Source organism: Meriones unguiculatus, chromosome 4, assembly GCF_030254825.1.
Source record: "Meriones unguiculatus strain TT.TT164.6M chromosome 4, Bangor_MerUng_6.1, whole genome shotgun sequence".
In the NCBI taxonomy this organism is placed as follows: domain Eukaryota; kingdom Metazoa; phylum Chordata; class Mammalia; order Rodentia; family Muridae; genus Meriones; species Meriones unguiculatus.
The window spans coordinates 13,771,625-13,841,654 of NC_083352.1; the positions used below are offsets into that span (position 1 = coordinate 13,771,625).

General features: G+C 41.6%; 7 protein-coding genes across 7 annotated transcripts; 3 read left to right on the forward strand and 4 right to left on the reverse strand.

Moving 5' to 3' along the window:
* Positions 1 to 5,191: 5,191 nt before the first annotated feature.
* Positions 5,192 to 5,988, reverse strand: LOC110541339 (neutrophil antibiotic peptide NP-1-like). The gene is made up of 2 exons (XM_021628106.1): positions 5,817 to 5,988; positions 5,192 to 5,310 (listed from the first exon to the last, which is right to left on the reverse strand). The coding sequence occupies exons 1-2, from the start codon at positions 5,986 to 5,988 to the stop codon at positions 5,192 to 5,194; spliced, it is 291 nt and encodes a 96-aa protein (XP_021483781.1).
* Positions 5,989 to 12,337: 6,349 nt separating this feature from the next.
* On the reverse strand, positions 12,338 to 13,353 carry LOC132653464 (alpha-defensin 24-like). The gene is made up of 2 exons (XM_060381259.1): positions 13,126 to 13,353; positions 12,338 to 12,564 (listed from the first exon to the last, which is right to left on the reverse strand). Exons 1-2 carry the CDS (start codon positions 13,295 to 13,297, stop codon positions 12,449 to 12,451), a joined length of 288 nt encoding a protein of 95 aa, XP_060237242.1. The 5' UTR covers positions 13,298 to 13,353; the 3' UTR covers positions 12,338 to 12,448.
* Positions 13,354 to 19,974: 6,621 nt separating this feature from the next.
* Positions 19,975 to 20,982, forward strand: LOC132653465 (alpha-defensin 24-like). The gene is made up of 2 exons (XM_060381260.1): positions 19,975 to 20,203; positions 20,756 to 20,982. Exons 1-2 carry the CDS (start codon positions 20,032 to 20,034, stop codon positions 20,869 to 20,871), a joined length of 288 nt encoding a protein of 95 aa, XP_060237243.1. The 5' UTR covers positions 19,975 to 20,031; the 3' UTR covers positions 20,872 to 20,982.
* Positions 20,983 to 33,391: 12,409 nt separating this feature from the next.
* Positions 33,392 to 34,413, reverse strand: LOC132653466 (defensin alpha-like protein 1). Its single transcript, XM_060381261.1, has 2 exons — positions 34,187 to 34,413; positions 33,392 to 33,619 (listed from the first exon to the last, which is right to left on the reverse strand). Exons 1-2 carry the CDS (start codon positions 34,356 to 34,358, stop codon positions 33,510 to 33,512), a joined length of 282 nt encoding a protein of 93 aa, XP_060237244.1. The 5' UTR covers positions 34,359 to 34,413; the 3' UTR covers positions 33,392 to 33,509.
* A 6,608-nt stretch (positions 34,414 to 41,021) lies between these two features.
* LOC132653467 (alpha-defensin 24-like) lies at positions 41,022 to 42,018 on the forward strand. The gene is made up of 2 exons (XM_060381262.1): positions 41,022 to 41,239; positions 41,792 to 42,018. Exons 1-2 carry the CDS (start codon positions 41,068 to 41,070, stop codon positions 41,905 to 41,907), a joined length of 288 nt encoding a protein of 95 aa, XP_060237245.1. The 5' UTR covers positions 41,022 to 41,067; the 3' UTR covers positions 41,908 to 42,018.
* An 11,043-nt stretch (positions 42,019 to 53,061) lies between these two features.
* On the reverse strand, positions 53,062 to 54,083 carry LOC132653468 (defensin alpha-like protein 1). Its single transcript, XM_060381263.1, has 2 exons — positions 53,857 to 54,083; positions 53,062 to 53,289 (listed from the first exon to the last, which is right to left on the reverse strand). Exons 1-2 carry the CDS (start codon positions 54,026 to 54,028, stop codon positions 53,180 to 53,182), a joined length of 282 nt encoding a protein of 93 aa, XP_060237246.1. The 5' UTR covers positions 54,029 to 54,083; the 3' UTR covers positions 53,062 to 53,179.
* A 6,896-nt stretch (positions 54,084 to 60,979) lies between these two features.
* LOC132653469 (alpha-defensin 24-like) lies at positions 60,980 to 61,987 on the forward strand. The gene is made up of 2 exons (XM_060381264.1): positions 60,980 to 61,208; positions 61,761 to 61,987. The coding sequence occupies exons 1-2, from the start codon at positions 61,037 to 61,039 to the stop codon at positions 61,874 to 61,876; spliced, it is 288 nt and encodes a 95-aa protein (XP_060237247.1). The 5' UTR covers positions 60,980 to 61,036; the 3' UTR covers positions 61,877 to 61,987.
* Positions 61,988 to 70,030: the final 8,043 nt, after the last annotated feature.

Here is a 70,030-nt window from a genome sequence, read left to right on the forward strand (position 1 = left end):
GCCAACACAAGCACTCAGAATTCTTTTCACAGGACTCCATTTCTAGACTGCTCCAACAACAAGGAGCAGTTATTGTCGTCTCTTTCATTTGCTGTATTCTTAACTCCAAAGCTAAGACTGATTGACAGCCAAGGAGTCCAGCCACTGCTTCGCACTTCTGTTGAGACTAAGCACTCTCCTCAGTCACACTGATCCAGTGTCCACACTGCAATGGCACTTCATGGACAGACAGTGGCACTGCTGACCTGAAAGTCCTGCTTTCCACAGAGTAAGCTTACTTTCTACAGTGTCTGCAGACAGAAGGGAACATTCTCTGCAGAGTAGGATTAAACATCAATTTGTGGCTCTCTGCACCCAAAATACGGTGGTAGTATCAAGTAGGCATGAACAAAGGAATATGAATTACTGGGTTCATGAAGCTGTGAGTTTACAAAAACAGGCACAGGCCTCTTTCATCATGTCAGAATTTAGAGAACATGAAAGACAGCTGTTGATCAAATGTGGGTCACCCCCAACACACACACGCACACACACAGCCAGCTGTTAACCCTATAGTGTGAATAACATCCCCAGTTTCTACAGAGGTTGTGTGGAAGGTTTGGGGTAACACATGCACAGAGCTTCCCAGTATTCTCACCATAAATATTTCTCCACCCTCAACATTGCATATAGCTCTGATAGCTACAAATATGTGGTAAGCCATGTCTCTACATAGCTGCCATGCGGCAAAGTATATTTTCGTGAGGGGATGTACCTGTCATGTGTTAGAAACAACACTGCAACACACTCCTTTTGAATCCAACTCTTCAGAGTTTGTAACATTGAAAAATTGAGACTGAATGCCTCATATCAAATGCTAAGTTTCTAGTCATTTTTTTACTATGATATTTTGAATGTTGGAAGGAATTTGAGTTGTCTACTGTGCAGAATCTTAAATCAGGAAGCAAGCTACAACTTGGGCATGAGAATGGGAGAATGGGGTCAAGTCACAAGAGAAGGCAGGATAGACGTGTGCAGCTCTATGAACTAATGACAACAAAAGGCAAGAACTGGGCTCTCCTCCATGTCTTCCTCCCTCAGATGAAGATGAGGCCAGAGAAGTCACACTCAACACCTGCTTTTTTGCCTGCAGTAGAAAGGGTAGCCACAGGTTAAAGACACACATTTGGTAGTTTTCTTGGAGGCATCATCACAGGTAAGAACAGACCAACTGTAAGCTCTTCGGAGAACTGGTTGGTTTGGATGGTTTCCCAGAGCCTTGATCAACCAGTAGATGTTCATTTTTCCATGTCAGTACTTTTTTATTATTACTTCGTTATTTGGAAGAGTTTGGCTATGTATTGTCTTTAATTGGTGAATTAATGGTAGCAGGCATTAGGTGTTTTGCAGATCCACTGGTGGAAACACACAGAGGGAAAAACAATGAGGGTGCACATTGTACTGATTTAGGAACCCAACCTTTGAATGTGACTCGTGACTCTTTTGGCATCTTAAGATGATACCTTCACTTCTATGGTGGCTGCAGGAACCCAGGGTAAGCCGCCCCACCTTCCTTCCAGAATCCCAATCTTGGAATTTCAGTATCTGCGCAAGGTGGAAGAGCTGCTCCATATATGAAAGATTTACTTAAAACTGTTGTCTTCCTGGCAACTCTGCTGTGGTTCTGAAGCCCAAGATGGGGCAGCTCTGGACAACTGCACTGCCTTCTAATATGTTTTATCGGCTGATGAATGAGCCAGTTCAAGTCAGATTAAAGCATACAGGTGGGTTTATTGGGTGCCTCTCTTGGGTGGGTTCACTGGTCCCAAGAGATGAGGCCAGGGAAGTCGCCATGAGGAGGGAGACAGAGAGAAGGGGGAAGAGAAAGAGAGAAAGAGCCTGTGCACACAGGGAGAGAGAAAATGCAGAGAGAGGGAGGGAATCAAATTTCTGGATAATATAGGGAAGCCCAGTCACTGGGCTGGAAAGTTCAGGGTAGAGGGTGGGGTATGCCGGCCATGTCCTGTAACAGGTAGAGCCTGAAGGATACTGAAAGAACCTGGTCTACTCTAGTATGTTAAATATGCACCTCAGCCTCTTGTCCTGGGTCTGAGTTACCCTCATTCAAAAGAGACCCTACCCAGAGTCAGAGTATAGTAGACACTGGGGCAGAAGTTTGCTTCCACGGGCATCCTTGGCATTGTTTCTGCTACTGGGCAGTTCATTTCTAGGTGGAACAGATTGGACAAATGGGGAATCATCGTCCTTGAACTACTGTCTGTTCCTATGCAAACTGTCACTGACATGCTTGGACTTCCTGGGACAGTCCACCAATTACCTCCCCCGTAAGAGCAGCCGTGGACGGATCCGCTATACTCTTTTCCCAAACACATGATGTGGAGTCCTAGCCAAGAAGTCCTCTAGGCACGGAGCCATGAGGAGACTGGGGCCCAATGCTGGGGATCTCAGCAGGGCTTTCTGCTCACTTTCTGATAGATATTTGAAGGAAACACTAAGAAAGCATCTGTAGCTCCGTGGGCTTCCTAGAAGAGGAACAGATCAGACAGAAGAACCCCATCTTAGTTCACCAAGATGTCAGACTGGCCCCTCAGAGTCCTGGGTCATGCCTGAGAATGACTCTTAGGAAAGAAGAGGATGAGCTCAGAGATGGTGTCCCCCCCCCCCCCCCGATACTCATGGCTTCCAGAACATTGTTCTGTGTTCAGTCTCGGCTTGATGAAGGGCATGATCACAAAGACATTGTTATCATTTCCCATCATCTGTGTCAGTATTCACTCATTAATATTTGAAAAAGGAAAAACCCCACAAAAGTATACCTTCTCTATTTTGGAACAGTTTGAAAAATCATATTAATTCCATTTCAGACATTTTGTAGAATTTGGCAAGCAAAGCCATCATGCTCTGGGACTTTCCTGGTGGAGATCTATAAGCAGTCTAAAAGTTGCATGGGGTTGTAAGAAGCCCAGCATTGCAAAAAAAAAAAAAAAAAAAAAAAAAAAAAAAAAATAGATGTGGTATAGATGCAGGAGGAGTTTTCAAAGCTCATAAGACCCTGGTGTGTAGAGTGGACAGGGCATCATAAGGTTAAGAGAATTGGCTTATGGTGCGTTTTGGTTTTAGTAAGCATACGAGGCTCTGTAGCCATTCCATAAGGTATCCCTTTAAATTACACGGATATAGATTAATGGAAGTGTGTGACGTATTTTGAGGATCGATAAATGTTCCTGGTGCATTCCAAAAGCAATAGATTACAACAGAGGGCAATACACATGGTTGTTGATAAATATTTAAGCAGCTGGGGATCAAGGAAGTTCGTAATGTTCCTTCTCATTGCTCACGAAATCACCACAATCAGACATCAAATAGATACAGCATGTGGTATAAGCAGAGATCCGAGATCAGAGGAACATCAAAGGGTCAGGGAGGATAAGGGAGCTTTGTCTGGTTCCGGTATACATTTCCATGCCTTCCCCTTACACATATGTAAACACTAAACTCTAGGCCTAATTCAACGGACTCGTCTTTCTGTGATCCACCTCATAGTGACCAAATACAAACAACGTAAACATCACTCCCCCTCCCTAATTACCAGGCGCCTGCAGCCCTGCAGCCCAGGAGAAGGTCTCCAGGATGACAGTCTGATCTGCCCTTATCTCTTCACCCCATACCTACACCCACAGCTAAGCCAGTTCAGTAGCCCTCGTATCTAGGAGCGTGCGCTGAAATGCAGCCTGTTGAGACCCAGCTCTGTTTGTCTATTCTTCCCAGCTGCCCTGGTGTACTTCCATACTGAAATGTCTTTCTGTGTGAGACGCTGACCAAATGTCCACACTATTCCATTAAAAGGGGACCAGCTCCCACAGAGAAGCTGACAGATGGCACTGGCCGGCAGGTGGCGCAGAGGTCCCAAAGGTTCCTCTTTTCCCTGAGAGTCTTCGGAGGAGGGCTCTTGCGCAGCGATGGTTGCGCATCCACCTGTAGCCTTCTGAACTCTAAACGCTACCACGTTAGCTTCAAAAGCAAGCATTCCAAAGAAAACGAAGGAGACTCTGCAATCTATGAGTTCACAGATCTTCCCAGCACCAAGTGAGGGTGTGAGTTCACGAAAGCAACTGTAACTCCTGTTGGCGCTTTGAAATTTGGAAGGCGTAGGGATGACTTTTTATTTTACCGGAGTTAAACCAGTACCTTAGAGTGGCTTAAATAGGGAGGGGGAGAATAAGTTTTGGAGCAGCCTCGGGTATACCCATGTCTAAATATGCCTGTTGAATTTGGCGGGTGGTGGTTAAGAATTGGGGGCTCGAGGCCTCCAACGCCCTCTGCAGTGCACCACGCGCGGCCCGGGATCCACGCACCTGTGCAGGTGGCGTGAGCGGGTGTGGTGGCTGAGGATCCGGTTCTCTGCCACCTGGTCCCTCCTGCCGCTGTACCTCTGTGTGGGTCGAGACACTTCTTGTGTTTCAGGTGATCAGTCACGTTACAGCTCGGCACAAACTGAGACGCACAGACAAAGACACGTGGATTTTGTTTGTGTGTGTTCTTAAAAAGCCAGTTTCCCCAGATGTGCACAGACACTTCCGGGAATGAGTATATCTGGGCGGGACTTCCTGCTTTGCTTCACGTTTCTGCCTTTGCTATAATGCTATTTAAAATTTTGTCTGTGGCGCTGACACACACTTAGGGCTTTATGATCTTGGCCTGTTCAATCAAACCCTAACATTTAGATTAAGGATGTCGGTTTCTTTGAGAAGTTAGGTCACTGTGACAATGGAAAATTGAAGATAATCATCATGTTTTTGGTGTGTGTGTGTGTGTGTGTGTGTGTGTGTGTGTGTGAGTGTTTACCTCCCACATTGCCAATGGCTTTGAGAGTTGTTCTAATCTAAATGAGGCAGAGCGATAAACTGCAGGATTAGAATGATTACAACAGCATTGACCTTTCTTATTATTATTTATCAGAAGCCTGTGTGCTAGCCTTGATATTCCTACAAGCCGGAACCAAGAATTTCATTATAGTATACTGGAACCTGGTTCTCAGAGCCTTGCTTGGAGATAACAATCAGGCACATCCATAGAGAACTTGCTATGAAGATTTATTTAGGTATAACTGAGGAAGAAGCTTGAGGACACAGCATGGCACAAATACAGTATCCTTCAAGATTTCAAGTCACAGGGCAAACTGTTCTTGTTCTCAGTGCTCAATGGCAGCAGAATGAGAAGACGTAGCTCTGTAACTGCAGGCCCCATAGAGGCGTTCGAGGAAACCACAGCCTCTTCTTCTACAGTAGCAGGTCAAGCCTGGCTTCACATCTGGGGTTAGAGAGATCGCATGAGACACTCAGAGCCTGGGTCAGTGGAATGGAAGAGATCCTGGGCAGGATATACACTGAGTGAAGTGGGTTCCCCACATTCATCATTCCCGGCAGCAGCGTGAGCAGCCACAATCAGTGTGAATAAACATACATAGTAAGCACAAAGCTCCTGCTATCACACATTTTAAACACACATCTCCAGTGTCTAAAATATAATAGACACAATAAAATGTTCTCCCTTTGACAAAGTCTAGCTATTTAGATCTAGGGGAAAAAAAAAAAAAACTAGTTCCTAAGTCTCTTTATATATTAAACCCTGTTATGATCATGAACATATCTTGGAACACACACAAAAAAATCTTTGCAGAAAGAAATTTATTTATTTGACTCTTGCTGTTCAATGAGAAAAATAGAGACGTAATAAAGTCATCCAGGTGACTCCGTTTCAGAGCCGTCTCCACCTTTCTCTCTACTCCCTATCCCCAGCATAATGTTGTTTCCCACCTTCATCTTGAAGAGAAGTGCTTTTATCCCCTGCAAAGGATATGGACATATCCTGGTCCTCCTCTCCCAGCCAGTCTTGGACTGGAGCCTCATCAGCTATTCTGTGGACAGGTTCTGCCCGGGTCTGGAGGGCCAGCAGGAAAAGAGTGGTGAGTAGACAGAGTGTCCTCATGGCCGTGGGTTTCCAGATGATGAAAAAAGAAATCAGGAACTAAGTGTTCGGGGTGTATGTGACGAGAAAGATCTGACACAGGCTCCTAAGTTAGAAAGAGTCTACACTGATAAGAAGGGGGATTTGTCCTCAGAGTCTTCTTGATAGTCTTGTTCTCACAGCTTCCCTCATGACATGCCTCAGTCTGTGTGGGTAGTGACTGTCTTTAGTTTAAGGTGGTGAGGATGAGGAGGGCTCTGCTATTGTTTCCTGTCACCACTTGGATTTTGTACTTACCACTTGAATGAGTCTTTACTTTTTAATGTTAGAAGAAGAAGAAGAAGAAGAAGAAGAAGAAGAAGCACTTTCATGCGTTAAGCCCAAGGAAGCAATGCCTCTCAATCTCTGAAGATGAATGCCATCTGAAGTTGTTCACTCTGGGGTCAGAACTGGATCCTGATGATGTAGAGAGCCTAGCTTACTAGGGTTGGTTGCATTGCATCACATGTGATGACCACATTACCAAACTGTGGATGAAATGAGCTGTGACTCTAGGTACAGCACTGATCTAAGAAAGAAGAGGGTTTATCCTTCCTACTTCTATGCAAGTATGTTTGGCAATTAAGCCAGTAAGTATTAAAGCGTACAACCCAATGACTTGATGCATAATTGAATCTTTATCTCAAATAAAATGGATTAAAGACCTGGGCATAAGACTTAAAAACATAAAACTACTAGAAGAAAATTCAGATCTGGGTCTGGTCAGTGATTTCTCACATGGCACCAAAGGTGCTGGGAACAAAGCAAAGGTGGGCAAGTAGGTTGTATGGAACTTTACAGCTCCTACACAAGACAGGAACTAAACATCAGAAATGGCAAGCTAGAACATGGTGGGAAAGGTTGGAAAAGCATACATCTGATAAGAAACTAATATCCAAAGGATATAAGCAGTATGTGCAACTCAATAGCCAAAATCAAACCATACCAAGAGCTATTTCTTAAAATAGAAAGACATTTTAAAGATTATATTATTGTCCCTACTGGACTGACAGGTAAGACATCTGTTTAAAAAAAAAAAAGTTTTGTGAGTTTCTCCTTTACTAGTAACTATTGTCCTTATCAGCTCCCCGAGGCCCACACAGAAGAGCCTGAGAAGCATGTCTGATGATGCAGGCTCTTCCAGAGCAGCCTTGCCTTTAGGAAGTCAGATGCAGCTAGGCCTCAGGGACACACCCATACTTTGAAAGTTAAGGGACTTTCATTACCTACAGATCCTTGGGCTCTGCGGGGAGAGAGAAGCAGGAGAGACAGCGCTGCTCTGTCTAGATCTTGGAATACAACAGCAGCTGAAACATCTTGGAACAGACTTCCCCTATTTAATGGTCACTTCTGATGTCCTAACATTTTTGTGGTTAATTTCTATTGGATACCCAAACACCTGTGGTGCAAAGATGGTTAGGCAATTTGGAAAAGCTGAGGTCAAAGCAGGGCTTCCCAGAAGGACTTCTTATCTACCTTGTCCAGGGCTAGACAGCATTTATTTGTCCATTACTGCCAACACAGTGGAGCCGGTGCCGCATGACCTAGTAGCTGAGGCTTATGCCAGAAGGTATGAAAGTGCACACACGAAATGTGTGGCTTACAAATCATGGCTTATGCTTTGTGAAAATGACTAGAATAAATATTCAGTGAACAGGTACAGAAGGATTTGAAAGCTACTTCTCAGCAAGCATCCCCAGGACCGAGGTCACAACCATTAGGACTAGTTAAGGCACCAGTGGAGTAGGACATTGCACTAATGTGAAACTGTGCTTTAGTTCTGCTGTGTGCCTGTGCAGGTTCGATTGGACTCTCTCATGTGATCACAGTGTATATACATCAAGACAATCTCTGGAGGGGCGAGATGCAACCTTTCTTGGCCACTGAATAAGGTTAAACAGTTATCTAGAGCCACACGGGCAAAACACTCATGACATTGTTCTTTGAGGCACAACGCCTTCTGGATGTCCCTCCCACAGGCTGGACAGATGGCAGAGCAATTGGCACTGGCTGGTCTTACCAAGCATATGTGCTCTCAGAGGCATTGTGCCTGAACCAATACTGGCCATGTAGAAGGACCATGTTAGACCCACCATGACCAGAATGGACATTGCATTCTGGAGATGGACTAGCTTCCTGTCATACAGCCCCTAAGAGGGAAAATGGTGCTTTGTGATGGCCTCAAATCCTTTGACACTGGCTTTTAGAATGCAGGCTTGTTCCCACTCCTCTTGAACATATACTTGGTAGTTTCTTGACCAGTAGAAGAATCTCACACATACCACCATGCTGTATTGTCTCTGTGACTAGAAATATTAATATTTTCTCTTTCTCCTTGCTGGGTGATGCTGTGGTCTGCATACTTCAGTCTTACTATAATGTGTAAAAATTTTGTTTCCAAAAACTGTGACATTCATAAGTGTGGTATTCTGCCAGGGAATTGTGGAGAAAGGGAAGAACCACCATGATGGGGTAGTTCTCTTACAAAATCGGCTCAGGGAACAGCCTTGTCCCTTTTTCCAGGGGGGACCATTCCCTGAAAGTATCATTTATAGACCAGGAAATAACCGAGTAAAAGTTTTGACTTTCACCTTAGACTTCATCTCCTCCAGAACGGCAGGAAGTTGGTACCATCTGCTGTATATAATACAATCATCATGTGACCTGATACTTGTCAAAGTGGTCCAAGGCAGATGCTCACATTAGAACCCATCTGCCATCCCTTGAGCAACCCCAAGCCTTGTAGGGGAGACCACAGGGGAAGAATTGAGGTCTCTTAGAGTGGAAGACCAGAAATATGTATAGCCAAGTTTTCATAGGAAAAACATTTTCATTTTGATTTATAATGTTTACAAATATTTGTCATCAAAACCCACTCATCTTCAGACAGGGACAACTGTTTGATGGATCGCCCTCCTGGCCCAGGATGGATGGCTGTATTCTGCATTTCTGGTCTCAGCTCACAACCCGCTGAGCTCTTTCTCCACATGCTGGAGAGCTCTCCTGCAGTAAACTCTCCAGATTCTTCTACCCATGGCACTGACCAACGTCTAAGTGGTAAATATGAGTTACAGCATGTGTGTGTTGTTTGAGATCAATTTCTCGTTGTAATGCTTCCTTCCACAGCAGAAGCAGAGCAGAGTGTGCTCATGCACCTATAAATAGTAAGAGAATGAGTAGCTTGTGTGGATTGTTTTGCACACGAGCTAGCTCTTGCTTTGTCAATGTATTGCTGATGTGGGGCTTCATCTTTTCACTTAATTTCTGAAGAATAACCCAGAACACATCATAGGTAAGTGGCATAAAGTCTCCTGTACTCTTCCAGATGTTTTGATAAACAACTGCTTAACCATTTTTCTTCTAAATTTCTGCAGTGGGGATGCAGGATTAGAGCGCAACCCAAGTGTGATTCAGGTCTCTCTCCTTGGGGAGAGATATAATGTGGGGGGGAGGGGAAAGGTATGGCCTCAGTGACTGCTAGAACATGAAAAAAACTAGCAAATGTTTTCCCCCTAGGATTTGAACTACAAAAGCTCCATAGATCTGCCCTTCATTCCCTCTGCCACCAGAGAAGGAAAGAGAAAGAAAGGCTAAGGGTAACACTCTTATTTCTTGAACCAAGCAGTTTCTCTAGTCACTATTCCTTCTTACAGTTCTCAAGAATCTGAGTGAAAATTCTGGACCTGAGGTGGTTCCTGGACCTTGAATCCAAGACTCCAATTAAGACACACGGGGAAGAATCAGTCCTAATGCAGGGCATCTGACACAAAAGAGCTGGCTACAAATGTTCTGGGTCCAGCCTGGGCATCAGAGTTCCCAGGTGACCCTGAAGCACAGCTTTATTTAGGGTAATTATCAACAAACCAGGGTTGCCCATGCCACAGGGCCAACAGGCAGTGGCACAGGTCACAAACCAGGAGTTTTAGGCTGACACTCAAACGAGGGTGAATCTAGGCAAGGGCAAGTGTGTGGGCATGTGGTCATTGGCTGGAGGGCTAGTGAGTGGGGAGGGGGTCACCGTCACCTAGGGGTTCAAAGTATTAAGAGGTTGGGAAGGTGACATCTGGACCACATGAGACCAGAGAATCCTTTCCTCCAACCTGCACGTTTCTGAAATGACCTGTGGCAAGGGAAAGATGCAAAAGCACAGGAAAAATATATATATATGTTTTCTTAATCCCTTATCTTTTGTTTTTGGTTGTCGAAAGGGTTCGGAAAAGCAAGCTTTGAAATGCAAATGAATTCTCTGTGCTGGAGAGATACCTTTGTGTAATGTAGCTCTGTACACTGCACATTCTTACCAAGAGATGGCATCAACCGCCATGTCCCTCAGCGGATGAGGGATAAAGAGAATGTGGTGTGCATAAACAGTGTGTGTGTGTGTGTGTGTGTGTGTGTGTGTGTGTGTTCAGTGGGATGCTATTCAAACATAAAAAGATGGACTTTGCAATAACTGAGATGATCCTGGAAGACACTTACTGAGTAATATCCAGACTCACAAGGAGAGTTCTCCTTGTTCTCACATATCCAACATATCCAAGATAAAAAGCAATGTAACGGAAGGTGAGCAAGTACTCCAGTACTTGCTCCTGGAGACTGGCAAGGTCAAGGGCATGCTGACCAAGGTTGGTCAGTAAGTAGTGTTACATTTACATAGGAGCAATGAGTCCTGGTGAACTATTGCACAATAAGATGGCTGTAAATAATAATGGATTATGAATTTCAAAACAGCTAGGACAGTGGAATTGCAGTGTTTCATCATAAACTATAAATATTCAAGGCAACAGATAGGCTGATTCCCCAATTTAATCATTTCACAATGTGCACACACACGTATTAGCCTTTACCATTGTGCACCTGAAAATTTTCACCATTATGATAGGTCAGTTTAAAAACAATGAACTCTTGGCGTCTTACAAGAAAATTTCACCATAAACTTCAAAAGCGGGAAGGAAGAATACAAGAGATGATTGCATCCAGGCTCAAGAATTTGCAATAGGGAGATGTGTTGGAACATACTCTCTGGAGACAGACATAAGAGAGGCCTTTAGCCCTGTGAGCTTAGTGGAGAGGCTCTGGAGGACATTAGTGGGGAGGTTGATCAGTGTGACTGTGTCACGGGCTTGCTGATTGACATTTACTGGAGTTACCCTAACTGCCCCTGAAACAAAGAACCCATGTCCTTGGCAATCACACTTCAATAGGGTAATCCCACATTTGATTGAACCATTAAATTTATTTTGCTCAGGTCACAGATGGCTTATTTAAGACAGAGATGCCTTAAAGCAATATTTGAGGATAAGGGAGTTTACAGGCTGGAGTTAGGCTTTCTCTACTGATTGAGTCAGTGGAGCTGGTGTCTGTCACATCCAACACACCAAGTGAGATACTTCTAGCATCCTTTCTTCCTCAAGGAGTGATGGGGTATTCTAGTCCCCAGCATGACATCCCTACTGAATGCCCCCGACCTTCTCTGCTGTGAATCCATGCTGCTAGAGTCTCCAGTCTAAGAGGCCACCAGCACTGTGGTCCTTTCCTCAGACCGGGTTTCTCCCTCAACGTTTAGGAGTCTTAGCACCCTGTGGCATCACTGGAGACTCCAGGCCACAAGGAGACCTGTCTGCTGATTTCTTTATCGTGAATGTCATTTCCCAGCTGCAGTAAGCTCAGCCCAGCTATAAGGTAAGTCACTTGAGTGTACATCACAGAGTACACTCGAGTCACAAAACACGTGCACATTCTGTATGTGAAGAACAGTATAGAACGTGCATTTGGTCATACACAAGTGCAGGTGCTGCAGATAACATGACACCACAGACTGAGATGCCCTGCTCTTCTTCCTACCCATTCTGTCCTGTACTAACTTTTTCTAATATTGATAAAAGTTATCTCCTTGCAGCCAATAGCAACCCAATGCTTAGAGGGCAGAGACATTATCCAGACTTGTTTATTGAAACGTCAATGCTATTTAAGGATACAGTACCTCTCTGAAAAATTAAAAATATGAGACTTCTATGAACCAGAAGCCCAAAGTCATAGTTCTTAATATGCAAACAAAATCTTTGAGAGTGAGTTGAATCTACATGAAGGCAGAGCCAAAAGTCAAGAGAGGTATGTAACAAGATCATCAGCGCTCTGAACTTTCCTTACACTTTGTGCTTGAACCCTGGGATCATCCTTAAATTGCTAGTATTTGGAGCCAGAATTTTGTAAGTAAAAACGGAATTATTTATTCATTTGCAAAAAGTTTTCCTGAAGGTTCTGATACTTGATATCCAGATTCTGGACTGAGCCTTATAGCCAACATGGAAAGAATATGAACACACAGGGAGCCTAGGCAAGCAATTTATTGGAGACAAAGAAGAAACACAAGCACAGTGGTCATCAGAGGTCTCCCTTGGGCCTCAGAGTACACAGTCATCTTGGTGTCTCTGCCTTAAGCTCAGCGGCAGCAGAACACATAGCTTTTGCCAACCCAGGTGCAGATCCCACTGATGCGTTCCAGGAATTTGCAGGCTCTTGGTCTACAGTGGCACGTCCTCCAGCGATCTCTTGAGGCTGGAGACACACAAAGAGAAGCAGACATTAAGTTTTGAGGGTGAATGGGACTGCCTATGATCCTATGAAGATGTGTGAGACAGCATGAGTGTGCTGCCTTGGCCACATTACAGCCAGCAGCTCAGTCAACTCAACAAATAACATACTTAAGGAGTGTTGCTAAAGCACTTGAGACCTACGCTGGTGTGACTTTAATGTTGGTCTCCTTTTCTCACATACATACATGGGAGTGCACCCTTACACTGATTTCAAGTTCCTGCAGGCAAAGAAAACTTTCTCCTTGTACTTAAGACTACTTATTTTTTCTACAAGGATCTACTCAGTATTTTACTCCTTATTTACTCCTTATAGTAAAATTCACAAGTGAAATTTTGTAGCAAAAACCTTATGAAAAAGAAATTCAATTAAACTTACTTTACTCTTACTGTTTACTGCAATAAATAAAAAGTAAAAATAGTGTTATTAAGGGAGCCAGCCTAATCTTGATGGGATTCCAGGGCACACCTGCAACCCTCTCTCAGGAGACTCCAAGCCTGCATCATACTGGGCACCACCACTCACCTGCATCCTGAAGAGAAAGCCCTGCTGGGCCTCCAAAGGAGATGGTCACATCCTGGTCCTCTACCCCTGGCTGCTCCTCAGTTTTAGTCTCCTCAGTTGGTTCTGGGAGAGGATCAGCCTGGGCCAGGAAGACCAGCAGGACAACAGCAGAGAGAAGGACAAGTATCTTCATGGCTGAGGGTCACCTGGAGGATTGGTGAGCAGGAGCTCAGTGTGTAGAGATGAGGAGGCAGCATGCATTTATAGGACTGTCATGAGAAGGTGTGGGGACAATCCCCACAGTTAGAGAAGTCTCTCATTGATGGGAAGTGGGACAGACTGTTGTCCTCAGGATCCCTTTGATGTTCCTCTGTCCTCAGAGCTTCCATCATGATGTTGGTCTGTGTGTTCAGAGACAGCCCTCCCTTCCCACTGATAATGATGAAGGGGCCTTGCTGTCTTCTCCTGTTTCCCATCTGCTTCAATATTTACCTTTCAGTGGTTGGGAAAGAAAAGAGGCAGGTATTTCCTAATTTAACAAGCTCATGAGACAAGGGGTTTTGTGTTCTGAAGTTGGAGCCCTCTGTCCTCAGATAGTGTACAACCTGGACTAGACTGAATGCAGGGGATTGGACAGTCAGTTCTTTGTGTGGTTGGGGCATGATCACCTTCATGAAGGAAGACTTTTTGAGTCATTTCCTTTGGGGCCATTATGAAGAGAGTAAGATGTCCTCATCATGCCTCTAGAGAATTGAGCTTGAGAGGAGATGAGGGACAGAGTTGGTCAGAGTGAGGCTGGAGCGGGTTGTGTTGAAGAAGCCAGAGTGACTGAACACGTCATGAGTGCATCCTAGCTGCCTCTTCACACCTGGGAACCCTCAAGTGATGCACTGTTCTGCATGTCTGAGATTCTGTGATTGTTTTACTCTCAGAAAATGTGAACTTACCTACAAGAAACTTCGAGAGTGTAGAGAGGCTGTTATGCTTCTTTCCAATCCCAGAAAGTGCCATGTGTTCATGTATGAACACTGTTCTATACTTATTTAATGCCTTTTCCCTCACTATGTATAAACCAAAAGATACAGAACACTCCATTTTCAATCAGCACATGGAATCCCAGTGTTTTAAGTGCTAGCCCATATTTATATGTTGATAAATACTGTTCAGTTGTTAAAATGTTTTTATTTACAGCTGTGTGCAATAGCTAGCAAAGCAGTAAGAATACTATTTTACATACACATATTTAAACATATATATACATATATATACACGTAAGTATGTATTACCTAATGGAACATGACCTCTTGACCTTTTGAATACTTTTAGGCTTAGATTTCTGAGTTTACAAAAAGCACAGCTTTCTAGAAACGTAACTGTCTCCCTGACCCTCACAGACTTAGCCTCAGTAGCACTTACTAAAATTTGTATACTCAAAAGACCACCACACTCATTTGAATGATTTCTATTATTGTGTTTTCACTTTCCATCCTTCCTGCCAGTGTTCAGCGCAGAACTGATCAACTGGTCATTGAAGTCCCATAGTATCCTGAACCAGCAAAATGTATCCTTTAAGGAGAATGCCTTTTGGGAGGTGGCACATGCCTGTAATCTCAGCACTCAGGTAGGCACAGGTAGGAGGATATCTCTGAGTTCAAGGCCAGCCTGGTCTACAAAGCAAGAGTATGGGACAGCCAAGGCTACACAGGGAAACTCTGTCTCAAACAAACAAAGAAACAAAGAGAAGAAGAATGCCTTTGCCCTTTTAAAGTACGGCAATCAAGTTTTGATTGGTACCAATGCATTCATTTTCTATTGTTTTGTGTTCTCTCCTTTGTTTCTTTCCAAACTCTGGTAGCATCCGTTATCTCACTCGAGGAATGACTTCTGCTCATGTGGACACCACAGAAGGTAGAGACCAGAGTCCTTTGTCTGTGAAGTCACGTATGGTCTCATACATACTTCTGGGATTGTTGAGCCTGTAGGGGAAAGCAGACCTTTATTTTGGGAGTTTTCAGTCTGCTGGAGTTTCACCATCTCTGTGCAGTCTGGTACTGTCTGTGCTGCTTTCCCCATAGATTCTAGCTCCAATCTGATCAGTAAAGATTGACATTTCAGTATCATACTAGCTTACATTTTCCTCCTGAAATGATGGCAGAAGTGCACATGCCTAAACAGGGTGTGCACTTGTATTTGGTCAAATGCTCACTTGAGGGAGTGGTTAGCATATTTAGTTTATTTTTTTTCTTTGAAGAAAAATTAAGAAAAAGATGGGCTTGTTTTTATTTTATTAGTATAAGTGATTTGCCTGGACATATAGTATATGTGAGATCCTGTTGCCTGTGAAGACCAGAATAGGAGCCAAATCCCGTAGGACTTGAACTACAGGATGCTATCAGATGCTGTGGGTGCTGGAACCAAACTTGGGTCCTCTACAAGAGTGCCAGGTGTTCCTAACCATTAAGCTATCCATCCAGCCCCACGTTTTCTCTAATTAATCTTTAGATGCTGTTCATAAATTCTGGAAGTGTTCTCTTGGTACCATTTATTACAAATCTCCTTAAACATTGTTGCTTTTCTTTCTCCTTTTTTTTTTTCTGCGTCAAACAACCTGGTATTTAAATTTTTTCAAATAATATTTCTGAGTGTTTTTTTCTTTCAACATAAATTTGTAAAAACTCTAATTTGTGTCCTTTCGTGACTTAGTGGCATTAACAAAACTCCTGCCACATCCTGTGTTTGAGACAGAGCTGTCCTTCTTATGCACTGCCACAACTGAGGAAGTTCCACCTTCTTATGGAGGGTGATTAGGATCTTTAATGTTCCAACATACAATATCACGTGTGAATGTCCAACAAGCAGTCAGGAAATAGGGCTGTGGATGGCGCTGGCAGGTTAGAGGCAGTTGTTGGGGAAATGAAGTTCACTTCTGTTTCTCCTTGTACTAAATCGGGTCCAAGAACCATCCCATAATCATACGTTGCCTCCATAGAATGGAAGCTAAGCACACATGGCGTCTGAATCCTCAGAACCCCTTCCTGACCGACTTGTGAACTCTTCTCTCCTCACAGGCACCTGAGTCTGACCGGTGAGACAGGCCGTGTGGCCTTAAGGGGTTGTTTCTTCTTGTGTTCTCCTGTACTACATCCTGGACTCTAAGATGGGTGGGCTGATCACCCCTGCACTTGTTTTGTGCTGCAAGAAAGCATGCAAAACTCAACAGGACTCACAGATACTCTCAATAATCAACTCTGTATCTTTAGCAATGATCATACCTGTGAATTATGACTTGTGATAACTGGCAAAACGTTTCCTTCAGTTACTTCTGGAGAGAATATGTTATTTCCTGGTGGTTTCCCATCAAATCCCAGAGGAGGGAATTAGAAGAGGTAGAGGCCAAGGAGAGAGCTGTGGAAAGACCATCTGTTATCAGATGCCTTTCAACCTTCATCTACTATCAGGTTCTAAGCGATAAATCAATTCTCCCAATAAAGGAGTTAGCACTCTAAAATGCAGAAGTCAAGGTGGACTATAGGGTAGTGGTGAACTCCAAGGGATTTAGCCACAGCCCTCTTGCCTAACCTTTAGTGTCTCTGAGGAAGGCAATTAACCTCTATGAGGCAATTAACCTCTTCAAAGTTCCTTTACAAACCCACAAATATCGGCCAATAAAAGCAGCTGCTTTATTGGGTTGCTGTGTAAACCTCTTATCAGAATTGATAAAAAGACCTTAGCAATCAGTAAATATAAGCTAATATGAATACACTGCATATATTATATACTTTGAGAATGTTACCTGGCTTACCGTAAGTTTCAAATTATCACAATTTCTGTGAAGTCACACAAAGCTGTCCAAACTCTACAGTAAATGAAAATTAAGCATTCTCTCTATACATAAGAAGCTGTTGAGTTCAACAGCATTTAAATGTTTTATCCAATAGTTAATGACTCATTTTGTTAAACTAACGATGGGGAATCATATTTTCTACTTTTAAACACCTCAAGGACTTTATGGCATTAATAATATTATTGTTAAGGAGTGATTACATGAAATAAGCAGTTCTCCAAGTTAAGAGTAAAAGAGGATATGTACAAGTTCAGAGGAGTGAGGCATCAAGTCTCACCTGAGGATGAGTGAGACCTGGATAAGCTGAGAAGTGATGAATGTTGATGGCAGGAAGAAGAAAAAGAGAATAATGTGCAGATGTCTCTGACCAGAAGACTATGATGTTAGGAGTGTCGATGGAAAGTGAGTTGTGATTCAGACTAGGCTGAGGAATATCTTCATGCTTGGGCTTAGGAACCAATGAAGCCTAGTGAAATTTTAATTATGAAGTCAACACAAGGCTTCTGATACCTGCCCTGGTTTACACACATTTGCTTGCTCTCTACAGGGAGTTCAGAGTGACAGTCAGAAGCCATAGCATGGGCCTGCCACAGAGTTCCCTGGTATGAGCCAGGAAATGTGTGTGGTCCATTGGAAATTTCGATGATCAGTGGGATATTTTTTTAAGATCTTGTCCATGTAGAGAGTGGTTTTTCTTTTTTCTTTTTATCCACTATGCAACCATCAGTTTCTCCTTGAAATTTCTTCAGAGGTTCATTGTCTTGATGAGTGATGGCATCTGGCTCTGTTGGTGGGACATGTTGACCAAGCCATGTTGCTGGAGAAGATGTGATTTCAATAGGAACATGTCTTCTGAGCATCACAAACCACAATGACTCTCAGTTAGGCCACCAACTGGCAGTTCCTCAACCTTTGTCCAAGGCCAAATGAAATTAAGTGTTTGAGATTCTTTAGGTCAGCTAAACTAGGAGAGCTTTCTGTGAGACATGAAGCATGCTGTCTGTAACTAAGCCGGGGGAGCCTGTCTCATGAAAGTTATAATCTTCTCCAAATTTGTTTTACATACACATACTTACTGCATTTGTAGGGAGATCTCACATGCCTCTGAATTCATGTGGAGGTCAGAGGACTGCCAGCATCAGTCTGTTTGCTCCTTCCACTATGTGGATCCTGAAAATTGAAACTCAAGCTTTCAGGCATGGTGCTAGCATCTCTCCCATCAACCCATCTTCTTGCTCCTCATCAGTTTCATTTCAGTTATCAAGTGGCTTTCATTGTGCACAATTTTTTTCTTCACATTTTATCCTTTGAATTGTCTTTCTCTTTGTTTTCACTCTAGTTCTCACTACAGGAATTCACTGATAGTCCTTCTTGAATTGTCTTGTCATTCTCTCTGAATGAGGTTGTTGCAGAACACTAGAGAAGCCTGTCTGTTCCATGAAAGATTCCTTTGTGGCTGTGTGCAATGTACGTTAAAGCAAAAGTAAGAAAATAAAGGTATGTAGTGGGGATAGCACCATCATTTGAGCTATTCCCCCCCCCCCCCACCTTTTTTCTGTGCTCATTTCACTTAGAATCTGTGCTCATTTTTACCATTGCTACTTTCTGGAGTCAGGGATTTATTTAAAATAGATTCATTGCAGAGTCTGACACTTGCATTCCAAAGATTCTTGACTAAGCCTCACAGCATCATGTGTAAATGTCATGTAATTTCAAAGTGAGCAGTAATTTAATTTCTCTTTCTTCTTGGTACACAGAATGAACAGCTTGTATCACCTCTTATATATCCAAAAGACTCAGATTCTGTCAAGTAGGACTGTCAACTGTAGGACTGCTCCCACAAAGGCTGGACAAGTCTTGGTTAGGCCTATAGATGCAGAAAGGGCATAACACACTGATCAACAAAATCACTAATGAGTGGCATACAGCCTTGGAAAAGCAGCTGAGCTATTGAGTTTGCTTGTCATAATTGCTTCCTGAAGGCCAGCATCATGATCAATCATAAGTGTGCTATGCAGGGAAATAGTGGAGCATGGATGATTTTGCATGTAGGGTACTGCAGTAACACACTCAGCATTTCTGCTTCCAGAAATGTATTCAAAATTACCATTGCTTTTCAGCTATATAGTACAGTTGTATGTAATTTATGCATGTATCCTTCTAATGATATACATTGGTGTCTTCCTACTTATTAGAAAAGTTCAAAATAACTAAATTCTCCCAATTGGAAGAGGATCTCAACTTCTAGAAATAAACTCAGAGATAGCATATATAAGGAATAATTTAAGGTAAGAGAAAACCTGATATGGTTGTTTATTGTTCCTTAACTCATATCGCCTCAAAAGAAAAAGTACAAGATCATGTACATGAGTTATGGCACATCACTTGATGTTTCCCAAGTATGAAGAGGAAGCTAGGATGAGGCAGCATTCCTGACATGTGTTCAGTCACTCTGGATTTTTCAACACAACCTGCTCCAGCCTCACTCTGACCAACTCTGTCCCTCATCTACTCTTAGCTCAATTCCCTAGAGGCATGATGAGGACATCTTACTCTCTTCATAATGGCCGCAGAGGAAGGGATTCACAAAGTCTTCCTTCATGAGGGTGATCATACCCCGAACCAAAGAAAGAACTGACTGTCCAATCCACTGGCATTCAGTCTAGTCCAGGTTGTACATTATCTGAGGACAGAGGGCTCCAACTTCAGAACACAAAACCCCTTGTCTCATGAGCTTATTAAATTAGGAAATACCCGCCTCATTTCTTTCCCGACCACTGAAAGGTAAATATTGAAGCAGATGGGAAACAGGAGAAGAGAGCAAGGCCCCTTCATCATTATCAGTGGGAAGGGAGGGCTGTCTCTGAACACACAGACCAACATCATGAGGGAAGCTTTGAGGACAGAGGAACATCAAAGGGATCCTGAGGACAACAGTCTGTCCCAGTTCCCATCAATGAGAGACTTCTCTAACTGTGGGGATTGTCCCCACACCTTCTCGTGACAGTCCTATATATGCAGGCTGCCTCCTCATCTCTACACACTGAGCTACTGCTCACCAATACTCCAAGTGACCCTCAGCCATGAAGACACTTGTCCTTCTCTCTGCTGTTGTCCTGCTGGCCTTCCTGGCCCAGGCTGATCCTCTCCCAGAACCAACTGAGGAGACTAAAACTGAGGAGCAGCCAGGGGTAGAGGACCAGGATGTGACCATCTCCTTTGGAGGCCCAGCAGGGCTTTCTCTTCAGGATGCAGGTGAGTGGTGGTGCCCAGTATGATGCAGGCTTGGAGTCTCCTGAGAGAGGGTTGCAGGTGTGCCCTGGAATCCCACCAAGATTAGGCTGGCTCCCTTAATAACTCTATTTTTACTTTTTATTTATTGCAGTAAACAGTAAGAGTAAAGTAAGTTTAATTGAATTTCTTTTTCATAAGGTTTTTGCTACAAAATTTCACTTGTGAATTTTACTAAAATAAGGAGTAAAATACTGAGTAGATCCTTGTAGAAAAAATAAGTAGTCTTAAGTACAAGGAGAAAGTTTTCTTTGCCTGCAGGAACTTGAAATCAGTGTAAGGGTGTACTCACATGTATGGTGGGAGAAAAGGAGACCAACATTAAAGTCACACGAGCGTGGGTCTCAAGTGCTTTAGCAGCACTCCTTAAGTATGTTATTTGTTGAGTTGACCGAGCTGATGGCTGTAATGCGGCCAAGGCATCACACTCATGCTGTCTCACACATCTTCATAGGATCATAGGCAGTCCCATACACCCTCAAAACTTAATGCCTGCTTCTCTTTGTGTGTCTCCAGCCTCAAGAGCTCTCTGGACGACATGCCACTGTAGACCAAGAGCCTGCAAATTCCTGGAACGCATCAGTGGGATCTGCACCCGGGGTGGCAAAAGCTATGTGTTCTGCTGCCGCTGAGCTTAAGGCAGAGACACCAAGATGACTGTGTACTCTGAGGCCCAAGGGAGACCTCTGATGACCACTGCGCTTGTGTTTCTTCTTGGTCTCCAATAAATTGCTTGCCTAGGCTCCCTGTGTGTTCATATTCTTTCCATGTTGGCTACAAGGCTCAGTTCATAATCTGGATATCAAATATCAAAACCTTCAGGAAAACTTTTTGCAAATGAATAAATAATTCCATTTTTACTTACAAAATACTGGCTCCAAATACTAGCAATTTAAGGATGATCCCAGGGTTCAAGCACAAAGTGTAAGGAAAGTTCAGAGCACTGATGATCTTGTTACATACCTCTCTTGACTTTCGGCTCTGCCTTCATGTAGATTCAACTCGCTCTCAAAGACTTTGCTTTGTATTAAGAACTTTGACTTTGGGCTTCGAGTTGATAGAGGTCTCATATATATAATTTCTCAGAGAGCTACTATATACTTAAATAGCATTGAATTTCAATAAACAGGTCTTGATAATGCCTCTGCCTTCTAAGCATTGGGTTGCTGTTGGCTGCAAGGAGACAACTTTTACCAATATTAGAAAAAGTTAGTACAGGACAGAATGGGTAGGAAGAAGAGCAGGGCATCTCACTCTGTGGTGATCTTGTTGTATAAACCAGCTAAGGAGGCAACATTAGGCCTCCAAGCTATTTTGGAATAGGATGAAAATCACATGATGATTTTTTGTCCAGAGTGTTAGTTCACAAGCCAATGCACTAGCCTGCTCCTAGGTTGCCTAGCAACCTGACATCATCATCTGCCATCGCCAAGTGTGTGCTACGTGCTTCTCAGCGGCACACCAGATATAGAAGACTGACCAGTCACTGTGTGCTCTCTCTCCACCTCGGTTTCTCTCCTCTTTCCTGTGTCAGGGAGCCCCCCACCTCCATCTATCTTTGTTTCTTCCCACCTCCATACAATCAAACTTTTATACCAGATGTGGTGTGTGGAATATGTCAACATACGATAACATCGATGCCGGTGACTTGGATGAGAACCAAGGCTGGAGGAGGCAGAGACCCCGCTGCAGCACCTGCTCCAGTGGGCTAGAAAGGACAAATACCCGCCTGCTCCCTCTGCGAGCCTGACCGCTCCTAGACCTTTGTGAAACATTTGTCTGTAAATGACATCCTAAATTCTCCTTAGAGAGTCTCCCTGCCTTTCTGCCTCTCCCTGTAGATCCACTCTTTTCCTTGCCCCCTGCTTTCCCCACCCTCCCCCATCCTACAGCAGCCCTGCAGGGTTCCAAAAGCTTGTGTGCTTCCCCTCTCCTCATTAAGTAGCTCCCTTTCCCAAAAGTCTAAACACATGGTATAAAAACAATTTTAAAACTTCTTAGTTACAACTAACTCTCTATTTATTATTTCATCTTCTTTTTAGACTAAGAAATCTCATCTTAAATTTTGGTATGGGTTTTGACGGGTCTGATGCTCTTTGGGTGGATGACACCTAAATGAACATCGGTACAAAGTCCCAATTTATTTCTAATATCAGAGATCAGACCTCTACTCTTGCCTGATGCATCTAAAACAAAAAGGGGAAACTGTAGAGAGCTGCAGAATGCTATGCCTTAAAGATGGAGCTGGTTTCCTCCTTCCACCTTCCCGGTGGTGAGTGCTCTCTGTCATGAACAATTCCACATTTGGCTAAGGCTGAGGATCTGGCTTGCTTCCATGTATGTGGACCTATCTGCATTACCCACGTGGCACGCCTGGGTTGGCTACCCAGAGGCTATTTAAGCTGTGGGCTGGCTTTCCCCAGGGTCCGAGGATTGTTCAAGGTTCCTGAATAAACTGCATAGAAAAAAAAAATTCTACAAATAAACCTAATTATTTGTAAGCTAAAAAAACAACAACAACAACAACAAAAAACCAATATACTGTATGTTGTGTCCTGGTCCAAAATGTTCTTAGTATGATGGTAAACTTTCAAGGTTACAAAGGTCTATTCAGATTAACAAGCTAATTTAAAATGTATGTCTAACCACCTATGCGTTTACTAGCTCTTGGACGTGTGAATGAATATTGTTTTTCCTGCCACCAGCTGCCTGTGCTCTGGGTTCAGCATAAGACTTTCCAGCCAACGGATTTGGTATAATAAATTAAAATGTTATTTTTAAATTGTTTTATATTATTCTACTGTTTTGCTGACTCTAGAAATAGGTTACTGTTCACCCAGTAATTTTTTTTCACCCAGTAATTTTTTTACAATACAGAGTCAACAATTAAACCACATAACATAATTCCAAAGATACTTCTAATTTGGGGTTTATTAATTTTAGAGATACTCATTTGTTTACAATGTTAAAATTTGGTCATTATGCTCTATCTTCATTCTCAAAAAGGTTAAAAATCACTGCCTTGGAAATGTGTTGTTTTCTGAATATGATAATGTTATTAATGTATAATATAGCCTTAGGCTTTCATAAGCTATGGACTTTTTATAAACTAACTCACACAAAAAGCTGTTATGCTCTTTCTCTATGGACTATGTTCATGTTTCTGAGGCTCTAACTTAAGGATGAAACCTAAACTCTTAGTCTCTAATGATTAAGATAAGCTGTAGACCTTATATTGATTGCAGTGTAAGCTATATTTAATATTTAGATGTACTTGAGATAGACATGGTCCTCAAACACTCACCTACAGAATAGGACATAACTCCAGATCATAGCATTCTGTTTAATGTTTGCAAGGTGTAGTTTACAGCAGATGACTAAATACAGACATAGCCTGCGTAACTCAAATACGCTAGACTTCAAACCTATTAGAGACTTGCTGAATATGGCATTTTGACATGTCTAAGTGCATTGGGACAGACAGAGAGTCCCAAATTCTAGCAGTAGCTCCCCAAGGTCTCCAAGAAGATTTGGACATGACAGACTACTTCAGCTCTGGATTGTGGTATGCTAACTAGGGCAACAAGACTGCCCTCCAATGCCTTGCCCTTTGCTAGGGCTTAGCCTGAACTTGTCAACAAACTGGACACCTGGATAGCTACTGTCTCATCTTGCAGAAAAAGAGGTGAGGCCACTCTCTCGCATGTTCTCCTTCTACAGAAAAAGCCCAGGTCTTAGTGCTTGATGTACAGACTGTCTGCCCATGTTGCCATGGGGACCTGGGACAACTGTCCAGGTAAAGGACTATGACTGACTAGTCATCTCTGTCATTTTGATGAATACAAAAAATCATTTAGATTTAACCTTCTCTGGTCTCCGATGGTGTTGACATCTAAGCTAATGGTAGTTTAATAGTTAGAGAACAGGCGATTAGGTCCTTACTCCAAGGTAATCTACCACGTTATTCTATTAATCAATTCATTAACTAGTTAAAACTACTAGATACTAGATCTCTTATTTCAAAAGGCAAACAGGTTTGCCTTACTCACAGACCTCATGTTAAAGATAAACAGGCTTCAGATGCCTTCTCAGTCCCCTTCATAAGCAGGGGACCAGGCCTTAAGCCTCACTCCTAGAGCTGTTACTGTCAGGTCTAGATACAGTCTGCTTTGTTACCAGACTCAAAACAGGTCTCATATTTACTATTCCTTACGCCAAATGTACATTCACTGCTCCCTGAAATTTCACCCATGTCTCGTAGAAAATAATTGAATACAATGATACAGAAGTTTAAGTTATGAGGATCCAAGAAAATATTTGAGGGTCTTAAAAAGATGTTTCAAGGTTGGCAAATGAGAGTTATGAGAGAAAGCTCCTAAGAAGTATTTGAGGGTCTAAGGAGATGTTTTCAGGTGGGTAACTGAAAGTTATGAATGTTTGAGGGTCTAAGAAGAGGTTTCAATGTTAGTAAACGAAAGTTATGAAGAAAAGCTTTTAAGAAAGTGTTTTGAGGGTCTAAAATGGTGTTTTAAGATTGGCAAATGCCAGGTATGATGGTTGGGGGGGGGTCTAAAAAGGTAAGTTAAGGTATTCAAAATAGGAAAATAAAAAAAAAAATGCTTCAGATTTCTTCCTGCTGCTATGTTGGCTTTGGATTAAGACTGTCCAAAGCTTTGACACTAATCCCTGAAACTCTGATGTATGACTCAAATCCTGATAGAAACATTCCACTACATGAACCACTACCACAGTTCCAAGCTCAATCCTTTAAATTTTCTTTGCTTTGTCTTTTAAGTACTTAACATGTTTGCCATTGTGTTGGATGTATATACATCCAGATAGAGGGATGTTTATAGAGGGAGGGAGGGAAGAAGCCTTTCGTCCATGGTGTGTAATCATACTAAAAGTCAAGATCAAGTGAGCTTCTGCCCCTTCTATTTCACAGAAGGCTGCTGCCTTCCCAGAGCCACCTTAAAGGGTGTTTAAGCTGTTAACACAAAGGTGTATATCTTCTGTCCTTTTCTACATGTATATTTTACTACAGATTACAATGATGATGCTAACATGTCTAAAGTTTATCTCTTCTGTAAATTTAAAAGATATTCTTGTACGGTTCTGGAAATCTACCTGAATCCATGTTTCAGGTCAAATGGATTCCAGATAAGTACTGCCAATCAGCAACCTAACTTTCTCACCCATTGCCTATTTTAGAGTGTGGGATTCCTCCCCCTTTCCCTGGCTTTGGGACTCCCTTCTCCCAACTTTCTGGCTACCTGATTTCTACATTCCTGCACCAGACTCTGCCTTTTTGGTGAGTCTTCCCTTCTGGTTGACTTAAAGGATTCCTACCATTCTCACCTACCTACATCCAAACCCTACATCTAGGACCTTCTCCCTTGGGTGAGCTTTTCTCTATACCAGCATGACTTCATCTATCCCTCCTCCTCTAACACACTGCTGAAAATCCTAGCACTAGGTAATCCAAGGACTGGCTATGTCCTTGTTCTGTCTCTGACCTGTGCTCATGCTGTGACAGCTTGCCCCAATTTCCCCTAGTCAGACCTTGCTCTGGGGACTCCTCTGAAAAGTCACTGACTTCTATTCTCCCCATGGGAAGTCCATTTGCCCATCCCTCCAGGTTCCCCTCTGGGATGCCTTCTGGAGAAGTTCAGATCCCTGTGCCTTCCACCTGCTTTAAGGGCTTCTAAGCTTACACGTCTCTGCAACCAAAATCAGCCTCAATATCTCTTAGATGACAGATCCAAAACAGGACCTTCTTCAATTACTGCCACCAACTGGGTTCCCCATGTTGAAGCGTTTTCTCTCCTTTGCTCCAAACCAACTTAGAAGAATTTTCTCTAAACCTATTTAACTTTGTCTTCTGGAATATACATTCCAGTATCCTTCCAGATTTTCTATACCCAAGACAGTGCCAGTCTAACCTTGCAGACTGTGTCAAGCTGGACCTGCACTTTCCCTCTTTGCCATAGATGTTCTCACAGATCCTGACATCAACAAGAGAGCCTGCTCATCCCTAATCTGGTCAATATTTCAGCCTTTTGCTCCCCCCTTCAATGTCCTCATGTCAGCCAGAAGTAGCCAGTGACAATTTGATTCCTTTGCCCCTTATCCATTTACTATCAAGAAAAGGCTGGAATGGTGTGCTTCAGACCTGGGATAAAGAGCTCCAGGTTCTCCCAGGATTCCTCAGTCCCTACGTGCTGCTGGGCATCAGCTGGCATGCCCTGGGCCCTACCCTGAACTTTCCAGGGCAGGGACTTTCCCTTCCCTGTATAATCCAGACATTTTGGTCCTCTTACTTTTTTTCTCTGTTTCTTACTCCTGTGCATGGTGTCCAAGCGCTGCTTCCAATGAACCCACATTTATATCCTTTAATTTGCCCTGCCTGAGTAGCAGTCCAACTTCCTCATTCCCACCTTACCATCCCTCTCTAGCTCTGCACTTTTTTAATTATAGGAAAAGGGAGGAATGTTGGCTCACAAGCTGATGCACTAGCCCACTCCTAGGTTGCCTAGCAACATGACATCATCACGTGCTGCTACCATGTGTGTTTCAGACTTGCTCTAGCTGCACACCAGATCTAAAGAAACAACCCTTCACTACATGCTCTCTCTCTCTGCTTTAGTTTCTCTCCTCTTCCCTTTGTCTGTGAGCCCCTCCCTCATCTCTCTCTTTCTCTCTGTCTCTCTTCACCTCGGTTCAATAAAACTCTTCATACCAGATCTGTTATGTGGCATATTTTAATATATTAAAACACTGAGAGTAAATTTTTATATTTTAAAAAAACAACAAACATCTAATAAATAGAATATGACTAATGAAGACTTATTAATTCTTAAGGTTATAAAGTTCTACTTAGATTAACAGTAATTAACTTAGAGAAATATGTCTACCCACTTATGACTTAGCTAACTTTATTCATCACCAGGCTTCTAGAAATTTTTAAACAAGTAATGATATATATTGACTAATAAGATTAGTTGGAATGTTGGAATACAGGCTCAGTGGCACACACCTGTAATCCCAGCACCCAGGAAGGCAAGAGACAGGTGGATCTCTGTGAGTTTTAGGGCCAGCCTGGTCTACAAAGTGAGTCCAAGACAGCTAAAGCTACACAGAGAAACCCTGCCTCAAAAACACTAAACACCAAATAAACAAAAAACCAAAACCAAAAAAGATTTTCTAAAAGCTATTCAGGTTGGCAGAAACTGACTAAAAAGATGGATGTCTATTTTCTTTCTCTTTTCTAACTTTTTTTTTAAGGATTGGCTATTTGGATAAACTAAGTCATATATAATATGTGATATTCTGTAATCGTGTTCTATGAAAGAATCAAGAAAATAAAGTTTCTAATCTCTCTGGGAACTGTATTTATGGTTTCATAAAACTCCCAATCTCTCTATCGGATGCATTTAAATTTTGAAGTTTGGATATTTAAAGATCTTTGATTCAAAAATTGTAGTTCTTAAGGCTTGCAATGGAGGTATTGCACTTATTAGCTGTTGAAAGCGGGATCAATTCTTTCTTTGTGTATCCCCTGATAAACTGACCAAGTCCAGGGAAAACCTAAGGATGGCCATAAAAACATATGGGCAGCACGAATTGGTCTAAATAGATTTTAAAAAAGATTTATTTTATTTATTATGTAAACAGTGTTCTGCTTGCATGCCAGAAGAGGACTCCAGATCTCATTCTAGATGGTTATGAGACACAATGTGGTTGCTGGGAATTGAACTCAGGAACCTTGGAAGAACAGCCAGTGCTCTTATCCTCTGAGCCATCTCTCAAGCTCCTAGATAGATTTTTAAAGATTTTTATGTTAAATTTATTCCTTTATTCATTATTCATTTAACATCCTGATCACAGGCACCTCCATCCTCCCTTCCTAGTCCCACCTTCCCACAATTTTCTTTCTTTCCCCCTCCCCTTCTCCTCAGAAAAGGGGAAAGCCCCTCTCCCTCCCTTTACAAGCCCACCGCAGGTCTTCAAGTTGTATCAGGACTTAGTACATCCTCTTCTATTGAGGCCAGGAAAGGCAGCCCAGCTAGGGGAAAGTGATCCAAAAGCAGGCTACTGAGTCCATGTCAGATATGACTCCCCCTTCCCTTGTTGCTAGGGGAACCACGTGATGACCAAGCTGTCCATCAGTAACATATGTGTTTTGGATCTAGGTCCAATCCATGAATGCTCTTTGTCTGGGTCTCTGGGAACAGGTTATTTGATTCTGTTGGTCTTCTTTCGGAGTTTTCTTTCCCTCCTGGACCTTCTATCTTTCCCCTCATTTCTCCACAAAACACCCCAAGCACCACCTAATGTTTGGATCTGGGTTACACCCAAGTTCTCAATAGACAGATTGTTTTTTAAAGGAAAAAAATAATAACCTTGGGTAGGAAAGTTGGGCATAGATCTGAGAAGAGTCTGATAATTATATTCCAAATGGGTTTACAGGTTTTAGCAAACTTCAGAGAACTAGTAGAAATACCTAAGAAGTAAATTTTAAAGTGTTCAACATTCTTTTTTTAAAATTAAATTAAAAAATTTTATATGTTAATTACAGTTAATTCACTTCGTATCCCAGCTGTAGCCCCGTTCCTCATTCCCTCCCAATCCCACCCTCCCTCCCTTATCTCCTCCCAAGCTCCTCTCCAAGTCCACTGATAGAGGAGGTCCTCTTCCTCCCCTTCCATCTGACCCTAGCTTATCAGGTCTCATCAGGACTGGCTGCATTGTCCTCCTCTGTGGCTTGGCAAGGCTGCTCCCCCCTCAGGGGGAAGTGGTCAAAGAGTCAGCTACTGAGTTCATGGCAGAGACAGTCCCTGTTCCCCTTACTATGGAACCCGGTTGGATACTGAGCTGCCATGGGCCACATCTGAGCAGGGGTTCTAGGTTATATCCATGAATGGTCCTTGTTGGAGTTTCAGTCTCAGAAAAGACTCCTGTGCCAAGATATTTTGGTATTGTTCCTCTTCTGGAGATCCTGTCCTCTCCAGGTCTTGCTATCTCCCACTTCTTTCATAACATTCCCTGCATTCTGCGCAAAGTTTGGTTATAAGTCTCAGCATCTGCTTTGATACACTACTGGGTGGAGTCTTTCAGACGTACGCTGTGGTAGAATCCTGTCCTGTTTTCTCCTTCTTCCAATGTCCATTCCATTTGTCTTTCTGAGAGAGGATTGATTGCTTAGCTTTTTTTAGGTGTACCTCTTTTTGTAGGTTTATCCTATATTACATGTCTAGTAACCACTTATATATATAAGTGGATATATACACAGTGAGTATATACTGTGTGTGTCTTTCTGCTTCTGAGATACCTCCCTCAGGATGATCTTTTCTAGATCCCATCATTTGTCTACAAATTTCATGATTTCCTTTTTTTTTTAATTGCTGAGTAGTAGTCCATTATGTAAATGTACCACAATTCCTGTATCCATTCCTCTGTTGAGGGGCACCTGGGTTGTTTCCAGGTTCTGGCTATTACAAATAAAGCTGCTACAAACATGGTTGAACAAATGTCATTATTGTGTACTTGAGCATATTTTGATATATGTCTAGGAGTGGTATAGCTGTTCTTGAGGATGCTCCATTCCCAATTGTCTGAGAAAGCACCAGACTGATTTCCAAAGTGGTTGTACCAGTTTACATTCCCACCAGCAATGGAGGAGTTTGCCTTTCTCCACATCCTCTCCAGAATGTGTTGTCACTTGAGTTTTTAATCTTAGCCATTCTTAAGGGTGTAATGGGAAATCTCAGGGTCATTTTGATTTGCATCTTCCTGATGACCTTGGACATTGAGCACTTCTTTAAGTGTTTCTCTGCCATTTTCTTTTTTTTTTGTTTGTTTTTCTTTTTTTTTATTATTTTATTTTTTTTTATCAGTTACATTTTATTAACTCTGTATCCCAGCCGTGTCCCGATCCCTCATTCCCTCCCAGTCCCTCCCTCCCTCCCTCCCTCATCTCCACCGTGCCCCTTTCCAAGTCCATTGATGGGGGGACCTCCTCCCCATTCATCTGATCCTGTTTTATCAGGTATCTTCAGGACTGGCTGCAAAGCCCTCCTCTGTGGCCTAACAGGACTGCTCCTCCCTTCGGGGGTGGGGAGACCAAAGAGTCAGTCATCGAGTTCCTGTTAGAAATAGTCCCTGTTCCCCTCACTTTGGGAAACCAATTGGTTACTGAGCTACCACAGGCTACATCTGAGTGGAGGTTCTAGGTTATATCCATACATGGTCCTTGGTTGAATGTCAGTCTCAGAAAAGACCCTGTGCCCAGATATATTTGGTCCTTGTGGAGCTCCTATCCTTTCCCCATCAGACTAACTCCCCTTCTTTCTTATGATTCCCTGTACTCTGCCAAAGGTTTGGTCATGAGTCTTTGCTTTGAAAACACTGCTAGTTAGAGTCTTTCAGATGCGCTCAGTAGACTCCTGTCATACGTTCAATGCACATCCCATCTGTCTTTCTAAACGAGGATTGATCATCTTACCCCATGTCCGCTCAATTGATTATCTTTTTTTAGGTGTATAGATTTCATTATGTTTATCATATCTTATAGGTCTATATAAGTGAGTATATCCCATGTTTGTCTTTCTCCTTCTGGGATATTTCACTCAGAATGATCTTTTCTAGATCCCACCATTTGCCTGCAAATTTCATGATTTCCTCCTTTTTGATTGCTGAGTAGTATTCCATTGTATAAAAATACCACAATTTCTGTACCCATTCCACCATTGATGGACACCATTTTCTATTCGTCTACAGAGAATTCTCTCTTTAGCTCTGTACCCCATTTTTTAATTGGATTACCTGATTTGTTGCTTTTTTAATTTCTTTAATTCTTTATATATTCTGGATATTATCCCTCTATCAGATATAGGTTTGTTGAAGAAAGGAAGATTACCAAACTCATTCTAAGAGGCCACAGTCACCTTGATACCTAAACCCCACAAAGACCCAAACAAAAAAAAAAAAAGAGAACTTCAGACTTATCTCTCTTATGAATATTGATACAAAAATACTCAATAAAATATTTGCAAACTGAATCCAAGAACACATAAAAGATATCATCCACCATGACCAAGTAGGCTTCATCCCAGCCATATAGGGGTGGTTCAATATATGGAAATCCATCAATGTAATCCACCATATAAACAAACTAAAGGAGAAAAAACACATGATCATTTCCTTACATGCTAAAAAAGCATTTGACAAAATCAAACATCCATTTATGTTTAAGTCTTGGCGTGATCAGGAATACAAAGCAAATACCTAAACATAGGAAAGACAATGTACAACAAGCATATAGCCACCATCAAACTAAACAGAGAAACTTAAATCAATCCCACTGAAATCAGGGACAAGACAAGGCTGCCCACTTTCTCCTTATCTCTTCAACATAGTACTTGAAGTCCTAGCTAGAGCAATAAAACAATTAAAGTAGATGAAGGGGATACAAACTGGAAAGGAAGAAGTCAAAGTATCACTATTTGCAAATGATATGATAGTATGCATGAACAACCCCAAAAACTCAACTAGAGAAATCCTTCAGCTGATAAACACCTTCAGCAAAGTGTCTGGATAAAAAATTAACTCAAAAAAACAAAAAACAACAACAAAAACAAAAAACCCAGAAGCCCTCCTGTATACAAAAGACAAAAGGGCTGAGAAAGAAATTAGGGAAACAACATTCTTCACAATAGCCACTGAAACATAAAGTACCTTGGTGTGACTCTAACCAAGCAAGTGAAAGCCTTCTTTGAAGTAAACTTCAAGTCTCTGAAGAAAGAAATTGAAGAAGGTATCAGAAGCTGGAAAGATCTCCCATGCTCATGGATGGGTAGGATGAACATAGTGAAAATGGCCATCCTGCCAAAATTAATCTACAGGTGAAATGCAATTCCAATCAAAAAAACCAACACAATTTTTTATGGAACTTGAAAGAATAATTCTCAACTTCATATGGAAAAACCAAAAACCCAGAATTACCAAAACAATCCTGTACAATAACAGATTGTCAGGAGGTATCTCCATCCCTGATCTCAAGCTGTTCTACAGAGCAATAGCAATAAAAACTCCATGGTAGTGGCATAGAAACAGAATGGTGGATCAATGGAATCAAAGAGAAGACCCAGAAATAAACCCACCCCCTACGGATACTTGACGTTTGACCAAGTAGCCAAAACCATACGATGAAAAAAGAGCATCTTCAACAAATGATGCTGGTCTAACTGGATATCTACATGTAGAAAACGCCAATAGATCCATATTTCTCACAAAACTAGAGTCCAAGTGGATCTATGACCTCAATATATAACCAGACACACTAAATCGCTTAGAAGAAAAAGTGGGGAAGAGTCCTGAACTCATTGGCATAGGAGAAAACTTCCTGAACAGAACACCAACAATACATGCTCTAAGGTGATCAATCAATAAATGAGATCTCATGCAACTGAAAAGCTTTTCTAATGCAAAGGACACTGTCTTAAGAAAAAACCAACAGCCTATGGACTGGGAAAGGATCTTCAACATTCTTAAGTTAAGAAATGCCAATTAAATGTGGGTCAAATGCTTCATTTAAACCAAGTCAGAATGGTTAAGATCAAGAAAAAAACTGATAACAAATGTAGGCAAGGGTATGGGGAAAGCAGAACCCTCCTTCACTGTTGGTAGGATTACAATCTGGTGCAGAAACCATGGAAACCATTGTGGCTAATTCTCCGGGGATTTTAAGTAATTCTCCATGGCACAGCTGTACCTTGGAAAATGACCAAAGGAGTAGGTATCCTACTCCACAGATACTTTCTCAATCATGTTCAGTGCTGCTGTGTCCATAATAGGTAGAAAATGGCAACAACCTTAATATCCTTCAGCTAAAAATGGATCCTAAAAATGTGAGACACATTTTTGATTGCAGTCTAATCTAAAGAACAATAGAGTTCACAGACAAGAGAAGCAGCTGGAGCTAATCTCTCTGGTGTCTTGTCATTTTGTAGCTGACCTTCTGTTTGTCCTTGATTCGACTGTCAAAATGTAACCAAGACTTGTTTTGTAATTCACTGAAGATTCTGCTATGTTAATGGGAGGAGTCCTGACCTGACTAAGCCACATAGAAAACATCAAAGAGATATAAAAACATATTTTTTTTCTGCAAGAAATTTATTGGAGAAAGAAAAACAATTGAGGCTAAGTACAAGGGGAATGAGAGGTCACAAGGTTTCAGAATACATGGTCATCTTATCTCTGGTCTCCATGCTCAGTCGCAGCAGAAAATTCGGCGTGTTAGAAATCCGAAGCAGACTCCAGTGGGACGTTCTGAATTTCTGCAGGATCTTCTGCAGTAGCATGTTGAGACCTTTCTTGAGCCTGTGGACACAAGGAGAGCATCAGGCATTAAGTAAGGAGGCCAGCCCTGTGCGATAGTGTGCCCACTGTGCAGGGCACAGAGTAGGTCTGTTGTTTTGGTGACATCACAGCCAGTCCCATGATCACTTCAAACACTTGAAAATAAGACATTTAACAAGAGTTGATCCCATGCAGGACTTAACACCCATTTCACAGTCCTTCACATTTTTGTGTGATTTCCAAACCAACACATTCATGCATTGGTAAATGGTTCCTAAATTTATTCTTTTAAGAAAAGAAGAATTTTATTTGTACAACAAAATTATCAGATATAAAAAAGTACTGATCAATATATTCTATATTTTAAATCAATTCCACAGATAAATTTTTAGACCGAAAATCTTAAAAAGAAAATCAGGTAAAATTTTTTACTCTCACTGTTACTTCTATGAATATGACAGTGAAGTTCCTAGAGATGAGAAGAAACAATGACCTGAACTAGACTACTCTTGCTGGGATTCCAGGGCACACCTTCAACCCTCTCTCAGGAGACTCCAAGCCTGCATCATACTGGGCACCACCACTCACCTGCATCCTGAAGAGAAAGCCCTGCTGGGCCTCCAAAGGAGATGGTCACATCCTGGTCCTCTACCCCTGACTGCTCCTCAGTTTTAGTCTCCTCATTTGGTGCTGGCAGAGGATCAGCCTGGGCCAGGAAGGCCAGCAGGACAACAGCAGAGAGGAGGACAAGTGTCTTCATGGCTGAGGGTCACCTGGAGGATTGGTGAGCAGGAGCTCAGTGTGTAGAGATGAGGAGGCAGCCTGCATTTATAGGACTGTGATGAGAAGGTGTGGGGACAATCCCCACAGTTAGAGAAGTCTCTCATTGATGGGAAGTGGGAGAGACTGTTGTCCTCAGGATCCCTTTGATGTTCCTCTGTCCTCAGAGCTTCCATCATGATGTTGGTCTGTGTGTTCAGAGACAGCCCTCCCTTCCCACTGATAATGATGAAGGGGCCTTGCTCTCTTCTCCTGTTTCCCATCTGCTTCAATATTTACCTTTCAGTGGTTGGGAAAGAAAAGAGGCAGGTATTTCCTAATTTAATAAGCTCATGAGACAAGGGGTTTTGTGTTCTGAAGTTGGAGCCCTCTGTCCTCAGATAGTGTACAACCTGGACTAGACTGAATGCCAGTGGATTGGACAGTCAGTTCTTTGTGTGGTTGGGGTATGATCACCCTCATGAAGGAAGACTTTGTGAATCCCTTCCTCTGCGGCCATTATGAAGAGAGTAAGATGTCCTCATCATGCCTCTAGAGAATTGAGCTTGAGAGGAAATGAGGGACAGAGTTGGTCAGAGTGAGGCTGGAGCAGGTTGTGTTGAAGAAGCCAGAGTGACTGAACACGTCATGAGTGCATCCTAGCTGCCTCTTCACACCTGGGAATCTGTTCTGCATGTCTGAGATTCTGTGATTGTTTTACTCTCAGAAAATGTGAACTTACCTACAAGAAACTTCGAGAGTGTAGAGAGGCTGTTATGCTTCTTTCCAATCCCAGGAAGTGCCATGTGTTCATGTATGAACACTGTTCTATACTTATTTAATGCCTTTTGCCTCACTATGTAAAAACCAAAAGATACAGAACACTCCATTTTCAATCAGCACATGGAATCACAGTGTTTCAAGTTCTAGCCCATATTTATATGTTGATAAATACTGTTCAGTTGTTAAAATGTTTTTATTTACAGCTGTGTGAAATAGCTAGCAAAGCAGTAAGAATACTATTTTACATACACATATTTAAACATATATATACATATATATACACGTAAGTATGTATTACCTAATGGAACATGACCTCTTGACCTTTTGAATACTTTTAGGTTTAGATTTCTGAGTTTGCAAAAAGCACAGCTTTCCAGAAACGTAACTGTCTCCCTGACCCTCACAGACTTAGCCTCAGTAGCACTTACTAAAATTTGTATACTCAAAAGACCACCACACTCATTTGAATGATTTCTATTATTGTGTTTTCACTTTCCATCCTTCCTGCCAGTGTTCAGCGCAGAACTGATCAACTGGTCATTGAAGTCCCATAGTATCCTGAACCAGCAAAATGTATCCTTTAAGGAGAATGCCTTTTGGGAGGTGGCACATGCCTGTAATCTCAGCACTCAGGTAGGCACAGGTAGGAGGATATCTCTGAGTTCAAGGCCAGCCTGGTCTACAAAGCAAGAGTATGGGACAGCCAAGGCTACACAGGGAAGCTCTGTCTCAAACAAACAAAGAAACAGAGAAGAAGAATGCCTTTGCCCTTTTAAAGTACGGCAATCAAGTTTTGATTGGTACCAATGCATTCATTTTCTATTGTTTTATGTTCTCTCCTTTGTTTCTTTCCAAACTCTGGTAGCATCCGTTATCTCACTCGAGGAATGACTTCTGCTCATGTGGACACCACAGAAGGTAGAGACCAGAGTCCTTTGTCTGTGAAGTCACGTATGGTCTCATACATACTTCTGGGATTGTTGAACCTGTAGGGGAAAGCAGACCTTTATTTTGGGAGTTTTCAGTCTGCTGCAGTTTCACCATCTCTGTGCAGTCTGGTACTGTCTGTGCTGCTTTCCCCATAGATTCTAGCTCCAATCTGATCAGTAAAGATTGACATTTCAGTATCATACTAGCTTACATTTTCCTCCTGAAATGATGGCAGAAGTGCACATGCCTAAACAGGGTGTGCACTTGTATTTGGTCAAATGCTCACTTGAGGGAGTGGTTAGCATATTTAGTTTATTTTTTTCTTTGAAGAAAAATTAAGAAAAAGATGGGCTTGTTTTTATTTTATTAGTATAAGTGATTTGCCTGGACATATAGTATATGTGAGATCCTGTTGCCTGTGGAGACCAGAATAGGAGCCAAATCCCGTAGGACTTGAACTACAGGATGCTATCAGATGCTGTGGGTGCTGGAACCAAACTTGGGTCCTCTACAAGACTGCCAGGTGTTCCTAACCACTGAGCTATCCATCCAGCCCCACGTTTTCTCTAATTAATCTTTAGCTGCTGTTCATAAATTCTGGAAGTGTTCTCTTGGTACCATTTATTACAAATCTCCTTAAACATTGTTGCTTTTCTTTCTCCTTTTTTTTTCTGCGTCAAACAACCTGGTATTTAAATTTTTTCAAATAATATTTCTGAGTGTTTTTTCTTTCAACATAAATTTGTGAAAACTCTAATTTGTGTCCTTTCGTGACTTAGTGGCATTAACAAAACTCCTGCCACATCCTGTGTTTGAGACAGAGCTGTCCTTCTTATGCACTGCCACAACTGAGGAAGTTCCACCTTCTTGTGGAGGGTGATTAGGATCTTTAATGTTCCAACATACAATATCACATGTGAATGTCCAACAAGCAGTCAGGAAATAGGGCTGTGGATGGCGCTGGCAGGTTAGAGGAGGTTGTTGGGGAAATGAAGTTCACTTCTGTTTCTCCTTGTACTAAATCGGGTCCAAGAACCATCCCATAATCATACGTTGCCTCCATAGAATAGAAGCTAAGCACACATGGCCTCTGAATCCTCAGAACCCCTTCCTGACCCACTTGTGCACTCTTCTCTCCTCACAGGCACCTGAGTCTGACCGGTGAGACAGGCCGTGTGGCCTTAAGGAGTTGTTTCTTCTTGTGTTCTCCTGTACTGTATCCTGGACTCTAAGATGGGTGGGCTGATCACCCCTGCACTTGTTTTGTGCTGCAAGAAAGCATGCAAAACTCAACAGGACTCACAGATACTCTCAATAATCAACTCTGTATCTTTAGCAATGATCATACCTGTGAATTATGACTTGTGATAACTGGCAAAACGTTTCCTTCAGTTACTTCTGGAGAGAATATGTTATTTCCTGGTGGTTTCCCATCAAATCCCAGAGGAGGGAATTAGAAGAGGTAGAGGCCAAGGAGAGAGCTGTGGAAAGACCATCTGTTATCAGATGCCTTTCAACCTTCATCTACTATCAGGTTCTAAGCGATAAATCAATTCTCCCAATAAAGGAGTTAGCACTCTAAAATGCAGAAGTCAAGGTGGACTATAGGTTAGTGGTGAACTCCAAGGGATTTAGCCACAGCCCACTTGCCTAACCTTTAGTTTCTCTGAGGAAGGCAATTAACCTCTATGAGGCAATTAACCTCTTCAAAGTTCCTTTACAAACCCACAAATATCAGCCAATAAAAGCAGCTGCTTTATTGGGTTGCTGTGTAAACCTCTTATCAGAATTGATAAAAAGACCTTAGCAATCAGTAAATATAAGCTAATATGAATACACTGCATATATTATATACTTTGAGAATGTTACCTGGCTTACCGTAAGTTTCAAATTATCACAATTTCTGTGAAGTCACACAAAGCTGTCCAAACTCTACAGTAACTGAAAATTAAGCATTCTCTCTATACATAAGAAGCTGTTGAGTTCAACAGCATTTAAATGTTTTATCCAATAGTTAATGACTCATTTTGTTAAACTAACGATGGGGAATCATATTTTCTACTTTTAAACACCTCAAGGACTTTATGGCATTAATAATATTATTGTTAAGGAGTGATTACATGAAATAAGCAGTTCTCCAAGTTAAGAGTAAAAGAGGATATGTACAAGTTCAGAGGAGTGAGGCATCAAGTCTCACCTGAGGATGAGTGAGACCTGGATAAGCTGAGAAGTGATGAATGTTGATGGCAGGAAAAAGAAAAACAGAATAATGTGCAGATGTCTCTGACCAGAAGACTATGATGTTAGGAGTGTCGATGGAAAGTGAGTTGTGATTCAGACTAGGCTGAGGAATATCTTCATGCTTGGGCTTAGGAACCAATGAAGCCTAGTGAAATTTTAATTATGAAGTCAACACAAGGCTTCTGATACCTGCCCTGGTTTACACACATTTGCTTGCTCTCTATAAGGAGTCCAGAGTGACAGTCAGAAGCCATAGCATGGGCCTGCCACAGAGTTCCCTGGTATGAGCCAGGAAATGTGTGTGGTCCACTGGAAATTTCGATGATCAGTGGGATATTTTTTTAAGATCTTGTCCATGTAGAGAGTGGTTTTTCTTTTTTCTTTTTATCCACTATGCAACCATCAGTTTCTCCTTGAAATTTCTTCAGAGGTTCATTGTCTTGATGAGTGATGGCATCTGGCTCTGTTGGTGGGACATGTTGACCAAGCCATGTTGCTGGAGAAGATGTGATTTCAATAGGAACATGTCTTCTGAGCATCACAAACCACAATGACTCTCAGTTAGTCCACCAACTGGCAGTTCCTCAACCTTTGTCCAAGGCCAAATGAAATTAAGTGTTTGAGATACTTTGGGTCAGGCTAAACTAGGAGAGCTTTCTGTGAGACATGAAGCATGCTGTCTGTAACTAAGCCCGGGGAGCCTGTCTCATGAAAGTTATAATCTTCTCCAAATTTGTTTTACATACACATACTTACTGCATTTGTAGGGAGATCTCACATGCCTCTGAATTCATGTGGAGGTCAGAGGACTGCCAGCATCAGTCTGTTTGCTCCTTCCACTATGTGGATCCTGAAAATTGAAACTCAAGCTTTCAGGCATGGTGCTAGCATCTCTCCCATCAATCCATCTTCTTGCTCCTCATCAGTTTCATTTCAGTTATCAAGTGGCTTTCATTGTGCACAATTTTTTTCTTCACATTTTATCCTTTGAATTGTCTTTCTCTTTGTTTTCACTCTAGTTCTCACTACAGGAATTCACTGATAGTCCTTCTTGAATTGTCTTGTCATTCTCTCTGAATGAGGTTGTTGCAGAACACTAGAGAAGCCTGTCTGTTCCATGAAAGATTCCTTTGTGGCTGTGTGCAATGTACATTAAAGCAAAAGTAAGAAAATAAAGGTATGTAGTGGGGATAGCACCATCATTTGAGCTATTTCCCCCCACCTTTTTTCTGTGCTCATTTCACTTAGAATCTGTGCTCATTTTTACCATTGCTACTTTCTGGAGTCAGGGATTTATTTAAAATAGATTCATTGCAGAGTCTGACACTTGCATTCCAAAGATTCTTGACTAAGCCTCACAGCATCATGTGTAAATGTCATGTAATTTCAAAGTGAGCAGTAATTTAATTTCTCTTTCTTCTTGGTACACAGAATGAACAGCTTGTATCACCTCTTATATGTCCAAAAGACTCAGATTCTGTCAAGTAGGACTGTCAACTGTAGGTCTGCACCAACAAAGGCTGGACAAGTCTCGGTTAGGCCTGTAGATGCAGAAAGAGCATAACACACTGATCAACAAAATCACTAATGAGTGGCATACAGCCTTGGAAAAGCAGCTGAGCTATTGAGTTTGCTTGTCATAATTGCTTCCTGAAGGCCAGCATCATGATCAACCATAAGTGTGCTATGCAGGGAAATAGTGGAGCATGGATGATTTTGCATGTAGGGTACTGCAGTAACACACTCAGCATTTCTGCTTCCAGAAATGTATTCAAAATTACCATTGCTTTTCAGCTATATAATACAGTTGTATGTAATTTATGCATGTATCCTTCTAATGATATACATTGGTGTCTTCCTACTTATTAGAAAATTTCAAAATAACTAAATTCTCCCAATTGGAAGAGGATCTCAACTTCTAGAAATAAACTCAGAGATAGCATATATAAGGAATAAGTTAAGGTAAGAGAAAACCTGATATGGTTGTTTATTGTTCCTTAACTCATATCGCCTCAAAAGAAAAAGTACAAGATCATGTACACGAGTTATGGCACATCACTTGATGTTTCCCAAGTATGAAGAGGAAGCTAGGATGAGGCAGCATTCCTGACATGTGTTCAGTCACTCTGGCTTCTTCAACACAACCTGCTCCAGCCTCACTCTGACCAACTCTGTCCCTCATCTACTCTTAGCTCAAATCCCCAGAGGCATGATGAGGACATCTTACTCTCTTCATAATGGCCGCAGAGGAAGGGATTCACAAAGTCTTCCTTCATGAGGGTGATCATACCCCGAACCAAAGGAAGAACTGACTGTCCAATCCACTGCATTCAGTCTAGTCCAGGTTGTACACTATCTGAGGACAGAGGGCTCCAACTTCAGAACACAAAACCCCTTGTCTCATGAGCTTATTAAATTAGGAAATAGAGGCCTCTTTACTTTGCCGACCACTGAAAGGTAAATATTGAAGCAGATGGGAAACAGGAGAAGAGACCAAGGCCCCTTCATCATTATCAGTGGGAAGGGAGGGCTGTCTCTGAACACACAGACCAACATCATGATGGAAGCTCTGAGGACAGAGGAACATCAAAGGGATCCTGAGGACAACAGTCTCTCCCACTTCCCATCAATGAGAGACTTCTCTAACTGTGGGGATTGTCCCCACACCTTCTCTTGACAGTCCTATAAATGCATGCTGCCTCCTCATCTCTACACACTGAGCTCCTGCTCACCAATCCTCCAGGTGACCCTCAGCTATGAAGACACTTGTCCTTCTCTCTGCTGTTGTCCTGCTGGCCTTCCTGGCCCAGGCTGATCCTCTCCCAGAACCAACTGAGGAGACTAAAACTGAGGAGCAGCCAGGGCTAGAGGACCAGGATGTGACCATCTCCTTTGGAGGCCCAGCAGGGCTTTCTCTTCAGGATGCAGGTGAGTGGGGGTGCCCAGTATGATGCAGGCTTGGAGACTCCTGAGAGAGGGTTGAAGGTGTGCCCTGGAATCCCATCAAGATTAGGCTGGCTCCCTTAATAACTCTATTTTTACTTTTTATTTATTGCAGTAAACAGTAAGAGTAAAGTAAGTTTAATTGAATTTATTTTTCATAAGGTTTTTGCTACAAAATTTCACTTGTGAATTTTACTAAAATAAGGAGTAAAATACTGAGTAGATCCTTGTAGAAAAAATAAGTAGTCTTAAGTACAAGGAGAAAGTTTTCTTTGCCTGCAGGAACTTGAAATCAGTGTAAGGGTGTACTCACATGTATGGTGGGAGAAAAGGAGACCAACATTAAAGTCACACCAGCATGGGTCTCAAGTGCTTTAGCAACACTCCTTAAGTATGTTATTTGTTGAGTTGACCGAGCTGATGGCTGTAATGTGGCCAATGCAGCACACTCATGCTGTCTCACACATCTTCATAGGATCATAGGCAGTCCCATACACCCTCAAAACTTAATGCCTGCTTCTCTTTGTGTGTCTCCAGCCTCAAGAGCTCTCTGGACGACATGCCACTGTAGACCAAGAGCCTGCAAATTCCTGGAACGCATCAGTGGGATCTGCACCCGGGGTGGCAAAAGCTATGTGTTCTGCTGCCGCTGAGCTTAAGGCAGAGACACCAAGATGACTGTGTACTCTGAGGCCCAAGGGAGACCTCTGATGACCACTGCGCTTGTGTTTCTTCTTGGTCTCCAATAAATTGCTTGCCTAGGCTCCCTGTGTGTTCATTTCTTTCCATGTTGGCTATAAGGCTCAGTCCAGAATCTGGATATCAAGTATCAGAACCTTCAGGAAAACTTTTGCAAATGAATAAATAATTCCATTTTTACTTACAAAATTCTGGCTCCAAATACTAGCAATTTAAGGATGATCCCAGGGTTCAAGCACAAAGTGTAAGGAAAGTTCAGAGCGCTGATGATCTTGTTACATACCTCTCTTGACTTTCGGCTCTGCCTTCATGTAGATTCAACTCACTCTCAAAGACTTTGCTTTGTATTAAGAACTATGACTTTGGGCTTCGAGTTGATAGAGGTCTCATATATATATATATATATATAATTTCTCAGAGAGCTACTATATACTTAAATAGCATTGAATTTCAATAAACAGGTCTGGATAATGTCTCTGCCTTCTAAGCATTGGGTTGCTGTTGGCTGCAAGGAGACAACTTTTACCAATATTAGAAAAAGTTAGTACAGGACAGAATGGGTAGGAAGAAGAGCAGGGCATCTCACTCTGTGGTGATCTTGTTGTATAAACCAGCTAAGGAGGCAACATTAGGCCTCCAAGCTATTTTGGATTAGGATGAAAATCACATGATGATTTTTTGTCCAGAGTGTTAGTTCACAAGCCAATGCACTAGCCTGCTCCTAGGTTGCCTAGCAACCTGACATCATCATCTGCCATCGCCAAGTGTGTGCTACGTGCTTCTCAGCGGCACACCAGATATAGAAGACTGACCAGTCACTGTGTGCTCTCTCTCCACCTCGGTTTCTCTCCTCTTTCCTGTGTCAGGCGAGCCCCCACCTCCATCTATCTTTGTTTCTTCCCACCTCCATACAATCAAACTTTTATACCAGATGTGGTGTGTGGAATATGTCAACATACGATAACATCGATGCCGGTGACTTGGATGAGAACCAAGGCTGGAGGAGGCAGAGACCCCGCTGCAGCACCTGCTCCAGTGGGCTAGAAAGGACAAATACCCGCCTGCTCCCTCTGCGAGCCTGACCGCTCCTAGACCTTTGTGAAACATTTGTCTGTAAATGACATCCTAAATTCTCCTTAGAGAGTCTCCCTGCCTTTCTGCCTCTCCCTGTACATCCACTCTTTTCCTTGCCCCCTGCTTTCCCCACCCTCCCCCATCCTACAGCAGCCCTGCCGGGTTCCAAAAGCTTGTGTGCTTCCCCTCTCCTCATTAAGTAGCTCCCTTTCCCAAAAGTCTAAACACATGGTATAAAAACAATTTTAAAACTTCTTAGTTACAACTAACTCTCTATTTATTATTTCATCTTCTTTTTAGACTAAGAAATCTCATCTTAAATTTTGGTATGGGTTTTTACAATATACTGTATGTTGTGTCCTGGTCCAAAATGTTCTTAGTATGATGGTAAACTTTGAAGGTTACAAAGGTCTATTCAGATTAACAAGCTAATTTAAAATGTATGTCTAACAACCCATGCGTTTACTAGCTCTTGGACGTGTGAATGAATATTGTTTTTCCTGCCACCAGCTGCCTGTGCTCTGGGTTCAGCATTAGACTTTCCAGCCAACGGATTTGGTATAATAAATTAAAATGTTATTTTTAAATTGTTTTATATTATTCTGCTGTTTCGCTGACTCTAGAAATAGGTTACTGTTCACCCAGTAATTTTTTTTCACCCAGTAATTTTTTTACAATACAGAGTCAACAATTAAACCACATAACATAATTCCAAAGATACTTCTAATTTGGGGTTTATTAATTTTAGAGATACTCGTTTGTTTACAATGTTAAAATTTGGTCATTATGCTCTATCTTCACTCTCAAAAAGGTTAAAAATCACTGCCTTGGAAATGTGTTGTTTTCTGAATATGGTAATGTTATTAATGTATAATATAGCCTTAGGCTTTCATCAGCTATGGACTTTTTATAAACTAACACACAAAAAGCTGTTATGCTCTTTCTCTATGGACTATGTTCATGTTTTCTGAGGCTCTAACTTAAGGATGAAACCTAAAATCTTAGTCTCTAATGATTAAGATAAGCTGTAGACCTTATATTGATTGCAGTGTAAGCTATATTTAATATTTAGATGTACTTGAGATAGACATGGTCCTCAAACACTCACCTACAGAATAAGACATAACTCCAGATCATAGCATTCTGTTTAATGTTTGCAAGGTGTAGTTTACAGCAGATGACTAAATACAGACATAGCCGGCATAACTTAAATACGCTAGACTTCAAACCTATTAGAGACTTGCTGAATATGGCATTTTGACATGTCTAAGTGCATGGGGACAGACAGAGAGTCCCAAATTCTAGCAGTAGCTCCCCAAGGTCTCCAAGAAGATTTGGACATGACAGACTACTTCAGCTCTGGATTGTGGTATGCTAACTAGGGCAACAAGACTGCCCCCCAATGCCTTGCCCTTTGCTAGGCCTTAGCCTGAACTTGTCAACAAACTGGACACCTGGATAGCTACTGTCTCATCTTGCAGAAAAAGAGGTGAGGCCACTCTCTCGCATGTTCTCCTTCTACAGAAAAAGCCCAGGTCTTAGTGCTTGATGAACAGACTGTCTGCTCATGTTGCCATGGGGACCTGGGACAACTGTCCAGGTAAAGGACTATGACTGACTAGTCATCTCTGTCATTTTGATGAATACAAAGAATCATTTAGATTTAACCTTCTCTGGTCTCCGATGTTGTTGACATCTAAGCTAATGGTAGTTTAATAGTTAGAGAACAGGCGATTAGGTCCTTACTCCAAGGTAATCTACCACGTTATTCTATTAATCAATTCATTAACTAGTTAAAACTACTAGATACTAGATCTCTTATTTCAAAAGGCAAACAGGTTTGCCTTACTCACAGACCTCATGTTAAAGATAAACAGGCTTCAGATGCCTTCTCAGTCCCCTTCATAAGCAGGGGACCAGGCCTTAAGCCTCACTCCTAGAGCTGTTACTGTCAGGTCTAGATACAGTCTGCTTTGTTACCAGACTCAAAAACAGGTCTCATATTTACTATTCCTTACGCCAAATTTACATTCACTGCTCCCCGAAATTTCACCCATGTCTCGTAGAAAATAATTGAATACAATGATACAGAAGTTTAAGTTATGAGGATCCAAGAAAATATTTGAGGGTCTTAAAAAGATGTTTCAAGGTTGGCAAATGAGAGTTATGAGAGAAAGCTCCTAAGAAGTATTTGAGGGTCTAAGGAGATGTTTTCAGGTGGGTAAATGAAAGTTATGAATGTTTGAGGGTCTAAGAAGAGGTTTCAATGTTAGTAAACGAAAGTTATGAATAAAAGCTTTTAAGAAAGTGTTTTGAGGGTCTAAAATGGTGTTTTAAGATTGGCAAATGCCAGGTATGATGGTTGGGGGGGGGGTCTAAAAAGGTAAGTTAAGGTATTCAAAATAGGAAAATAAAAAAAAAATGCTTCAGATTTCTTCCTGCTGCTATGCTGGCTTTGGATTAAGACTGTCCAACGCTTTGACACTAATCGCTGAAACTCTGATGTATGACTCAAATCCTGATAGAAACATTCCACTACATGAGCCACTACCACAGTTCCAAGCTCAATCCTTTAAATTTTCTTTGCTTTGTCTTTTAAGTACTTAACATGTTTGCCATTGTGTTGGATGTATATACATCCAGATAGAGGGATGTTTATAGAGGGAGGGAGGGAAGAAGCCTTTCGTCCATGGTGTGTAATCATACTAAAAGTCAAGATCAAGTGAGCTTCTGCCCCTTCTATTTCACAGAAGGCTGCTGCCTTCCCAGAGCCACCTTAAAGGGTGTTTAAGCTGTTAACACAAAGGTGTATATCTTCTGTCCTTTTCTACATGTATATTTTACTACAGATTACAATGATGATGCTAACATGTCTAAAGTTTATCTCTTCTGTAAATTTAAAAGATATTCTTGTACGGTTCTGGAAATCTACCTGAATCCATGTTTCAGGTCAAATGGATTCCAGATAAGTACTGCCAATCAGCAACCTAACTTTCTCACCCATTGCCTATTTTAGAGTGTGGGATTCCTCCCCCTTTCCCTGGCTTTGGGACTCCCTTCTCCCAACTTTCTGGCTACCTGATTTCTACATTCCTGCACCCGACTCTGCCTTTTTGGTGAGTCTTCCCTTCTGGTTGACTTAAAGGATTCCTACCATTCTCACCTACCTACATCCAAACCCTACATCTAGGACCTTCTCCCTTGGGTGAGCTTTTCTCTATACCAGCATGACTTCATCTATCCCTCCTCCTCTAACACACTGCTGAAAATCCTAGCACTAGGTAATCCAAGGACTGGCTATGTCCTTGTTCTGTCTCTGACCTGTGCTCATGCTGTGACAGCTTGCCCCAATTTCTCCTAGTCAGACCTTGCTCTGGGGACTCCTCTGAAAAGTCACTGACTTCTATTCTCCTCATGGGAAGTCCATTTGCCCATCCCTCCAGGTTCCCCTCTGGGATGCCTTCTGGAGAAGTTCAGATCCCTGTGCCTTCCACCTGCTTTAAGAGCTTCTAAGCTTACACGTCTCTGCAACCAAAATCAGCCTCAATATCCCTTAGATGACAGACCCAAACAGGACCTTCTTCAATTACTGCCACCGACTGGGTTCCCTGTGTTTAAGACTTTTCTCTCCTTTGCTCCAAACCAACTTAGAAGAATTTTCTCTCTAACCTATTCAACTTTGTCTTCTGGAATATATATTCTGACCTATTTAACTTTGTCTTCTGGAATATGTATTCTAGTATCCTGCGGGAATTTCTATACCCAAGACAGTGCCAGTCTAACCTTGCAGATGTGTCAAGCTGGACCTGTACTTTCCCTCTTTGCCATAGATGTTCTCACAGATCCTGACATCAACAAGATAGCCTCCTCTTCCGTAAACTGGTCAATATTTCAGCCTTTTGCTCCCCGCTTCAATGTCCTCATGTCAGCCAGAAGTAGCCAGTGACAATTTGATTCCTTTGCCCCTTATCCATTTACTATCAAGAAAAGGCTGGAATGGTGTGCTTCAGACCTGGGATAAAGAGCTCCAGGTTCTCCCAGGATTCCTCAGTCCCTACATGCTGCTGGGCATCAGCTGGCATGCCCTGAGTCCTATCCTGAACTTTTCAGGACAGGGACTTTTCCTTCACTATATAATACAGATATTTTGGTGCTCTTACTTTTTTTCTCTGTTTCTTACTCCTGTGCATGGTGTCCAAGCGCTGCTTCCAATGAACCCACATTTATATCCTTTAATTTGCCCTGCCTGAGTAGCAGTCCAACTTCCTCATTCCCACCTTACCATCCCTCTCTAGCTCTGCACTTTTTTAATTATAGGAAAAGGGAGGAATGTTGGCTCACAAGCTGATGCACTAGCCCACTCCTAGGTTGCCTAGCAACATGACATCATCACGTGCTGCTACCATGTGTGTTTCAGACTTCTTCTAGCTGCACACCAGATCTAAAGAAACAACCCTTCACTACATGCTCTCTCTCTCTGCTTTAGTTTCTCTCCTCTTCCCTTTGTCTGTGAGCCCCTCCCTCATCTCTCTCTTTCTCTCTGTCTCTCTTCACCTCTGTTCAATAAAACTCTTCATACCAGATCTGTTATGTGGCATATTTTAATATATTAAAACACTGAGAGTAAATTTTTATATTTTAAAAAAACAACAAACATCTAATAAATAGAATATGACTAATGAAGACTTATTAATTCTTAAGGTTATAAAGTTCTACTTAGATTAACAGTAATTAACTTAGAGAAATATGTCTACCCACTTATGACTTAGCTAACTTTATTCATCACCAGGCTTCTAGAAATTTTTAAACAAGTAATGATATATATTGACTAATAAGATTAGTTGGAATACAGGCTCAGTGGCACACACCTGTAATCCCAGCACCCAGGAAGGCAAGAGACAGGTGGATCTCTGTGAGTTTTAGGGCCAGCCTGGTCTACAAAGTGAGTCCGAGACAGCTAAAGCTACACAGAGAAACCCTGCCTCAAAAACACTAAACACCAAATAAACAAAAAACCAAAACCAAAAAAGATTTTCTAAAAGCTATTCAGGTTGGCAGAAACTGACTAAAAAGATGGATGTCTATTTTCTTTCTCTTTTCTAACTTTTTTTTTAAGGATTGGCTATTTGGATAAACTAAGTCATATATAATATGTGATATTTTGTAATCGTGTTCTATGAAAGAATCAAGAAAATAAAGTTTCTAATCTCTCTGGGAACTGTATTTATGGTTTCATAAAACTCCCAATCTCTCTATCGGATGCATTTAAATTTTGAAGTTTGGATATTTAAAGAACTTTGATTCAAAAATTGTAGTTCTTAAGGCTTGCAATGGAGGTATTGCACTTATTAGCTGTTGAAAGCGGGATCAATTCTTTCTTTGTGTATCCCCTGGTAAACTGACCAAGTCCAGGGAAAACCTAAGGATGGCCATAAAAACATATGGGCAGCACGAATTGGTCTAAATAGATTTTAAAAAAGATTTATTTTATTTATTATGTATACAGTGTTCTGCTTGCATGCCAGAAGAGGACTCCAGATCTCATTCTAGATGGTTATGAGACACCATGTGGTTGCTGGGAATTGAACTCAGGAACCTTGGAAGAACAGCCAGTGCTCTTATCCTCTGAGCCATCTCTCAAGCTCCTAGATAGATTTTTAAAGATTTTTATGTTAAATTTATTCCTTTATTCATTATTCATTTAACATCCTGATCACAGGCACCTCCATCCTCCCTTCCTAGTCCCACCTTCCCACAATTTTCTTTCTTTCCCCCTCCCCTTCTCCTCAGAAAAGGGGAAAGCCCCTCTCCCTCCCTTTACAAGCCCACCCCAGGTCTTCAAGTTGTATCAGGACTTAGTACATCCTCTTCTATTGAGGCCAGGAAAGGCAGCCCAGCTAGGGGAAAGTGATCCAAAAGCAGGCTACTGAGTCCATGTCAGATATGACTCCCCCTTCCCTTGTTGCTAGGGGAACCACGTGATGACCAAGCTGTCCATCAGTAACATATGTGTTTTGGATCTAGGTCCAATCCATGAATGCTCTTTGTCTGGGTCTCTGGGAACAGGTTATTTGATTCTGTTGGTCTTCTTTCGGAGTTTTCTTTCCCTCCTGGACCTTCTATCTTTCCCCTCATTTCTCCACAAAACACCCCAAGCACCACCTAATGTTTGGATCTGGGTTACACCCAAGTTCTCAATAGACAGATTGTTTTTTAAAGGAAAAAAATATTAACCTTGGGTAGGAAAGTTGGGCATAGATCTGAGAGGAGTCTGATAATTATATTCCAAATGGGTTTACAGGTTTTAGCAAACTTCAGAGAACTAGTAGAAATACCTAAGAAGTAAATTTTAAAGTGTTCAACATTCTTTTTTTAAAATTAAATTAAAAAATTTTATATGTTAATTACAGTTAATTCACTTTGTATCCCAGCTGTAGCCCCGTTCCTCATTCCCTCCCAATCCCACCCTCCCTCCCTTATCTCCTCCCAAGCTCTTCTCCAAGTCCACTGATAGAGGAGGTCCTCTTCCTCCCCTTCCATCTGACCCTAGCTTATCAGGTCTCATCAGGACTGGCTGCATTGTCCTCCTCTGTGGCTTGGCAAGGCTGCTCCCCCCTCAGGGGGAAGTGGTCAAAGAGTCAGCCACTGAGTTCATGGCAGAGACAGTCCCTGTTCCCCTTACTATGGAACCCGGTTGGATACTGAGCTGCCATGGGCCACATCTGAGCAGGGGTTCTAGGTTATATCCATGAATGGTCCTTGTTGGAGTTTCAGTCTCAGAAAAGACTCCTGTGCCAAGATATTTTGGTATTGTTCCTCTTCTGGAGATCCTGTCCTCTCCAGGTCTTGCTATCTCCCACTTCTTTCATAACATTCCCTGCATTCTGCGCAAAGTTTGGTTATAAGTCTCAGCATCTGCTTTGATACACTGCTGGGTGGAGTCTTTCAGAGGCACTCTGTGGTAGAATCCTGTCCTGTTTTCTCCTTCTTCCAATGTCCATTCCATTTGTCTTTCTGAAAGAGGATTGATTGCTTAGCCTTTTTTAGGTGTACCTCTTTTTGTAGGTTTATCCTATATTACATGTCTAGTAACCACTTATAAGTGGATATATACACAGTGAATATATACTGTGTATGTCTTTCTGCTTCTGAGATACCTCCCTCAGGATGATCTTTTCTAGATCCCACCATTTGTCTACAAATTTCATGATTTCCTTTTTTTCTAATTGCTGAGTAGTAGTCTATTTTGTAAATGTACCACAATTTCTGTATCCATTCCTCAGTTGAGGGACATCTGGGTAGTTTCCAGGTTCTGGCTATTACAAATAAAGCTGCTACAAATATGGTTGAACAAATGTCATTATTGTGTACTTGAGCATATTTTGATATATGTCTAGGAGTGGTATAGCTGGATCTTGAGGATGCTCCATTTCCAATTGTCTGAGAAAGCACCAGACTGATTTCCAAAGTGGTTGTACCAGCAATGGAGGAGGTCCCCTTTCTCCACATCCTCTCCAGAATGTGTTGTCACTTGAGTTTTTAATCTTAGCTATTCTTAAGGGTGTAATGGGAAATCTCAGGGTCATTTTGATTTGCATCTTCCTGATGACCTTGGACATTGAGCATTTCTTTAAGTGTTTCTCTGCCATTCTCTTTTCGTCTACAGAGAATTCTCTCTTTAGCTCTGTACCCCATTTTTTAATTGGATTACCTGATTTGTTGCTTTTTTAATTTCTTTAATTCTTTATATATTCTGGATATTATCCCTCTATCAGATATAGGTTTGTTGAAGAAAGGAAGATTACCAAACTCATTCTATGAAGCCACAGTCACCTTGATACCTAAACCACACAAAGACCCAAACAAAAAAAAGAGAACTTCAGACCTATCTCTCTTATGAATATTGATAGAAAAATACTCAATAAAATATTTGCAAACTGAATCCAAGAACACATAAAAGATATCATCCACCATGACCAAGTAGTCTTCATCCCAGCCATATAGGGGTGGTTCAATATATGGAAATCCATCAATGTAATCCACCATATAAACAAACTAAAGGAGAAAAAACACATGATCATTTCCTTAGATGCTAAAAAAGCATTTGACAAAATCAAACAACCATTTATGTTTAAGTCTTGGCGTGATCAGGAATACAAAGCAAATACCTAAACATAGGAAAGACAATGTACAGCAAGCATATAGCCACCATCAAACTAAACCGAGAAACTTAAATCAATCCCACTGAAATCAGGGACAAGACAAGGTTGCCCACTTTCTCCTTATCTCTTCAACATAGTACTTGAAGTCCTAGCTAGAGCAATAAAACAATTAAAGTAGATGAAGGGGATACAAACTGGAAAGGAAGAAGTCAAAGTATCACTATTTGCAAATGATATGATAGTATGCATGAACAACCCCAAAAACTCAACTAGAGAAATCCTTCAGCTGATAAACACCTTCAGCAAAGTGTCTGGATAAAAAATTAACTCAAAAAAACAAAAAACAACAACAAAAACAAAAAACCCAGAAGCCCTCCTGTATACAAAAGACAAAAGGGCTGAGAAAGAAATTAGGGAAACAACATTCTTCACAATAGCCACTGAAAACATAAAGTACCTTGGTGTGACTCTAACGAAGCAAGTGAAAGCCTTCTTTGAAGTAAACTTCAAGTCTCTGAAGAAAGAAATTGAAGAAGGTATCAGAAGTTGGAAAGATCTCCCATGCTCATGGATGGGTAGGATGAACATAGTGAAAATGGCCACCCTGCCAAAATTAATCTACAGGTGAAATGCAATTCCCATCAAAATACCAACACAATTCTTTATGGAACTTGAAAGAATAATTCTCAACTTCATATGGAAAAATCAAAAACTCAGAATTACCAAAACAATTCTGTACAATAACAGATGGTCAGGAGGTATCTCCATCCCTGATCTCAAGCTGTTCTACAGAGCAATAGCAATAAAAACTCCATGGTAGTGGCATAGAAACAGAATGGTGGATCAATGGAATCAAAGAGAAGACCCAGAAATAAACCCACCCCCTACGGATACTTGACGTTTGACCAAGTAGCCAAAACCATACGATGAAAAAAGAGCATCTTCAACAAATGATGCTGGTCTAACTGGATATCTACATGTAGAAAACGCCAATAGATCCATATTTCTCACAAAACTAGAGTCCAAGTGGATCTATGACCTCAATATATAACCAGACACACTAAATAGCTTAGAAGAAAAAGTGGGGAAGAGTCCTGAACTCATTGGCATAGGAGAAAACTTCCTGAACAGAACACCAACAATACATGCTCTAAGGTGATCAATCAATAAATGAGACCTCATGCAACTGAAAAGCTTTTCTAATGCAAAGGACACTGTCTTAAGGAAAAAACAACAGCCTATGGACTGGGAAAGGATCTTCAACATTCTTAAGTTAAGAAATGCCAATTAAATGTGGGTCAAATGCTTCATTTAAACCAAGTCAGAATGGTTAAGATCAAGAAAAAAACTGATAACAAATGTAGGCAAGGGTATGGGGAAAGCAGAACCCTCCTTCACTGTTGGTAGGATTACAATCTGGTGCAGAAACCATGGAAACCATTGTGGCTAATTCTCCGGGGATTTTAAGTAATTCTCCATGGCACAGCTGTACCTTGGCAAATGCCCAAAGGAGTCAGTATCCTATTCCACAGATACTTTCTCAATCATGTTCATTGCTGCTGTGTCCATAATAGGTAGAAAATGGCAACAACCTTAATATCCTTTCGCTAAAAATGGATCCTAAAAATGTGAGACACATTTTTGATTGCAGTCTAATCTAAAGAACAATAGAGTTCACAGACAAGAGAAGCAGCTGGAGCTAATCTCTCTGGTGTCTTGTCATTTTGTAGCTGACCTTCTGTTTGTCCTTGATTCGACTGTCAAAATGTAACCAAGACTTGTTTTGTAATTCACTGAAGATTCTGCTATGTAAATGGGAGGAGTCCTGACCTGACTAAGCCACATAGAAAACATCAAAGAGATATAAAAACATATTTTTTTTCTGCAAGAAATTTATTGGAGAAAGAAAAACAATTGAGGCTAAGTACAAGGGGAATGAGAGGTCACAAGGTTTCAGAATACATGGTCATCTTGTCTCTGGTCTCCATGCTCAGTCGCAGCAGAAAATGCGGCGTGTTAGAAATCCGAAGCAGACTCCAGTGGGACGTTCTGAATTTCTGCAGGATCTTCTGCAGTAGCATGTTGAGACCTTTCTTGAGCCTGTGGACACAAGGAGAGCATCAGGCATTAAGTAAGGAGGCCAGCCCTGTGCGATAGTGTGCCCACTGTGCAGGGCACAGAGTAGGTCTGTTGTTTTGGTGACATCACAGCCAGCCCCATGATCACTTCAAACACTTGAAAATAAGACATTTAATAAGTGTTGATCCCATGCAGGACTTAACACCCATTTCACAGTCCTTCACATTTTTGTGTGATTTCCTAACCAACACATTCATGCATTGGTAAATGGTTCCTAAATTTATTCTTTTAAGAAAAGAAGAATTTTATTTGTACAACAAAATTATCAGATATAAAAAAGTACTGATCAATATATTCTATATTTTAAATCAATTCCACAGATAAATTTTTAGACCGAAAATCTTAAAAAGAAAATCAGGTAAACTTTTTTACTCTCACTGTTACTTCTATGAATATGACAGTGAAGTTCCTAGAGATGAGAAGAAACAATGACCTGAACTAGACTACTCTTGCTGGGATTCCAGGGCACACCTTCAACCCTCTCTCAGGAGACTCCAAGCCTGCATCATACTGGGCACCACCACTCACCTGCATCCTGAAGAGAAAGCCCTGCTGGGCCTCCAAACGAGATGGTCACATCCTGGTCCTCTACCCCTGGCTGCTCCTCAGTTTTAGTCTCCTCATTTGGTGCTGGCAGAGGATCAGCCTGGGCCAGGAAGGCCAGCAGGACAACAGCAGAGAGGAGGACAAGTGTCTTCATGGCTGAGGGTCACCTGGAGGATTGGTGAGCAGGAGCTCAGTGTGTAGAGATGAGGAGGCAGCCTGCATTTATAGGACTGTGATGAGAAGGTGTGGGGACAATCCCCACAGTTAGAGAAGTCTCTCATTGATGGGAACTGGGAGAGACTGTTGTCCTCAGGATCCCTTTGATGTTCCTCTGTCCTCAGAGCTTCCATCATGATGTTGGTCTGTGTGTTCAGAGACAGCCCTCCCTTCCCACTGATAATGATGAAGGGGCCTTGCTCTCTTCTCCTGTTTCCCATCTGCTTCAATATTTACCTTTCAGTGGTTGGGAAAGAAAAGAGGCAGGTATTTCCTAATTTAATAAGCTCATGAGACAAGGGGTTTTGTGTTCTGAAGTTGGAGCCCTCTGTCCTCAGATAGTGTACAACCTGGACTAGACTGAATGCCAGTGGATTGGACAGTCAGTTCTTTGTGTGGTTGGGGTATGATCACCCTCATGAAGGAAGACTTTGTGAATCCCTTCCTCTGCGGCCATTATGAAGAGAGTAAGATGTCCTCATCATGCCTCTAGAGAATTGAGCTTGAGAGGAAATGAGGGACAGAGTTGGTCAGAGTGAGGCTGGAGCAGGTTGTGTTGAAGAAGCCAGAGTGACTGAACACGTCATGAGTGCATCCTAGCTGCCTCTTCACACCTGGGAATCTGTTCTGCATGTCTGAGATTCTGTGATTGTTTTACTCTCAGAAAATGTGAACTTACCTACAAGAAACTTCGAGAGTGTAGAGAGGCTGTTATACTTCTTTCCAATCCCAGGAAGTGCCATGTGTTCATGTATGAACACTGTTCTATACTTATTTAATGCCTTTTGCCTCACTATGTATAAACCAAAAGATACAGAACACTCCATTTTCAATCAGCACATGGAATCCCAGTGTTTTAAGTGCTAGCCCATATTTATATGTTGATAAATACTGTTCAGTTGTTAAAATGTTTTTATTTACAGCTGTGTGAAATAGCTAGCAAAGCAGTAAGAATACTATTTTACATACACATATTTAAACATATATATACACGTAAGTATGTATTACCTAATGGAACATGACCTCTTGACCTTTTGAATACTTTTAGGCTTAGATTTCTGAGTTTACAAAAAGCACAGCTTTCCAGAAACGTAACTGTCTCCCTGACCCTCACAGACTTAGCCTCAGTAGCACTTACTAAAATTTGTATACTCAAAAGACCACCACACTCATTTGAATGATTTCTATTATTGTGTTTTCACTTTCCATCCTTCCTGCCAGTGTTCAGCGCAGAACTGATCAACTGGTCATTGAAGTCCCATAGTATCCTGAACCAGCAAAATGTATCCTTTAAGGAGAATGCCTTTTGGGAGGTGGCACATGCCTGTAATCTCAGCACTCAGGTAGGCACAGGTAGGAGGATATCTCTGAGTTCAAGGCCAGCCTGGTCTACAAAGCAAGAGTATGGGACAGCCAAGGCTACACAGGGAAACTCTGTCTCAAACAAACAAAGAAACAGAGAAGAAGAATGCCTTTGCCCTTTTAAAGTACGGCAATCAAGTTTTGATTGGTACCAATGCATTCATTTTCTATTGTTTTATGTTCTCTCCTTTGTTTCTTTCCAAACTCTGGTAGCATCCGTTATCTCACTCGAGGAATGACTTCTGCTCATGTGGACACCACAGAAGGTAGAGACCAGAGTCCTTTGTCTGTGAAGTCACGTATGGTCTCATACATACTTCTGGGATTGTTGAGCCTGTAGGGGATAGCAGACCTTTATTTTGGGAGTTTTCAGTCTGCTGGAGTTTCACCATCTCTGTGCAGGCTGGTACTGTCTGTGCTGCTTTCCCCATAGATTCTTGCTCCAATCTGATCAGTAAAGATTGACATTTCAGTATCATACTAGCTTACATTTTCCTCCTGAAATGATGGCAGAAGTGCACATGCCTAAACAGGGTGTGCACTTGTATTTGGTCAAATGCTCACTTGAGGGAGTGGTTAGCATATTTAGTTTATTTTTTTCTTTGAAGAAAAATTAAGAAAAAGATGGGCTTGTTTTTATTTTATTAGTATAAGTGATTTGCCTGGACATATAGTATATGTGAGATACTTTTGCCTGTGGAGACCAGAATAGGAGCCAAATCCCGTAGGACTTGAACTACAGGATGCTATCAGATGCTGTGGGTGCTGGAACCAAACTTGGGTCCTCTACAAGAGTGCCAGGTGTTCCTAACCACTGTGCTATCCATCCAGCCCCACGTTTTCTCTAATTAATCTTTAGCTGCTGTTCATAAATTCTGGAAGTGTTCTCTTGGTACCATTTATTACAAATCTCCTTAAACGGGGCTGGAGAGATGGCCTTTGCAGCCAGTCCTGAAAATACCTGATAAAACAGGATCAGATGAATGGGGAGGAGGTCCCCCCCATCAGTGGACTTGGAAAGGGGCACGGTGGAGATGAGGGAGGGAAGGAGGGAGGGAGGGAATGAGGGATCGGGACATGGCTGGGATACAGAGTTAATAAAATGTAACTGAAAAAAAAATAAAAAAAAAAGTCAAAAAAAAAAAAAAGAAAAATAAAAAAGGGATAAAAATCAAAAAAAAAAAAAGAATGCTAATGAGTGGAAAAAAAAAAAACAACAAATCTCCTTAAACATTGTTGCTTTTCTTTCTCCTTTTTTTTTCTGCGTCAAACAACCTGGTATTTAAATTTTTTCAAATAATATTTATGAGTGTTTTTTCTTTCAACATAAATTTGTGAAAACTCTAATTTGTGTCCTTTCGTGACTTAGTGGCATTAACAAAACTCCTGCCACATCCTGTGTTTGAGACAGAGCTGTCCTTCTTATGCACTGCCACAACTGAGGAAGTTCCACCTTCTTGTGGAGGGTGATTAGGATCTTTAATGTTCCAACATACAATATCACATGTGAATGTCCAACAAGCAGTCAGGAAATAGGGCTGTGGATGGCGCTGGCAGGTTAGAGGCGGTTGTTGGGGAATTGAAGTTCACTTCTGTTTCTCCTTGTACTAAATCGGGTCCAAGAACCATCCCATAATCATACGTTGCCTCCATAGAATGGAAGCTAAGCACACATGGCCTCTGAATCCTCAGAACCCCTTCCTGACCCACTTGTGCACTCTTCTCTCCTCACAGGCACACTGAGTCTTACCGGTGAGACAGGCCGTGTGGCCTTAAGGGGTTGTTTCTTCTTCTGTTCTCCTGTACTGTATCCTGGACTCTAAGATGGGTGGGCTGATCACCCCTGCACTTGTTTTGTGCTGCAAGAAAGCATGCAAAACTCAACAGGACTCACAGTTACTCTCAATAATCAACTCTGTATCTTTAGCAATGATCATACCTGTGAATTATGACTTGTGATAACTGGCAAAACGTTTCCTTCAGTTACTTCTGGAGAGAATATGTTATTTCCTGGTGGTTTCCCATCAAATCCCAGAGGAGGGAATTAGAAGAGGTAGAGGCCAAGGAGAGAGCTGTGGAAAGACCATCTGTTATCAGATGCCTTTCAACCTACTATCAGGTTCTAAGCGATAAATCAATTCTCCCAATAAAGGAGTTAGCACTCTAAAATGCAGAAGTCAAGGTGGACTATAGGGTAGTGGTGAACTCCAAGGGATTTAGCCACAGCCCACTTGCCTAACCTTCAGTGTCTCTGAGGAAGGCAATTAACCTCTATGAGGCAATTAACCTCTTCAAAGTTCCTTTACAAACCCACAAATATCGGCCAATAAAAGCAGCTGCTTTATTGGGTTGCTGTGTAAACCTCTTATCAGAATTGATAAAAAGACCTTAGCAATCAGTAAATATAAGCTAATATGAATACACTGCATATATTATATACTTTGAGAATGTTACCTGGCTTACCGTAAGTTTCAAATTATCACAATTTCTGTGAAGTCACACAAAGCTGTCCAAACTCTACAGTAAATGAAAATTAAGCATTCTCTCTATACATAAGAAGCTGTTGAGTTCAACAGCATTTAAATGTTTTTTCCAATAGTTAATGACTCATTTTGTTAAACTAACGATGGGGAATCATATTTTCTACTTTTAAACACCTCAAGGACTTTATGGCATTAATAATATTATTGTTAAGGAGTGATTACATGAAATAAGCAGTTCTCCAAGTTAAGAGTAAAAGAGGATATGTACAAGTTCAGAGGAGTGAGGCATCAAGTCTCACCTGAGGATGAGTGAGACCTGGATAAGCTGAGAAGTGATGAATGTTGATGGCAGGAAAAAGAAAAACAGAATAATGTGCAGATGTCTCTGACCAGAAGACTATGATGTTAGGAGTGTCGATGGAAAGTGAGTTGTGATTCAGACTAGGCTGAGGAATATCTTCATGCTTGGGCTTAGCAACCAATGAAGCCTAGTGAAATTTTAATTATGAAGTCAACACAAGGCTTCTGATACCTGCCCTGGTTTACACACATTTGCTTGCTCTCTATAGGGAGTCCAGAGTGACAGTCAGAAGCCATAGCATGGGCCTGCCACAGAGTTCCCTGGTATGAGCCAGGAAATGTGTGTGGTCCATTGGAAATTTCAATGATCAGTGGGACATTTTTTTAAGATCTTGTCCATGTAGAGAGTGGTTTTTCTTTTTTCTTTTTATCCACTATGCAACCATCAGTTTCTCCTTGAAATTTCTTCAGAGGTTCATTGTCTTGATGAGTGATGGCATCTGGCTCTGTTGGTGGGACATGTTGACCAAGCCATGTTGCTGGAGAAGATGTGATTTCAATAGGAACATGTCTTCTGAGCATCACAAACCACAATGACTCTCAGTTAGTCCACCAACTGGCAGTTCCTCAACCTTTGTCCAAGGCCAAATGAAATTAAGTGTTTGAGATACTTTGGGTCAGGCTAAACTAGGAGAGCTTTCTGTGAGACATGAAGCATGCTGTCTGTAACTAAGCCCGGGGAGCCTGTCTCATGAAAGTTATAATCTTCTCCAAATTTGTTTTACATACACATACTTACTGCATTTGTAGGGAGATCTCACATGCCTCTGAATTCATGTGGAGGTCAGAGGACTGCCAGCATCAGTCTGTTTGCTCCTTCCACTATGTGGATCCTGAAAATTGAAACTCAAGCTTTCAGGCATGGTGCTAGCATCTCTCCCATCAACCCATCTTCTTGCTCCTCATCAGTTTCATTTCAGTTATCAAGTGGCTTTCATTGTGCACAATTTTTTTCTTCACATTTTATCCTTTGAATTGTCTTTCTCTTTGTTTTCACTCTAGTTCTCACTACAGGAATTCACTGATAGTCCTTCTTGAATTGTCTTGTCATTCTCTCTGAATGAGGTTGTTGCAGAACACTAGAGAAGCCTGTATGTTCCATGAAAGATTCCTTTGTGGCTGTGTGCAATGTACATTAAAGCAAAAGTAAGAAAATAAAGGTATGTAGTGGGGATAGCACCATCATTTGAGCTATTTCCCCCCCACCTTTTTTCTGTGCTCATTTCACTTAGAATCTGTGCTCATTTTTACCATTGCTACTTTCTGGAGTCAGGGATTTATTTAAAATAGATTCATTGCAGAGTCTGACACTTGCATTCCAAAGATTCTTGACTAAGCCTCACAGCATCATGTGTAAATGTCATGTAATTTCAAAGTGAGCAGTAATTTAATTTCTCTTTCTTCTTGGTACACAGAATGAACAGCTTGTATCACCTCTTATATATCCAAAAGACTCAGATTCTGTCAAGTAGGACTGTCAACTATAGGACTGCTCCCACAAAGGCTGGACAAGTCTCGGTTAGGCCTATAGATGCAGAAAGAGCATAACACACTGATCAACAAAATCACTAATGAGTGGCATACAGCCTTGGAAAAGCAGCTGAGCTATTGAGTTTGCTTGTCATAATTGCTTCCTGAAGGCCAGCATCATGATCAATCATAAGTGTGCTATGCAGGGAAATAGTGGAGCATGGATGATTTTGCATGTAGGGTACTGCAGTAACACACTCAGCATTTCTGCTTCCAGAAATGTATTCAAAATTACCATTGCTTTTCAGCTATATAGTACAGTTGTATGTAATTTATGCATGTATCCTTCTAATGATATACATTGGTGTCTTCGTACTTATTAGAAAAGTTCAAAATAACTAAATTCTCCCAAGTGGAAGAGGATCTCAACTTCTAGAAATAAACTCAGAGATAGCATATATAAGGAATAATTTAAGGTAAGAGAAAACCTGATATGGTTGTTTATTGTTCCTTAACTCATATCGCCTCAAAAGAAAAAGTACAAGATCATGTACATGAGTTATGGCACATCACTTCATGTTTCCCAAGTATGAAGAGGAAGCTAGGATGAGGCAGCATTCCTGACATGTGTTCAGTCACTCTGGATTTTTCAACACAACCTGCTCCAGCCTCACTCTGACCAACTCTGTCCCTCATCTCCTCTTAGCTCAATTCCCTAGAGGCATGATGAGGACATCTTACTCTCTTCATAATGGCCGCAGAGGAAGGGATTCACAAAGTCTTCCTTCATGAGGGTGATCATACCCCGAACCAAAGAAAGAACTGACTGTCCAATCCACTGGCATTCAGTCTAGTCCAGGTTGTACATTATCTGAGGACAGAGGGCTCCAACTTCAGAACACAAAACCCCTTGTCTCATGAGCTTATTAAATTAGGAAATACCCGCCTCATTTCTTTCCCGACCACTGAAAGGTAAATATTGAAGCAGATGGGAAACAGGAGAAGAGAGCAAGGCCCCTTCATCATTATCAGTGGGAAGGGAGGGCTGTCTCTGAACACACAGACCAACATCATGAGGGAAGCTTTGAGGACAGAGGAACATCAAAGGGATCCTGAGGACAACAGTCTGTCCCAGTTCCCATCAATGAGAGACTTCTCTAACTGTGGGGATTGTCCCCACACCTTCTCGTGACAGTCCTATATATGCAGGCTGCCTCCTCATCTCTACACACTGAGCTACTGCTCACCAATACTCCAAGTGACCCTCAGCCATGAAGACACTTGTCCTTCTCTCTGCTGTTGTCCTGCTGGCCTTCCTGGCCCAGGCTGATCCTCTCCCAGAACCAACTGAGGAGACTAAAACTGAGGAGCAGCCAGGGCTAGAGGACCAGGATGTGACCATCTCCTTTGGAGGCCCAGCAGGGCTTTCTCTTCAGGATGCAGGTGAGTGGTGGTGCCCAGTATGATGCAGGCTTGGAGTCTCCTGAGAGAGGGTTGCAGGTGTGCCCTGGAATCCCACCAAGATTAGGCTGGCTCCCTTAATAACTCTATTTTTACTTTTTATTTATTGCAGTAAACAGTAAGAGTAAAGTAAGTTTAATTGAATTTCTTTTTCATAAGGTTTTTGCTACAAAATTTCACTTGTGAATTTTACTAAAATAAGGAGTAAAATACTGAGTAGATCCTTGTAGAAAAAATAAGTAGTCTTAAGTACAAGGAGAAAGTTTTCTTTGCCTGCAGGAACTTGAAATCAGTGTAAGGGTGTACTCACATGTATGGTGGGAGAAAAGGAGACCAACATTAAAGTCACACGAGCGTGGGTCTCAAGTGCTTTAGCAGCACTCCTTAAGTATGTTATTTGTTGAGTTGACCGAGCTGATGGCTGTAATGCGGCCAAGGCAGCACACTCATGCTGTCTCACACATCTTCATAGGATCATAGGCAGTCCCATACACCCTCAAAACTTAATGCCTGCTTCTCTTTGTGTGTCTCCAGCCTCAAGAGCTCTCTGGACGACATGCCACTGTAGACCAAGAGCCTGCAAATTCCTGGAACGCATCAGTGGGATCTGCACCCGGGGTGGCAAAAGCTATGTGTTCTGCTGCCGCTGAGCTTAAGGCAGAGACACCAAGATGACTGTGTACTCTGAGGCCCAAGGGAGACCTCTGATGACCATTGCGCTTGTGTTTCTTCTTGGTCTCCAATAAATTGCTTGCCTAGGCTCCCTGTGTGTTCATATTCTTTCCATGTTGGCTACAAGGCTCAGTTCATAATCTGGATATCAAATATCAAAACCTTCAGGAAAACTTTTTGCAAATGAATAAATAATTCCATTTTTACTTACAAAATACTGGCTCCAAATACTAGCAATTTAAGGATGATCCCAGGGTTTGAGCACAAAGTGTAAGGAAAGTTCAGAGCACTGATGATCTTGTTACATACCTCTCTTGACTTTCGGCTCTGCCTTCATGTAGATTCAACTCGCTCTCAAAGACTTTGCTTTGTATTAAGAACTTTGACTTTGGGCTTCGAGTTGATAGAGGTCTCATATATATAATTTCTCAGAGAGCTACTATATACTTAAATAGCATTGAATTTCAATAAACAGGTCTGGATAATGTCTCTGCCTTCTAAGCATTGGGTTGCTGTTGGCTGCAAGGAGACAACTTTTACCAATATTAGAAAAAGTTAGTACAGGACAGAATGGGTAGGAAGAAGAGCAGGGCATCTCACTCTGTGGTGATCTTGTTGTATAAACCAGCTAAGGAGGCAACATTAGGCCTCCAAGCTATTTTGGAATAGGATGAAAATCACATGATGATTTTTTGTCCAGAGTGTTAGTTCACAAGCCAATGCACTAGCCTGCTCCTAGGTTGCCTAGCAACCTGACATCATCATCTGCCATCACCAAGTGTGTGCTAAGTGCTTCTCAGCGGCACACCAGATATAGAAGACTGACCAGTCACTGTGTGCTCTCTCTCCACCTCGGTTTCTCTCCTCTTTCCTGTGTCAGGGAGCCCCCCACCTCCATCTATCTTTGTTTCTTCCCACCTCCATACAATCAAACTTTTATACCAGATGTGGTGTGTGGAATATGTCAACATACGATAACATCGATGCCGGTGACTTGGATGAGAACCTAGGCTGGAGGAGGCAGAGACCCCGCTGCAGCACCTGCTCCAGTGGGCTAGAAAGGACAAATACCCGCCTGCTCCCTCTGCGAGCCTGACCGCTCCTAGACCTTTGTGAAACATTTGTCTGTAAATGACATCCTAAATTCTCCTTAGAGAGTCTCCCTGCCTTTCTGCCTCTCCCTGTACATCCACTCTTTTCCTTGCCCCCTGCTTTCCCCACCCTCCCCCATCCTACAGCAGCCCTGCAGGGTTCCAAAAGCTTGTGTGCTTCCCCTCTCCTCATTAAGTAGCTCCCTTTCCCAAAAGTCTAAACACATGGTATAAAAACAATTTTAAAACTTCTTAGTTACAACTAACTCTCTATTTATTATTTCATCTTCTTTTTAGACTAAGAAATCTCATCTTAAATTTTGGTATGGGTTTTTACAATATACTGTATGTTGTGTCCTGGTCCAAAATGTTCTTAGTATGATGGTAAACTTTCAAGGTTACAAAGGTCTATTCAGATTAACAAGCTAATTTAAAATGTATGTCTAACCACCTATGCGTTTACTAGTTCTTGGACGTGTGAATGAATATTGTTTTTCCTGCCACCAGCTGCCTGTGCTCTGGGTTCAGCATTAGACTTTCCAGCCAACGGATTTGGTATAATAAATTAAAATGTTATTTTTAAATTGTTTTATATTATTCTGCTGTTTCGCTGACTCTAGAAATAGGTTACTGTTCACCCAGTAATTTTTTTTCACCCAGTAATTTTTTTACAATACAGAGTCAACAATTAAACCACATAACATAATTCCAAAGATACTTCTAATTTGGGGTTTATTAATTTTAGAGATACTCGTTTGTTTACAATGTTAAAATTTGGTCATTATGCTCTATCTTCACTCTCAAAAAGGTTAAAAATCACTGCCTTGGAAATGTGTTGTTTTCTGAATATGGTAATGTTATTAATGTATAATATAGCCTTAGGCTTTCATCAGCTATGGACTTTTTATAAACTAACTCACACAAAAAGCTGTTATGCTCTTTCTCTATGGACTATGTTCATGTTTTCTGAGGCTCTAACTTAAGGATGAAACCTAAAATCTTAGTCTCTAATGATTAAGATAAGCTGTAGACCTTATATTGATTGCACTGTAAGCTATATTTAATATTTAGATATACTTGAGATAGACATGGTCCTCAAACACTCACCTACAGAATAGGACATAACTCCAGATCATAGCATTCTGTTTAATGTTTGCAAGGTGTAGTTTACAGCAGATGACTAAATACAGACATAGCCTGCGTAACTCAAATACGCTAGACTTCAAACCTATTAGAGACTTGCTGAATATGGCATTTTGACATATCTAAGTGCATGGGGACAGACAGAGAGTCCCAAATTCTAGCAGTAGCTCCCCAAGGTCTCCAAGAAGATTTGGACATGACAGACTACTTCAGCTCTGGATTGTGGTATGCTAACTAGGGCAACAAGACTGCCCCCCAATGCCTTGCCCTTTGCTAGGCCTTAGCCTGAACTTGTCAACAAACTGGACACCTGGATAGCTACTGTCTCATCTTGCAGAAAAAGAGGTGAGGCCACTCTCTCGCATGTTCTCCTTCTACAGAAAAAGCCCAGGTCTTACTGCTTGATGAACAGACTGTCTGCCCATGTTGCCATGGGGACCTGGGACAACTGTCCAGATAAAGGACTATGACTGACTAGTCATCTCTGTCATTTTGATGAATACAAAGAATCATTTAGATTTAACCTTCTCTGGTCTCCGAAGGTGTTGACATCTAAGCTAATGGTAGTTTAATAGTTAGAGAACAGGCGATTAGGTCCTTACTCCAAGGTAATCTACCACGTTATTCTATTAATCAATTCATTAACTAGTTAAAACTACTAGATACTAGATCTCTTATTTCAAAAGGCAAACAGGTTTGCCTTACTCACAGACCTCATGTTAAAGATAAACAGGCTTCAGATGCCTTCTCAGTCCCCTTCATAAGCAGGGGACCAGGCCTTAAGCCTCACTCCTAGAGCTGTTACTGTCAGGTCTAGATACAGTCTGCTTTGTTACCAGACTCAAAAACAGGTCTCATATTTACTATTCCTTAAGCCAAATTTACATTCACTGCTCCCCGAAATTTCACCCATGTCTCGTAGAAAATAATTGAATACAATGATACAGAAGTTTAAGTTATGAGGATCCAAGAAAATATTTGAGGGTCTTAAAAAGATGTTTCAAGGTTGGCAAATGAGAGTTATGAGAGAAAGCTCCTAAGAAGTATTTGAGGGTCTAAGGAGATGTTTTCAGGTGGGTAACTGAAAGTTATGAATGTTTGAGGGTCTAAGAAGAGGTTTCAATGTTAGTAAACGAAAGTTCTGAAGAAAAGCTTTTAAGAAAGTGTTTTGAGGGTCTAAAATGGTGTTTTAAGATTGGCAAATGCCAGGTATGATGGTTGGGGGCGGTCTAAAAAGGTAAGTTAAGGTATTCAAAATAGGAAAATAAAAAAAAAAGTTTCAGATTTCTTCCTGCTGCTACGCTGCCTTTGGGTTAAGACTGTCTAACGCTTTGACACTAATCACTGAATCTCTGATGTATGACTCAAATCCTGATAGAAACATTCCACTACATGAGCCACTACCACAGTTCCAAGCTCAATCCTTTAAATTTTCTTTGCTTTGTCTTTTAAGTACTTAACATGTATGCCATTGTGTTGGACGTATATACATCCAGATAGAGGGATGTTTATAGAGGGAGGGAGGGAAGAAGCCTTTCGTCCATGGTGTGTAATCATACTAAAAGTCAAGATCAAGTGAGCTTCTGCCCCTTCTATTTCACAGAAGGCTGCTGCCTTCCCAGAGCCACCTTAAAGGGTGTTTAAGCTGTTAACAAAAAGGTGTATATCTTCTGTCCTTTTCTACATGTATATTTTACTAAAGATTACAATGATGATGCTAACATGTCTAAAGTTTATCTCTTCTGTAAATTTAAAAGATATTCTTGTACGGTTCTGGAAATCTACCTGAATCCATGTTTCAGGTCAAATGGATTCCAGATAAGTACTGCCAATCAGCAACCTAACTTTCTCACCCATTGCCTATTTTAGAGTGTGGGATTCCTCCCCCTTTCCCTGGCTTTGGGACTCCCTTCTCCCAACTTTCTGGCTACCTGATTTCTACATTCCTGCACCTGACTCTGCCTTTTTGGTGAGTCTTCCCTTCTGGTTGACTTAAAGGATTCCTACCATTCTCACCTACCTACATCCAAACCCTACATCTAGGACCTTCTCCCTTGGGTGAGCTTTTCTCTATACCAGCATGACTTCATCTATCCCTCCTCCTCTAACACACTGCTGAAAATCCTAGCACTAGGTAATCCAAGGACTGGCTATGTCCTTGTTCTGTCTCTGACCTGTGCTCATGCTGTGACAGCTTGCCCCAATTTCCCCTAGTCAGACCTTGCTCTGGGGACTCCTCTGAAAAGTCACTGACTTCTATTCTCCTCATGGGAAGTCCATTTGCCCATCCCTCCAGGTTCCCCTCTGAGATGCCTTCTGGAGAAGTTCAGATCCCTTTGTCTTCCACCTGCTTTAAGGGCTTCTAAGCTTACACGTCTCTGCAACTAAAATCAGCCTCAATATCTCTTAGATGACAGATCCAAAACAGGACCTTCTTCAATTACTGCCACCGACTGGGTTCCCTATGTTGAAGCGTTTTCACTCCTTTGCTCCAAACCAACTTAGAAGAATTTTCTCTAAACCTATTTAACTTTGTCTTCTGGAATATACATTCCAGTATACTTCTAGATTTTCTATACCCAAGACAGTGCCAGTCTAACCTTGCAGACTGTATCAAGCTGGACCTGCACTTTCCCTCTTTGCCATAGATGTTCTCACAGATCCTGACATCAACAAGATAGCCTCCTCTTCCGTAATCTGGTCAATATTTCAGCCTTTTGCTTCCCCCTTCAATGTCCTCATGTCAGCCAGAAGTAGCCAGTGACAATTTGATTCCTTTGCCCCTTATCCATTTACTATCAAGAAAAGGCTGGAATGGTGTGCTTCAGACATGGGATAAAGAGCTCCAGGTTCTCCCAGGATTCCTCAGTCCCTACGTGCTGCTGGGCATCATCTGGCATGCCCTGAGCCCTACCCTGAACTTTCCAGGGCAGGGACTTTCCCTTCCCTATATAATCCAGACATTTTGGTGCTCTTACTTTTTTCTCTATGTCTTTTACCCCCGTGCATGGTGTCCAAGAGCTGCTTCCAACGAATGCACATATATATCCTTTAACTTGCCCTGCATCATCCTAACTTTTTTAAAGGATTAGCTGTTTGGATAAACTAAGTCATATAAAAATATGTGATATTCTGTAATTGTGTTCTATGGAAGAATCAAGAAAATAAGGTTTCTAATCTCTCTGGGAACTGTATTTATGGTTTCATAAAACTCCCAATCTTACTATCAGCTGCATTTAAATTTTGAAGTTTTGATATTTATTCCTCATTCCCACCTTACCATCCCCCTCTAGATCTTCACGTTTTTTTAATTATAGGAAAAAGGAGGAATGTAGGCTCACAAGCTGATGCACTAGCCCACTCCTAGGTTGCCTAGCAACATGACATCTTCACCTGCTGCTACCAGGTGTGTTCCAGACTTGCTCTAGCTGCACACCAGATCTAAAGAAACAACCCATCACTACATGCTCTCTCTCTGCTTCAGTTTCTCTCCTCTTCCCTGTGTCTGTGAGACCCTCCCCATCTCTCTCTCTCTCTCTGTCTCTCCACCTCTGTACAATAAAACTCTTCATACCAGATCTGTTATGTGGCATATTTTAATATATTAAAACACTGAGAGTAAATTTTTATATTTTAAAAAAGAAACAACAAACATCTAATAAATAAAATATGACTAATGAAGACTTATTAATTCTTAAGGTTATGAAGTTCTACTTAGATTAACAGTAACTAACTTAGAGAAATATGTCTACCCACTTATGACTTATCTAACTGTATTCATCACCAGGCTTCTAGAAATTTTTAAACAAGTAATGATATATATTATAGTAATAAGATTAGTTGGAATACAGGCTCAGTGGCACACACCTGTAATCCCAGCACCCAGGAAGGCAAGAGACAGGTGGATCTCTGTGAGTTTTAGGGCCAGCCTGGTCTACAAAGTGAGTCCAGGACAGCCAAAGCTACACAGAAAATTCTGTCTCAAAAACACTAAAAAACAAATAAACAAAAAAACCAAAACCAAAAAAGATTTTCTAAAAGCTATTCAGGTTGGCAGAAACTGACTTAAACATGGATGTCTATTTTCTTTCTCTTTTCTAAATTTTTTTTAAGGTTTGGCTATTTGGATAAACTAAGTGGTATAAAAATATGTGATATTCTGTAATCGTGTTCTATGAAAGAACCAAGAAAATAAGGTTTCTAATCTCTCTGGGAACTGTATTTATGGTTTCATAAAACTCCCAATCTCTCTATCGGCTGCATTTAAATTTTGAAGTTTGGATATTTAAAGATCTTTGATTCAAAAATTGTAGTTCTGAATGCTTGCAATGGAGTTACTGCAATTATTAGCTGTTGAAAGTGGGAGACAGTTCTTTCTGTGTGTATCCCCTGGTAAACTGACCATGTTCCAGTGGAAAACCTAAGGATGGCCAAAAAGACATATGGGCAGCATGAATTAGTCTAAATATTTTTTAAAAGACTTATTTTATTTATTATGTATACAGTGTTCTGCTTGCATGCCAGAAGAGGACTCCAGATCTCATTCTAGATGGTTATGAGACACCATGTGGTTGCTGGGAATTGAACTCAGGAACCTTGGAAGAACAGCCAGTGCTCTTATCCTCTGAGCCATCTCTCTAGCTCCTAGATAGATTTTTAAAGATATTTTTTGTTAAATTTATTCATTTATTCATTTAACATCCTGATCACAGGCACCTCCATCCTCCCTTCCTAGTCCCACCTTCCCACAATTTTCTTTCTTTCCCCCTCCCCTTCTCCTCAGAAAAGGGGAAAGCCCCTCTCCCTCCCTTTACAAGCCCACCGCAGGTCTTCAAGTTGTATCAGGACTTAGTACATCCTCTTCTATTGAGGCCAGGAAAGGCAGCCCAGCTAGGGGAAAGTGATCCAAAAGCAGGCTACTGAGTCCATGTCAGATATGACTCCCCCTTCCCTTGTTGCTAGCGGAACCACGTGATGACCAAGCTGTCCATCAGTAACATATGTGTTTTGGATCAAGGTCCAATCCATGAATGCTCTTTGTCTGGGTCTCTGGGAACAGGTTATTTGATTCTGTTGGTCTTCTTTCGGAGTTTTCTTTCCCTCCTGGACCTTCTATCTTTCCCCTCATTTCTCCACAAAACACCCCAAGCACCACCTAATGTTTGGATCTGGGTTACACCCAAGTTCTCAATAGACAGATTGTTTTTTAAAGGAAAAAAATAATAACCTTGGGTAGGAAAGTTGGGCATAGATCTGAGAAGAGTCTGATAATTATATTCCAAATGGGTTTACAGGTTTTAGCAAACTTCAGAGAACTAGTAGAAATACCTAAGAAGTAAATTTTAAAGTGTTCAACATTCTTTTTTTTAAATTAAATTAAAAAATTTTATATGTTAATTACAGTTAATTCACTTCGTATCCCAGCTGTAGCCCCGTTCCTCATTCCCTCCCAATCCCACCCTCCCTCCCTTATCTCCTCCCAAGCTCCTCTCCAAGTCCACTGATAGAGGAGGTCCTCTTCCTCCCCTTCCCTCTGACCCTAGCTTATCAGGTCTCATCAGGACTGGCTGCATTGTCCTCCTCTGTGGCTTGGCAAGGCTGCTCCCCCCTCAGGGGGAAGTGGTCAAAGAGTCAGCCACTGAGTTCATGGCAGAGACAGTCCCTGTTCCCCTTACTATGGAACCCGGTTGGATACTGAGCTGCCATGGGCCACATCTGAGCAGGGGTTCTAGGTTATATCCATGAATGGTCCTTGTTGGAGTTTCAGTCTCAGAAAAGACTCCTGTGCCAAGATATTTTGGTATTGTTCCTCTTCTGGAGATCCTGTCCTCTCCAGGTCTTGCTATCTCTCACTTCTTTCATAACATTCCCTGCATTCTGCGCAAAGTTTGGTTATGA

Excerpts from the sequence above, each read along its gene's own strand:
- LOC110541339 (XM_021628106.1), bottom strand. The coding sequence starts at position 5,988 with ATGAGGACACTCTGTCTACTCACCACTCTTTTCCTGCTGGCCCTCCAG. Across the intron at positions 5,311-5,816 it reads CACTTCTCTTCAAGATGAAG|ATGTGAAGCCAGGCTTGACC; the intron begins GTGGGAAACAAC and ends CTCTAACCCCAG.
- LOC132653464 (XM_060381259.1), bottom strand. The coding sequence starts at position 13,297 with ATGAAGATACTTGTCCTTCTCTCTGCTGTTGTCCTGCTGGTCTTCCTG. Across the intron at positions 12,565-13,125 it reads GCTTTCTCTTCAGGATGCAG|CCTCAAGAGATCGCTGGAGG; the intron begins GTGAGTGGTGGT and ends GTGTGTCTCCAG.
- LOC132653465 (XM_060381260.1), top strand. The coding sequence starts at position 20,032 with ATGAAGACACTTGTCCTTCTCTCTGCTGTTGTCCTGCTGGCCTTCCTG. Across the intron at positions 20,204-20,755 it reads GCTTTCTCTTCAGGATGCAG|CCTCAAGAGCTCTCTGGACG; the intron begins GTGAGTGGTGGT and ends GTGTGTCTCCAG.
- LOC132653466 (XM_060381261.1), bottom strand. The coding sequence starts at position 34,358 with ATGAAGACACTTGTCCTCCTCTCTGCTGTTGTCCTGCTGGCCTTCCTG. Across the intron at positions 33,620-34,186 it reads GCTTTCTCTTCAGGATGCAG|GCTCAAGAAAGGTCTCAACA; the intron begins GTGAGTGGTGGT and ends TTGTGTCCACAG.
- LOC132653467 (XM_060381262.1), top strand. The coding sequence starts at position 41,068 with ATGAAGACACTTGTCCTTCTCTCTGCTGTTGTCCTGCTGGCCTTCCTG. Across the intron at positions 41,240-41,791 it reads GCTTTCTCTTCAGGATGCAG|CCTCAAGAGCTCTCTGGACG; the intron begins GTGAGTGGGGGT and ends GTGTGTCTCCAG.
- LOC132653468 (XM_060381263.1), bottom strand. The coding sequence starts at position 54,028 with ATGAAGACACTTGTCCTCCTCTCTGCTGTTGTCCTGCTGGCCTTCCTG. Across the intron at positions 53,290-53,856 it reads GCTTTCTCTTCAGGATGCAG|GCTCAAGAAAGGTCTCAACA; the intron begins GTGAGTGGTGGT and ends TTGTGTCCACAG.
- LOC132653469 (XM_060381264.1), top strand. The coding sequence starts at position 61,037 with ATGAAGACACTTGTCCTTCTCTCTGCTGTTGTCCTGCTGGCCTTCCTG. Across the intron at positions 61,209-61,760 it reads GCTTTCTCTTCAGGATGCAG|CCTCAAGAGCTCTCTGGACG; the intron begins GTGAGTGGTGGT and ends GTGTGTCTCCAG.